The sequence below is a fragment of the Strongylocentrotus purpuratus genome, unplaced genomic scaffold (genome assembly GCF_000002235.5).
Source record: "Strongylocentrotus purpuratus isolate Spur 01 unplaced genomic scaffold, Spur_5.0 spur5_scaffold_12, whole genome shotgun sequence".
NCBI lineage: Eukaryota > Metazoa > Echinodermata > Echinoidea > Camarodonta > Strongylocentrotidae > Strongylocentrotus > Strongylocentrotus purpuratus.
Window position 1 is genome coordinate 16,604,150 of NW_022145597.1, and position 72,089 is coordinate 16,676,238.

General features: G+C 36.2%; 1 protein-coding gene across 1 annotated transcript; it reads left to right on the forward strand.

Moving 5' to 3' along the window:
• Window positions 1-8,429: 8,429 nt before the first annotated feature.
• On the forward strand, window positions 8,430-41,221 carry LOC105438856 (latrophilin-like protein LAT-2). The gene is made up of 18 exons (XM_030981394.1): window positions 8,430-8,540; window positions 10,198-10,380; window positions 11,377-11,524; window positions 19,678-19,935; window positions 20,525-20,632; window positions 21,565-21,672; window positions 22,371-22,573; window positions 24,292-24,341; window positions 30,391-30,490; window positions 31,232-31,344; window positions 32,866-32,965; window positions 33,500-33,650; window positions 34,478-34,544; window positions 35,639-35,705; window positions 36,303-36,388; window positions 37,367-37,493; window positions 38,255-38,296; window positions 39,874-41,221. Exons 1-18 carry the CDS (start codon window positions 8,430-8,432, stop codon window positions 40,012-40,014), a joined length of 2,163 nt encoding a protein of 720 aa, XP_030837254.1. The 3' UTR covers window positions 40,015-41,221.
• The last annotated feature ends 30,868 nt before the right edge of the window (window positions 41,222-72,089 follow it).

A 72,089-nucleotide genomic window follows, 5' to 3' on the forward strand; every position in this document is an offset into this window, starting at 1 on the left:
ATGTGATTTTTGGTTTTGAAGACAAAATAAACGATGCTTTAAATCCCATGGTGACTTTGATAAAGCATCAACTATTTGTTCAAAAGCTTAATAACAAATTTCCAAATTTTAGTTATTTGAAGAAGAAAATTATTCAATATTATAAGACGAGAGATATATCCATTCTATATCTGGTATATATAACAATTTTTTTACAAAATGGCAGTCACTTCAACATTTGTTTGTATGAACAACAAGGAGAGAAATTTGAAAATATTATGTTTTGTTTGAGTTAAGGAAATACTTAATTTCATTGAATTGTAAAAATGTTTGTTTGACCACGCCACTGTTTATATCAATGATATTCAATAAACAACACTAGCTGTATTGCGTATTGCCCTCCCCTCTCCTCGGGCACAAGTATATGTTGGCGGGCACATCTACAGTGGGGTGTTGTTTTGACAACGTAAAACACGTATACTCCAAAGAAAAACAATGAAAAGAAGTTCAATTGATATCAGTGAAACTAATTTGTATCTTAGAGAGCTTTATTTCACCATTTATATATATAATATTCAATATACAACACTAGCTGTATGGCTTATAACCCTCCGATCTCCTCAGGCTCATTTAAAGGAAGGCGGGCACACCTACAGGGAGGTAGTGGTTTGACCACGTAAAACACGTATAGTCAAAGAAAATCAATGAAAAGGAGTTGAACCTGATATTTGTGACTATAATTGGGGGCTTTTCTTCTCTTTTTCTTTTTTCTCCTTTCAATTGCATCACTATTCATTAATGCAATAATGACATTTTGATAGAAGTAGTAGCTTTCAGATGAATTGAACTTCGTCATTGTGTTTTTTTTAAAGTGATATAAACTATGAGGGCCATTTACTTTTTATTCCCCCCGTCTGTTGTGGGGGTTGTATTTTGGCATTAGATGTTGGCCTCGAATGGCGGAAATTGCTTTGGGATAATTGATACACATCTCTATTTCTACCATATTATCTACTTTCTCAACACTGCATTCATTACTTTATGATCTGCTACTTATCAATTCATAGTAGAATTAATTTCGGTTTTCAACAATTACACTAATAGCGGTGTTCATGCCATGGCTCATTGTATGGATACTGATGGTATGTGTATGTCGTGCACGAATGATCGTACTTCTGGTCGCCATGGCGTTTTGTCCTTCTCGTCTCATTTCTTTTTGTACCCACACAGTATTAGTAGATGTTAGTAGATGCCAGGAAAACATCACTTATGGGGTTCAAAATAGCAAAACGGGGCTCAGTAAAAAAAAAAAAATGTGAAGGTTGCTCCGAATAATGAGGAGGAAGTAATGTGCATAATTTAAGAAATCGAGAGAATGTCATCACGGGATAAAAGTCAGTAACAGCTATGTAGCTTGTAAATTTGTAAGAGGGAAAATGCTGACTTAAATAAATGATAATGATGAAATAGCAAAGAATTGAGGAGTATCATAGGTACCTATTCAATGGCAATTTGTATAAAAATAGCCCCCGTCAGTACTAAAAGAGCCCCCGTGTTGGAGGTAGGTGGTCACATTTACAGGGAGGAGATGTTTTGAACTCGTAAAAAACGAATGCCCCAAGTAAATAAATGAAAAAAAGTTGAATGGATATTTGTGAAACTAATTTATTTCAGGGTCTTTTTTTCTTCTTCTCGTGGGTCTTTCTATTATTTGAGGCTTTTCATTAATGAAACATGTACATTTTATCAATTTAAAGACCACTTAGTTATCCTATTGATAGTAGTATTAATTTCGGGTTTCAACAATTATACAAATAGCGGTGTTCATGCCATGGTTCATTGCATGGATAACGATGATATTTGTATGCCGTCCACGATTTATTGTACTTCTGGTCGCCATGGTGTTTATTCTTTCTGGTCTCGTTTCTTTTTGTTACCAATGCTGAGAAATAATGACTTCATTTTGGCATGTTTTCAGTAAAGTTAGAAATTCCCCTTTTAAAGGCAGTTCATGTCTTCTTTCTTACGGGGCGGAAGGAGGTGGGGTAGAGTAGTTATTTGTAAAACAAATGAATATTATTTGTGAAAGGTCGTGGAATCAGTGGAACGGATTGAAAAGCCAATACTTTGACGGTTCTACAATATTTCGATTTACACTGTTTGCCTAAATATGTAGTAGAATAAATCCCAGGACATAATGTCGGTAATAAGAGTACATAGATGAGCATTAAACCATACTCTCTATATATCTCGATGTTTTATTTTTTTAGAGTGTATTTTTGGTATTAACATTTGCAAAGTTCTTTACAGTAAGCCATCAGAAGTTCATCGATTAGACAGCCATGGACCATAAGCAAATAAAACAGACTTTCGTTTACACGAAGTTCCTTAATTCCGTAATCCAATGGTATATCAATATTTGGTTTCAAGACATAACTTTTACATATCAGTAATCAACATTATACAATTTAATCAATTACCACTAATACACAGAATTGTTATAACTGCTGCTTGAATGTGCTTGTAAAGTCACCCAGCTTATTAATCCAGAACACATTTAGAGGTAACAATACTGATGTACCATCAGGTTCCTAGAGCTTTGAAAATATAACGTCAGGAAAGGCTTTATAAATGATGTCATTCTTCATCTCTCGGATATTCGATATACAACACAAGTTACATGTATCTGCATTGTTACCCTCCCTCTTCTCGGGCTCATTTAGAGGTAGGCGGGCACATTTACAGGGACGTGATGCTTTGAACACGTAAAACACATATACTCCAATAAAATCAATGGAAAGAAGTTGAATGGATATTTGTGAAACTAATTTCTATCATTATCTTTTTTTTCTTCTTCTTTTTTTTCTTCTTCTCGTGGGTCTTTCTATGTTTGGAGGCTTTCGTCCTCTTTCTTTTCCTCATTTTTAGTTGCAGGTCTATTCATTAATGAAAGATTTAAGTTTTAATATAAGTATTAGCTTTCAACTGAATTGAACTTTGTCTCTGTTTAAAAAAAAAAGTGATATAAACTATGGGGGCCATTTACTTTTTATTCCCCCCTACTGTGTTGGGGTTGCATTTTGGCATTACATATTGGCCTCGAATGGCGGTAATTGTTTTTGAATAATTGAAAAACATCTCTATTCCTACATTATTATCTACTTCTTTCGTGTCAACACTACATTCATTAGTTTAATGACAACCTACTTATCATATTGATAGTAGAATTAAATTCGGGTTTCAACAATTATGCTAATAGCGGTGTTCATGCCATGACTCATTGCATGGATAAAGATGATATTTGTATGCCGTCCACGATTTATTGTACTTCTGGTCGCCATGGTGTTTATTCTTTCTGGTCTCGTTTCTTTTTGTTACCAATGCTGAGAAATAATGATTTTATTTTGACAGGTTTGCAGTTCAGAAAGAAATGCCCCTTTTAAGGGTAGTTCATGAAATCTTTCTTACGGGGCGGGGGGGGGGGGGGTTAGCTACTAGTAACACAATTGAATATTATTCGTGAAAGATCGTGGATTCAGTGGAAAGGATTAACAAGCCAATACTTTGACGCTTCTACAATATTTCGATTTACACTTTTTGTCTAAATATGTAGTAGAATAAATGTCAGGATATAATGTCAGTAATAAGAGTACATTGATAAACCAAACTCTCTATATTTCTCGATATGGTATTTTGTTTATAGTTTCTGTTTTAACATTTATGGTAGCAAAGTTTTTTACAGGAAGCCATCAAAAGTTCATCGAATAAACAGCCATGGGCCATAAGCAAACAAATCAAACTTTTATTTACAAGAAGTTCCTCAATTCCGTAATCCAATGGCATAGCATTATTTAGTTTCAAGGCATAACTTTTACATATCAGTAATCAGCATTATACAATATAATCAATTACCACTAATACAGAGATATTTTTATAACTGCTGCTTAGATGTGCTTCTAAAATCAACTTGGTTATTAATCCAGAACACATCTAGAGGTAACGCGACTGATGTACCATCAGTTTCCTAAGGCTTGAAAATAAAACGTCAGGGAATGCTTTATATATTATGTCATTCTTTATCTCTCGGTTATTCGATATACAACACTAGAGGTTATGATTTTACTCCCTTTAAGGAGTAAAAGTTGCACCCAATGGTGCTTAATTAAGACATTTTGGTTCCATTTTCATGGATTTTATACCCTTTATGATCGATTCCACACCATGTGAAGAGAGAAACTAATATTGATATCATCTCTGATAATGTAATCCCAATCATATCAATGTAAGGGTATATAATAATATCTATACATTGCATATGTTTCGCTTTGAGGCTTTCCTTGGTAGGTGTCCTTTTTCCAGAAAGTGCCCATTTTGTTGATGCTCGCCCACACTTTGGAAGACGCTCGATCTTCCCTGAATTTTCTGTTTGAGGCCGGGCGGGCGGGCGGCATCCTGAAGCAACAGACTGTATTCAATAGAGCGTCTCCAAAACCGCGCTTGCCTAGATCATCTGCGTTACTCAGATGCTATCGATCAATAGATAATTTTTGTATTCTAATCACAAATCCTTATTAGTGCCTCGCTACAAATTACTATGTTATGAATAATCTTATTTTTATAGTCAGAATGCGAATTGCATACATCGATTGTTGGTAGGTAGTAAAACATTATGGCTTGTCCTACCTAACAACACGAAATGTATGCACGATAGCTCAGGAGGCGCGTTAGCTCAGTCGGTAGAGCAGTGGTCTCGTAATCCGGTGACCCGGGTTCGAAACCAAGGCGATGCGCTAGTGCCCTTTGATAAGGCATTAATCCTCATTACCAGGTCCCTCGGAGAGGACCTAAAGCCGTCAGCCGCCTGGTTGCTTACTTACAAGCATTTATACTTTCTTAGCAGTCAGGTAAACAAACAAAAAATAACCACCACCATATATTCTGACTATCGAAATACAATTATTCGTAACGAGGCACTTAACAAAGATTGTGTTCATTAATTTAACTGGTTTACGAAAATGGTCTAATACAGCTACCAACCCTTAGTGACAGAAGGAAGAGTCTATGTGTCTCATTCAATAAATCAATGCTTGCCTCTTCGTCAAAGCCCCTTCACTTAACTGTTGCTCCCGCGTAGAACAAATGATTACAACACTACACACAGAGAAATAAAAGGTGTTCTTGGGGAGTAGATCGAAATTGAATAAATAGGGCGCCCCCTATTACTCCTTTTAGGGAGTAAAACACGGAAATACGCAAGGGTATTTATTTGAGGGATGTAATTGTACACCCTATTTTAGTCAGATGAGCTCTGATTGGTCAATGAATATGCGCATGCGCTACAGCAATGGCGCATCGTTTCGATATAGGTACTGCCAAATGAAGGAAAATTAACATAATTTACATATTTTAGTCATGTTAGGGGAATTATCATGTTTCATTTAGGCATATTATTTGTGTTATCCGATCAAGAATAAGTGGTTGTACCGTAAGTTATATTTGATAATTTGATGAAATTAGCAGAAGTGTTGTTTTACTAACTACTACATAATAATATTGTCTTCTTATACGTGTAAGTAAAGGGAAGATTTTCGATAAGGCAGGATTGTGTATTTAGGTAATTCCATTACATTTGAAACGTCCAGCCATAAGTTAGTTCTTACAGTCTGCACTTGTGTTGAGTTCACACTTACTGTTGTTTAGGTAAGCATTAAAGCCTTTCGACATATAACTCGACATTCTGGTCTGATTTCTTTAGGGCAGTGAAACGTTAGACAAAAGGGTGAGAATCAGTGACTGTTAGGTGTTTACAAAGAATGGATAATTGAGGGATGATCAATTGGTTGATGCTGTGCATTAGAAGGGTGTAGATTTACTCCCCACAGGGTGTGGAATCGATCATAAAGGGTATAAAATCCATGAAAATGGAACCAAAATGTGATAATTAAGCACCATTGGGTGCAACTTTCGCTCCTTAAAGGGAGTAAAATCATAACCTTTGGGTACAAATTTACACCTTCTTATTGAAAAAAAATACACCCTGCATTGGGGATTAAATTTACTCCCTGAGGGGTGTCACTTATGCGACAAGCAGTTACTCCCTACAGGGAGTCAATTTAAAACTCTTTTTCTCTGTGTGTAGGAACGCTGACAAATGTGTGAACCTGCGGGAACTAAAAGACTCAGATATAGTCCAAACCCTTTCCTTACTTGCCTATTGTGAACTAATATTACAAATGAACTTCAAACGGGATATTGGATAGTAGGTCAATACACCTGACGGTTTTTCCCTTGTAAATCATTACTATTTTAATTAGTATTAATTTATCTGTCTTTTTATATCTTGAAGAAATATAACCGCAGAAACAAATATATGTATATATATATAATATATATAATATATATAATATATAACCATAAGTCCGGAAAATGACCCGTTTTCAGTTTTCAGTTTTCAGCTCTTTATGTACATTCGGTTCCATAATCAATTGTCATATTTCTTTAGGAATTGTCTTTTATTCATGCTATAGCCCTTATGCCCTTTCTCCTTCTCTGCCTTTCTTATCTGTTTCTCATTCCTTTCTCCTCCTCAATGCCTTTTTTATTTTTCTTCTTTCACCAATCTCTCTTTCCCGCTATAATCTTCATGAATCTTAATATTTACTCGGTTATGTTAAAACTCGTAAATGACTTTATTTGTATAAGGTTTAATATCGTTTGTTGAACTTGAATTCGAAAATGACTTTGTTTTACACGTTGATAGGAATTGTGGTTATTAATTGTTTCCTTTACTCTCACTATTTATTTTTAACAATTATTTTCTTTCTCTAAGTTGAATTTCTTTATGGCCTTTGTATCGTAACTCCTGAAATTTCTTCATATTGTTTAATATATAACGCCTACACTTCTATGACAAGTAGAAAAAGTTTTATGTGGAAAGGGCATCCCCTTGTCTGACACTTCTCGTAGCAGGATAGTAACCTGAAGATAATTCTTGGTTAATTACACAGCTTTTTAGTCTATATGCGGAGCACCTAGCTATAATTTGTAAATTTAGAACCGAAACTAAAAGAGATCAATATGTTAAATGCTTTCATGACATCCAGACTTAGAATGACAGCAGGCATTCTTTTGAGTCCGGTTCGTATTATTATATAAATAATCTTTGGGACCGCCTGTACAGCAACATGTTTTATGGGATTTATGACTTGCGTTACCACGCGAATAAATTATGCAGAAATATATTTTTCAATGTACTTGAAATAAAATGAAACAAATTTGGAAAAAAATACGCGAATTTAATTACTGTATGTTTGCCACTTACCTATCACTTGATATCTCATTCATTGAAATGATATTATTTTCAATTTTTGGATGACAAATTGATTCACTTGCAGATGGGAGAAGTTGTACTTTGTACACTTATAGTATTCAGTCGACTGATTTCTCCTTTGGCACAAGAAACTACATTCAGCGGTAAGACTTCTCCTCCTCCTATCCATCTCTCTCTCCATTTTTCCTTTCTAGCACCCTCTCTCTTACACTGTCTCCCCTCCTCTCTTCCCCTCTTGTTCCCCTCGATTTCTTTATTATAGTTTGTATAATACGTCTACATTTAATGGTTAGACCCCTCCTCTCACCCTGTCCCTACCCGCCCGCACCTCTCTTCCTTTAATTATCTCACCTCTTTCTTTCTATTGTCCTCTCCTGCCCTTACGCTCTCCAATTTCCTCTCCTACTTTCTCTTATACGCCAATTATTGTTGCCCCTTCACTGTTCCCCGTGATATTCGATGGTAAGACCCTCTCTATTCATCTCTCTGTCTTTACCCACATGTTTCTCTTTTTCATCCTCCCTTTCCACCACTCTGTCCATTTTGCCTTAAAATGCAAAACATGACCTGATATGTAGATAGATCAATTAATACATCAAAAACGATTAACGCTCCTCGTCTGATGAAGGAAATATCGACTGATCTTTAATTATAATTAATAACATCCCAACACCGTTATAATACCAAAAGAGGGAGTAGAGCAGACTGAATCGGGGGAGGGGGGAGGGGGTGTAGGAAGTAAAATAAAAATGAATGTGTCTTTGTGGCTTTCGTCATCGCGAGTGGAACACTAAGATATTATCATATTTTCTTCTAAAACATATTTTAATTGATCGAATGTGTAGACAGGTAGAGCCTGAGTTATCACCTTGAAACCATATTATAAAACAGATATACATAACTTCCTAGCTTGTAACTTTATACATATAGTTAATATAAAACTTCAATTTATGAACTTGTGATTTCCGATTCTCAGTTGACCTTCGCTACATAAACAATTCCATTATCATGGACATTATTAGTGTCATTGTCATTATCATCGTTATCATTATCGTTAGATGTCAATGCTCTTGGCCTTGAAAGTGGGACCATTCCAGATTCTAGCCTGACAGCTTCTAACATGTGGGACGCCAATCATGGACCAGAAAGAGCGAGACTGAACCTAGTCAAAGTTGGTAATCTACGTGGAGCCTGGTCAGCAGGAGTGCACGATATTCACCAATGGATACAGGTATTAACAGAAATACGAGAAAGCTTCGCTGGTGCCTCAGTTACCGCTCTTTGGAATTAGGGAAATCTATAAATAAAAAAAAGATGAGTAATTAATTGCTTTTTTTTGGGGGGGGGGGGGAGGGAAACATCTATCGGCAGGCATATATACATATGTATACATATATATTTAATCATTATTCCCTCTTAACCATTATTCTCTCGAATATGAATAGACATTTTCAAACTTTGTTAACAAAAATTAAAAAAAAGATGGGGGGGGGGGGGGGACGTAATCATTGTTTTTTCATTTTCTTTCGCCTTGTATTTATTTCCACGAGAGTTGCACAACTGTTGTGTATGGGTATGTGTATTTCCGTACATTTATGTACATATACTGTATTATATACATGTATATATATATATATATATATATATATAGAGAGAGAGAGAGAGAGAGAGAGAGACAGAGACAGAGACTAACACACACACACACATTTTTTTCTTTTTTAATAATTTAGTTTTATTCCTCCAATAGTGTAATACAAACATACAATTGAATAAAATAAATAAACGTTTTTAACACTGATTGCTTATACATAAACATAATTAAACAAAAACTCATATGCAGTATAAATAACTGAGCAAAAATTGTAAGTAAACTTAAAGTACATAAACATAAGTTAAGTCAATTGTACATATGATTCACTTATAATAACAAAAACAAAAACAATATAATATATACAAAATAATTATAAAAAAAACTGGAGGTTATTCTACTGGTACTCCCAGATCCCCCTCCCTCAAACAAACACAAACACACACACACCACAAAACACACCACATTCATACACACAAGCATATACATGTGAATATTTGCACAATCTTATATTCCAAGAGCTCCCCCCCCGTCCCAAAGGAAACATAAAACTATACAAATAGGCCCCTAATAACATGAATGCCCCGAGTTACAAGCAACCAAATCACATGAACCTATCTTAGCCCCCTAAGTACAAAAGTTGTATAGGTCACATTCCCTGATTGTTAACCTAGTATACATATGCCTAAAAGGAATGCTGTTGATATTTATGCTAATAAGAGCACCGCCAAAAAAAGAAAAGCCTGTGGCATGCGTGTAGCTTTAAACAATACCTTCAGGAATACTTAAGCCTCTTCACACTACAACTCGCTGCAAAACAGCTCAATATATACCACAGCTTGTGGCAATTTCAATATAAATGATCTTACTTTGTACATGTATGTACATACTGATGTTTGAGGCCCCTAGTAACATGAATGCACCTAGACACAGGTAACCAAATCACATGAACCTTCTCACACACACACTCACATCACCCCCTACACACACATAATTAAATTTTATGGGCTATTTTGATACATAACGAAAACATTTTTAAAGTCAAAAGAAAAAAACTAGTTAACAAAGCCCTAAGGGAGAATGTTTGTTAAACTATTTCTTCGTCTGCAGAGCATCGTTATTCTGAAAAATATGTATATATTGACGTTTGTTTAAAATCACGATAAAAACAATATGATAATAGTAATAAAGATTGTGGAAATTATAATTCTCATACCAGTTACATAATTCATTATCATTACTAATATTACTAGTATCCTTATTATCCTTATTGTTATCATTTTGATCATTATCATTGTAGTCATCATCGTTCATATTTTTCATTAAGGTTGATCTTTTAACCCCGCATCGCATCTTTGGATTGGCAACACAAGGTCGTCAGGATTGTTGTTCACAGTGGGTAACTAGCTTCAAGATCGCCTGCAGTGTTAATGGAGTGTCATTTGATACTGTACAAGACCTCAGCACCCCTAGCACCGACAAGGTAAATGCTCATACCTCGGTCATACCGTCAAACTGACTACATATCGACTACAAACCGACAAATTCTTGGTCGTGGGCGTTTATGTAATTTGTTTAGTTTGGTCTGTTGTCGGTCTGGTGTCTATCTATTTACAATACTACATTGGGGCGTGAAATTACGAGATACAGAAGCACCATATGCGAAAATACTGGCGTTTCCAGATTCATTTAACGGAAGGAGGGGGGGGGGGGCATGAATAAGGGTATCGGGGATCACATCCATAAGAGTCACACAGTTACACAAACACTTACACACACGCACATACACGCAACACTCCCACAAACACGCACCACAAGCCACACACCCTGTAAAAAACCCGGTGTAGGGGTGAGGTTTTGACCAGTAAGTTTTGGCTTACTTCGTTCAATCGGTTATTCGCGTCAGGTCGAACTGTTGGGTTACACGACCTTACGTGAAAACTTACCCCCATTTCTGAAAACGTGCCCTTTATTCACGAAAGGTCGGGTAACCTGAATGTTAATGATAATAATTACTCAAAGATGGTCCTTGGTATAAGGCTAATCTTTTACAAGTACAATTTTGAAATCATGCCCATACAATCGTATAATGACGTCATAATGAGTGTCAATCGCTGTCGTTTTTTTTTTACAAACTCTTTACGAGATTATTAGACTCGCGTTGGATCGAGACATGAGTTTTCATAGATTTGCAGTAGATTTTTCAGAAAGTGTCCGGTAAATTGGACCCGACACGTTGGTGATAAGGGGAGTGTATTTCACAAGCGTTATTCCCGACGTTTTGGAAATTACGGCTTGAGTATTTACGACAGTTTGTGTAACCCAACGAAGCGATTAAGATCCGTTGGAACGAAGTAAGCCACACGTTTAGTGGTTTACCTATGTTTAAGTGGACGAACAGGGGGGGGGGGGGGGAGTAGACCCCCTGTGCCTCTGACTAAGCGTATGGTCCAAAAATAATACTTTTTTCTCGATAAAGGTCTTCAATGGCAATATTGACCAGGACACTGTGGTAAACAACACGTTACCCGTGCCTCAAGTCTGTCGCTATGTCCGCCTGCTACCCCTGACCTTCCATAATCGTATCAGCCTCCGTATGGAGCTCTATGGAACAGCTCGCGTGATAGGTAAGTTTCTGAGAAATCCTTTCAAATAAATCGTGTTTAATTATTTGTTTTGTTTTTGTTACACTTGTTGGGTGGAACAACCAATAATCAGCACGAATTTTGTTTTTCACAGGGGTCCAAATCTATAACATACCTTTTATTTGCTTTTCGCATTGAAAAAGAAAACTTGATATTCACAATAAAATTTAAATAATTTAAATGTTATACTTGTTGTTGTTGTTGTTTTTATTTCCGAAATCAGATAAAAATATTATACATAGTAAAATATACAAAGTAAAATATTTATACATGTACATAGACAAAAATCGGTGGATAGCCCAATTCAGCAATGTTTATAGAACACTACTGTTCTTCCTTGGGGTCCTTTCCAATGTTTTTTAAAAAGAAATCATACCACTTTCATGCGATAATCAGTCTCACATAATTATGAAGCATCAAAAGCCGCGTCAGTCAGTGACGCAGCCTACGTCAGGCAAATTAAGCATCATGTGCTAAAATTGGTCCTCCGTTCCCCTACGTTAAAAGGTTGCGTCTTTACCATTAAGCTACGTGTGTCACTTTGCAGTTTACCTGAGTGGCAATTTTTGTGGCGCAATCAGGCGCGTACACAGGGGGGGGGGGGGGGTAACCCCCCCTTTGGATTTTTTTGTTTTGTTTTAATTATTAAAAAAAAAAAAAAATAATTATCCCCATGGCTGACCTACAACAGGTGACCTTACCGCCCTTCCCCAACGGAGCAAAATGTCAAATTTTCAAATTTCGAGGCCAAAAAAAAAAAATGTCCTCTTACCCCCCCCCCCCGCCACCCCCCTCCCCCCCCCGCTTATTCAGTGGTCGGCTGAGTCGTTGCGAAATTTTCGGCCCGATTTATAAATGTTAACCCCCCCCCTCCCCCTTGAAAAAATCCTGCGTACGCGCCTGGGCGCAATAGACAATTCAGTTTCACCCAAGTGCTTATTATGAGTATCGTAGTGTATGGCATTGGAAACTTATTGCAATGACGATCTTCGTCAATCCTTTTTTTCGTTCACATTCTTCCCTATAAATAATTTTCTTCGGCCTTTTTCTTATCAGGATATTCCTTTCGTTTTGCACGTAGTGCATGTGTTTTCTATTTATGTAATTTCCTCTTACCCGATTCCTTTCAAATTTTGTAGGCCGAAATTCTGATATGCAATCTAGGTCACTACGTCTTCGTTTTTCGAAATCACTCATGCGAGTCCGCGCATGCTCCATTTTTTCCGTTTCTGGTCCATTTTTAAGCCTTTCTTTCTTCCTTCATAACCATCTCCACTATCCTAGACTTCTAACGAATTCCTCTAGATAGTCTGAGGGATGGTATTTTTTTTTTTATCTGCAACGTATAATCTGTCCCAAGCGTACGCATTGGGGGGGGGGGGGGGGGAGTTTGGGGGTCGAAACCCCCCTCAATTTTGTTAAAAAAATTATTTAAAAAAAAATTTGTGGTAATGGGTGACCCAACGGAACGAAATATCGATCGGCCAAATTTTCAAATTTTCGGGACACACACACAAAAAGTGCTCTTACCCCCCCCCCCGCTTATTTAGCGGCTGGCTGATTCGTTGCGAAATTTTTCATCAAATCCTGGAGAAAAAAATATATGAGCTCCCCCACCCCCACCCCCACCCCCCGTTTATTCAGCGGCTGGCTGAGTCGTTGCGAATTTTCAGCGCGATTTTCAAATTTTAAAACCCCCACTTCGAGAAAAAAATCCTGCGTACGCGTCTGACCTGTCCTGACCTACAAAACGCAATGTTCCTACTCGAAATTAAAATTAAATCCGAAACCAAATTAAAAAAAAAATCCTTGAAGAATGGACCCCTAAAAATCCAATTTGTTTCAATTTCTTACAGTATATCTTAATCACATTGCCATGCCAAATTTCATGCTCCAATTTTTTTGTTTTAAATGATATTTTATTTCCTTCCTCATAAAATTCACATTTCAAAAGATAATCACAGTAAGTAATACAAAACAAGATCTTCAATATAAAACACTACATAAACTACATCAATCAATAAATAATTAACATAGGAAAATCTCAAATTATACATGGTTATAAACTACTACATGAAAGAAAAAATGTACAATCAAAATAACCTTAGAGGAAGGTATAAATTTTACAGTTCCATTCAATCACACACTCGCACAACCTCAACTCGCACCACACATACCCATGACACCCCCTCCCTCTAGCCCACCCATCTCACACCTTCACACACACACACACACACACACACACACACTGCATGCACCCTGTTCCGGTTTGTCCACCTGTACAAGAGAGAATTCAAAAAAATAATATTAATACCCACATCCATTAAAATAAAAATGCATCGATTTGTTCCCATTTATGTAAGTGCATCCCCAGTTTTCCCTTTTTGAAGGCTATGTTGTATTCCTCGTCTCTGTAATCTTTCAGCATATGTACTACTTTCCGTATAGATGGCAGTGTTCCTTATTTTCTAGAAATAAAAATGATATACTTTACAAGAAATATGATACAATTTATTACAAATATTCTAGTAGTATTGCCGGATATTCCCATAAAAATGGGTTCCAATCATCACTGTGAACTTCGATTAAATGTAGCTTTTTAATCACCTCCTGCCACAATCGTTTAACTTTAAGACAATGTAAAAATAAATGTTGGTATATCTCTACTTCCTGTCTACAAAAGGAACAAATATGGTCCGACTCAAAACCAAATTGAAAGAGCTCTCTTTTCGTATATACAGCCCCTTGTAATTATTTTTATTGAAACTCTCTATGTTTATTACATAACATTGCACATTTTATCCTTGTGAATTTTTCTTTCAACGCCATCATTCGAAAATCAAATTGACAGTTACCGTCTGTTAACATGTAATGTATACTCTTTTTTAAAAAAAACTTCATTGATGAAGTTATCATATAGCAGCCTAGACTTTATATTACATAGTTTCTGTAAACGTCCAAATATCATCAATTCTATTTTAAAATTGTCAGTGTCCACTTCCATGAAATCACTTTGTATTCTTTCTTTCTGATTGCTGAAAAGATCTTTTGAATTCTAAGAAAGCGTTCAGTTGCAGAACCCAAATTGAAAAAAAATGTACGATCGGTTATAAATGACCTCAGAAGATTATATCTAATGCTTGAAGTATACTTTTCTGAATTAATTCGACATCAAAAAATGTTTTCTTGCTCAGACATATACACTTATTACTAAATATTGTCCAAATAAAATTAAAAGAAATCCTTTCGATTTCTTCACAAAATGTTCTGTGGGACTGACATAAGAGACGAAAAATAATTTAGTTTTGAAAATACATATATTTTCAACGAATTCATTTTGCCAAACTTCGTTAAATCTCGTTGCTCCACCAACCGATACGTCTTTTTAATTTTGCTCAAAATTTCCTTATAGTTTAAATCATCTTTTATTTTGGAATGATGTGCGAAATATACCCTTAGGATTTGTATATGTTGTACCCAATGTCCAAAAAGAGGTGAACCAGGCCTATCGCTTTCCTCTCCTAACCACATAACATTTGTCTTATCCATTTTTATATTCAATCCACTTTTTTTTACAAAGTCTTCACTCTGTTAATTGAATCCATATCTTTTAAGAGTAATGTAATATCATCTGCGTACAATACTTGTTTTATTTCTGTACTCCCAAATCCTACTGCTTCAATGTTTTCATCTTTCCTAATATAACGAGCTAGTAATTCGATAACTATACAAATAAATATGGAGATAGGGGGTCACCTTGTCTTACACCTCTATTAATTTCAAAATAACCTGTTGAGTGTCCCCCGTTCATCACGCAACTGCTAACATCAGTGTTAAGGGTTTAAACCCAAGAACACAAAACTTTACCAAACCCCAACTGTTCTAAAGCTTTAAATAAAAGTTTATGGGAAATGCAGTCGAATGCCTTTTCAAAATATACGGCAATTAAAAATCCTACATGCTGATACAAGGATTGAAAGAATGTATCATCAATTAACCGAACCGCTTCCCCAATATTCCGATCTTTAACATAGCCCACCTGATCATAATGAATAATATCCTCCAATACCTCCTTTATCCTTGTAGCTAGTACTTTCGACAATATTTATAATCTACATTTAAGAGGGTAATTGGCCTATACTTTTTCATGTACAAAGAGTCTTTGCCTTCTATCTCAATTAGTGTAATTACCCCCTGTCTCTGTGAGTTTGATAACATTTTCGTTTTTAAAAACGTTCATTCAAAGCCTCCACTAATGTTTTCCCTAATTTGGCCAGAACGTGAAATAAAACTCAGCCGAGAAGCCGTCATTGCCTGGTGATTCGTTCCATTTCATTTCCTTCACTGCTTGATAGCATTCTGCCAGTGTTATCTGGCCTTCACAATATTCTTTATTTTCTTTACTTAATTTGGGTAATTCATTTAAGACCATATTTTCGATATCCTCTGTAATTTCACCATTTTTACATGCATATAAATTCTCGTAAAACTCCCTGATAATCTTCAAAATCCATTTGCCATCCCTCACAGGTTCCTTATTTTCATTATATATCTCATTAATCACACTTTTCCTTTCATTTGACTTCCATAATTGTTAAAAAAACTTCGAATTTTGTTCTCCTTCTTCAGACCATTCTGCCCTTTAACGGACTGTTAACCCTTGACGTGAACAGTTGAAAAGCTTCTCTTATCCCATTTTTTTCATGTCAATTTCATCCTGAATACTATTATGATAATTATCATTAATCGTCAGTCGATATTCTAGGTCTTTAATGTCTTTTTCCAATTTTTAATGTGGGCTCTTCTGAGTTTTGCTCTTTTACGGAGAATTTCATTATATTTTCTCTTAATTTCGTTTTCATAAAATCCCAAAATTTAATTTTGCTCGTTATTAGACTCCGCCAAGTTTCCTCTATTTCAGAAATCTTTTTTTAATTTTTTTTACCCCATCTACAATTTTGTTTTCATTACATATAGACTACTATTGAACTTCCAATACGATTTCCCATAAACAAAACTATCGACCAAATTGTTAAATTCCACTCTAACTCCAGCATGGTCAGGTGTAATAGAATGCAACATTTTAGACTTTCTTACCACCTTGTCTACTTTCGAGGAAATAAAGATATATTCCAATCTACTCTAAACTAATGGCTGCTTCTGTCTTAAAGTGAATTTTTTAAATCAGGATTACGCTTACGCCACACATCTATTAAATCGAGCTTATCAAGAAAGTCTAGTAATGAGTCCCTGTATTTGCTTTTCGAAATATTACTTGCACCCATGTAATCCAAATTATGATCCAATAGCTTTGCACAAAAATAGCGCCCTCTAAAGTTCCGAAATTGGCTTTCTGTCTGTGGCCGTAGCTCCATCCTGTCTAGCCAAACCCATACCTTTTTGTATACGATACTTGAAGATATGCCCTTTCCATCCTAATAATAGAATATATACCTTAACGCTGACCCTCTTAGATAAAATTGCCGTTTAAATATGCATTTCCAATACAATTGATAAATAACTTAAACTTACTCTAAAATTATGATCTTTATCCCTACGTCAATGAAACGAGGCAGACAAATGTATCCATATAAGTGACAACTGTGAGCAAAGTTTAGTAAAAATCTGATGACGTTAGTGCAAAGTTATCGCCCAAAATGATGATTTTACTACACATTACATAACAGCCCGTTTAATGCGTGCAGTACTTTGCGCGCAGATGACAAACGGTTTCAAACTGATCGCAATGAAGTGCCCCTTCGAATGATACTAAATATGGTAAATGTTCACACGGAAAGTTGTGAGTAAATCGCATTTGAACAAGGGTATTTATACGAATTCCGCATAGTTTCCGCCCGATTATAACACGTATCGGGTATGACGTCATTTTTCAGAATGCTTTTTGATTTTGATATGATTTATTGGTTTCTGCATCTTTTCTTCTTTTTTATTTTTTTTATTTTCATAAATATGATACGGTTTTATATAATATATAAAGTGTATATAATTTTATTCAGATAATAAACGAAATTTTTGAAACAAATATATTGAATGCATAATTAACATACGTTAGATGCAGGAGGGCTACATAAATAAGCAAAGTAGCTTGACGTGCCCGCAGCCCTCAACTTAGATACAACAATAAAACAAATAAAAATAAAAAAGAGTGACTTGCAGAGAAGAGAAGGAAAGGGGAGGGAAGGAGCGTTGGTAATAATAGAATAAATCTCATAAATTTTGATTGAGTGCAGGTTCATTCATGGATGGATATACGATGCTAGGTCATGGACGATTACACATCATTGTTGAATGTACAGTCAATGTACACACGAACACGTATACAGTAGAATTACACACGACAGGATCAATACTTAGACAATAACATAGTTTTAACCGTCTTCTTAAAAAAATACAATGGCCTAAGGTTTCTTATTACAACGGACAGATAGTTCCAGATGTCTGGGCCGGTGTGTCTAATGGATTTGACAGCCAATGCGGTTTTTGGATTTCTTAAATAGTATTTTTCAGTTTGCTTTGTAGGGTAGGAGTGGATGGATTTATTCAAATTGAACAATTCGCCCCCTTTCTGTCTCCTTTTCCTTGAAATGTTGCAGTGACATTCCGAGTCGCAATACGCAGTGCAACTTGGTGCCATATATTTAAAATCTGTCAAGGGGGCATTTTAGACGCCATTTTATACTCTGCATGAATGTGTTATATGGATGGCCATTTATGCCATAGCTCGCGTCATCACCTGTTCATCATGTACCCAAATTCCATTGATTTAGCACGCAGTGCTTGCAAGACCTTTCTAGGTCCCTTCCTTTATCCATATTCTTTCAAACTTTTTAGACATAGTTTCTAACAGCCAACCGAGGTCACTGAATTCTTCGTTCTCCGGAATCACTCAAGCGGGACAGTCCGGGAGCCATTTTGTCCATTTTTGGGCCGTTTTGGAGGCCTTTGTTTTGCCCTACCTATCTCCACTATCCTAGAAGCTACAGACTTCTTATCAATTGCTCTGGATAGTCCGAGAGAAGCTCTTTAGTTTGACACGTAGAAACACGGGCGTTAATGCAAGTACATTATTCTAATACAATTGCAGTTCTAGTGTTCGTGACCTGGGCTTTAACAAAAAAAAATCCGTTACTATCATTTCATAATATCCATTCAATATAAACAGCTGAACTTATATTAAACACACCTACCTTCTACCTTACCTACGTCCCATGTTAGATATAATCATATGCATTATTGTATTCATAAACTAACGGATTTATTTCATATTGTATAATATTTTGATGAAGCTAAAACATTGTTATTAATTTGTGTATGCATTAAACTGTACACTTTCATTGTGTACATATTTTCTTCCATTGATATATGTTTGTTTGTTTTTATTTGCATTTGAAATCCAACGTTTTATTTGCAAAAAAAGAATTTAGTAATTCATTATAAAGAAAATGTTAAACTAATTTGATAGTTGAATTGTAATGATAAAGAATCACCGTGTGATCCATATCATGTTGATTGATATAAAAAAGTAAAATCGCTTTTCACGGCTTAAACAGTCCCTTCTCATGGCGCTCACGTAATAATTTATTGAGAAGCCCTTACCTGAAGGGATTAAAATAAAAGCAAATACTCTGATCTTTCCTATAATATTAATGAAAGATAAAATATTCTCTAATGGTACAAAAGTGAACGAATAGATATAAAAAATATAAATATTTACTTATGTCGATAGATTATTAGACAGGGAATTATACACTCTGGCAGTAGTCCCAAACAGTGTGAATAATAAAGCGATGAATCATAATATGTGCTGCCGAGATGATATATATAAACTGTAGAAATAAACTTTAACAGTTTTACTGAAGTTAAATAAATCATGACATTGCTATTTCTATACATTTCAGTAAGTAAATATATTTACGAGCTTTAATTGGTATGATATCTTAAAAAAACTTTGAATTAAACCCGATTAATACTTTTTGAGAGAAATCGTTAACAATACGTCAAATAACAGGTGTTAGCTATAGATAATAATAATAATAGTAATAATAGTGGGTTCTGGTACAGCGCTCATGTCAGCCAGATTTGACCCTCCGAAATTGTTTTCTTTGATCTTCCAGTCGATGTCATCCCACCAGAAGTTCACTCCTGTCCCCAAGACCAAACATTCACAGCTTCTGTTGGAACTACTTTCAATTCCTTCACATGGACACCACCAACAGCTACTGATGCAGCTGGGATTCAATCCATTGTCTCTGACCATCAGCCTGGGGTTGAAGTCTCTGTTAACAATCTAATAACAGTTATCTACACTGTGACTGATAATAATGGACTGATTAATACAGACTGTTCTTTTACTCTAAGCATCGTACGCGAAGGTAGGACATGAGTTTTTCTTTGAATTAAAAAAAAAGAACAATAAATTTGGTCAAGAAGATTTCAAAATTAATAACTTTAAATTTTTACTGATATTAGGGTGAAAAGCAAAATCTTCCAACCGATATCAATGTCTTGTTCTTGTTGGCGTTTTATCTTATGCCAAAAAGTCCCATTCGTTTTGCACGCAGTGCTTGTTATTCCTATCTAGGTCCTTTTCTCGAGCCCGATTCCTGTCGAATTTTGTAGCGTATTTCCCATCATGCAATCTAGGTCACCTTACTCTTCGTTTTTCGAAATCACTAATGCTTGACCCTCCAGCGCCATTTTGTTCGTTTCTGGTCCGTTTTAAGGCATTTCTTTTTCCTTCGTATCTCCACTATCCTTGATACTACGACTTCTTACAGATTGCTCAGATAGTTCGAGAGAAGTTCTTTTGTTTGACACGGGCGTCAATGCATTCATATTGTTCTGTTTACAATTGTAGTTTTCGTACTATAATTGTTATTAATTAATCATTACTACTATTATTACTACTGCTATCATATTCATCCTCATTTCCATCATCGCCGTCTTTGTACCATTATTTAGGCACAAATAAAACTTTTGAGGCTGATAAAGCCGTCGACTTTGAGACCAAGTCCGTAACAGGCGACAAGACAGCGAGAGTTGCCTTTGCTAAATCCTTTGCAGTTGGAGGTAAGAATGTTTGGTTTGTTGTTAATAATTTTTTATTCTTTCCCCTCAGAAAGAGTTTCCCATTATATTCAAAGTTATTAATCAGTTTGCACATAGACAAAACTACAAATCAATTATAAAACATTAGTACATTTTCATATTTACATGATTCAGACTACAGTATTGGTAAAGAAATATCTTAATATCTAAATCAAGTCTACTGTAATTATTGTTCACATTATTTAACGAAAACGGGAAAAAGAAGAGTAGAAAGTAGGGAGAAGGTGCTATGAAAAGATAAGACTGTAAACGTAACACGATCACAAAGACCTTTGGAAATTGCTTGCTTAGGCAACTAGTGCATATGTCAATAATTCAATTCGGTTACCTAAACATTCATTTTTATATGATAACAGTTTCACATAATTATGAAGCAACAAAAGCCGCTTCAATCACTGACGGAAGTCCTACGTCAGGCATATAAAGCATCATGCTCTAAAAGTATTCCTCCGTTCCCCTACGTCAAAAGGTTGCGTTTTCAGAAATTCATAGGCCCCACTTCACAATGGAGGTTGAAATCTAACCCATGGTTTAAACTGGTTTAGGCCAAGGGTTAACCCATGCGTGATCATTTTGCAATTCACAAGGGAGGTTAAGATTGAACCCACGGTTACACAGCGTCACATGACGTCATATTTTTAACACCCGGTGAGAAAGAAAAAAACTTAGACTTGGCCTCCGATTACTACGAAAACTAAATCAGCGGGAAGCGCTTGGCGTGCGAATTTGTTCATCAGGCCATATATAGATAATCGATGTTATTATGGTTATTATTATTGCTATTATTATTATTAATATTATTGTTATTATTATTTTTATTGATATTATTACTACTTCAACTAGATCATTATCCATTTTACAAACATCATCATCATCTTTATATCGTTTTTTAGGCGCAAACAAAACTTTTGAGGCTGATAAAGCCGTCGACTTTGAGATCAAGTCCGTGACAGGCGAGAAGACAGTGAGCGTTGCCTTTGCTAAACCCTTTGCAGTCGGAGGTAAGAATGTCTGGTTTGTTGTTTATACTTTTGTATTCTTTCCCCTCATAAATAAATTGCAGAAAGAGTTTCCCCGCCATTATATTCAAAATTATAGATCAGGTTACACATAGACATAATTACTAATCGATTTTAAAACATAAGTACATTTTCAAAATTACATGATTCAGATTACAGTAATTGTAAAGAAAAATCTTTCGATCTATATCAGGTCTACTGTAATTATTGTTCACATAAGTTTTTACTAGGTCAAGAGAGAAAAGTTAATTATTCCAAAAAAAAGAAAAGAAGAAATAAGATGATAAAAAAGTGGGGAGAAGGTCAGTGATAATTTATACGAATTGTAATGTTGATATTGGCAGTCGTTTATTTGTGCGAATTGTAAAACTGCTGACATGTTAGGATTTTTTATCAGTAATGTTGAATATGATTTTGAAATTTTATGATAAATTGATGTTACGGTGACAGCCATCACAACACTATCTACAACTCATCAGTGAGTTGCACTGCTAAATTTGTTATCTTTCTCTTTAACTCTCTCTGTTCCTCTCCCTCTCTCTCTCTCTATCTTTCTTTCTAGTTTCATTCCTGTTATCTTGTTACTGTATGCGCTTAGAAACATGGTGTTAAACGCTTCATAAATGTTGCAAATTATTATGTGTACATAAATATACCATACTGTGTCATTGATGTTACAGTGACCGCCCTCACCACTATGTACGATCCGGGTGACAGTGCTGAGGGGAATGACAACGTTATTGAAGGCGTTGGTGATCATACCGATACGAAGCTCGTCATCAATTCCATTGTCCTCGACATCGTCCTCGTCGACGAGCACGGAGTGCAGATCGTTCTCGGTAAAGATGAAGAAATACTGCTGACATTCGCGTCCAGCGAACCGGTGAGATATATCTGTTATTTTGTCTAGTCTGTATTTATTTTGACGTTAATTGTTTTAGTTTTTATATTATCGTTAGGGGAATTTAATTTTGTAATATTTAGATTTGTTTTTACAAAATAAAATTGACATTATATTACAAGTAATTTAATTAATTTTGGGTGAACGTCATACCAACTTTTTTCTCTTCATTCTTCTTCTTCGGTATATTTTTCAGCCTGGTATTCTAGCTCATTTTTAGCCTTCAATTCAGAAGAATTTAACAAATAACCCAACAGCATATCATACTTACTAGATCAAACGGTTCATAATCTGTTGATATATAAGTGCATGTACATATTAACGGGAGTTAACTTTGAAAGTTGAAAATACATCACCATCAAAGACAAGACTCGGGATCACACCTGGACCCTGTTTCATTAAAGGTAATACAAAGTTTGGGGAAATTTTGAAAATTGGGTGGATAGTGAATCTTTACAATTTTGATATATTTGGATGCCCCTGTGGATATATTATAAGCACTAAAAACATTAGCCCCTAAAACACTTCTGTTTTCGAGAAAAATTGAATATAAAAATTTACCGGTGCTCCCGGTAAATTTTGATAAATTTCAAATAGCGCCTATGGCCGTGCAATGGTAGCTGCGACCATGAAAATCTCAGAATATGTAGTTGTGATATATAATTTCCAAACGGGAATAGCTAATCGATCGATTTTAGTCAAGAAACATTGTTTCATAGCTAAATTAATATCTTGACCTTGAGAGGGAGGTACACATCATAAAGAGTGTGTAATTTACAATTTCATAACTTTAGACTCGATTTCAACCGCGACAACGATCAATGAATATTGTAGGAACGCATATGCTGCCAATATGTTAATTTGAACCAAACTCATGACCCCATACCAAAACTTTGTAATACCTTTAAATGTAATGCAGCGTTCTTGGAAATCTTGAAATTGGATTGATAGTAATTCTTTATATTTTGATCTATTTGGATGCCCCTGTGAATATTTTATAAGAACAAGAAAATTTAGCCCCTAAAACACTTTTGCTTTCGAGAAATTGAATTATCAAAAGTTTACCGACGCTCCCGGTAAATTTCAAAAAGCGCCTACAGCCATATCATGGTAGCTTCGACCATGACAATCTCAGAATATGCGGTTCTGATATAGAATTTCCAAATGGGAATAGCAAATCGGTCGATTGTGGTCAAGAAACATTGTTTTAGAGCTAAAGTAATATCTGTCTTGAGAGGGAGCAATACAACATAATGAGTTTATTATTTACAATTTCATCACTTTAGACTCGATTTCAACCGTGACAACAATCATTGAATATTGTAAAATCGCATATGCTTCCAATATGATCATTTGAACCACATTCTGGACTTTATACCAAAGCGTTGTATTTGATATCGATAGCAAGTTCTAGTAAAGGTTAAAAGCTACTGAATTCAATGCATTTGATAGGGTGAGAGCAATTCTTTTTCTGGAATAGGCTATCATTTTCGCAATGTAACTCGATTTATACATTTCGTATCGAGGGACTTAAGTATGAATATGTTTGCATTACGAAAATGGTCTACTTCGGCACTTGATTTTGATGATTAGATTTATGAAACAGGATCCTTGGTAAAGGGAAAAGCAGGACAGAAAATAGACCCTTATGGCCTAAACCAACAAATCTGTGCAAGTTTCATCTTTTATTTCATTTCTAGGGAGGATTCAAGGAGAGAATTTGCCGGTATTACGATGAAGACGTATCCAAGTAAGATTTCGCATTTTTTTCTTCAACCACACCCTAATCTGTCTGTGGAGCTGTCGTGGTATATTGGTCCATGTACTTGACACTCAATTTAAGGGTTGAGGGTTTGAAGCTCAGTCCGACATTAACGTCATTCTGCAAGATGTTAATCCACGTTTGTCACTTTGGTACCTGGTAATCGCTGGGGTAATAATAATTGCAGGGCCCTCAGGAAGATTACCATTGAGGCTGATCGATGAGGCTTCCTGGGTAAACATTAATATTGGTATCATTATTATTATCATCATTATCTTATTAGATATTAAATTAATGTTTGAGAGGACCGAGAAGTGAAAGCATCACCAAAATGGTAACTTAATGATTTTACTGTGACTGCTTCAACCATTATACTCTTGATTTCAACACGTTTTCATAGTAAATCGACTATTTTGAAAATTTCTCACTCTTCAAGTGTCGATTTAAAACTAAAGCTTTTATAATGCATTTCAAGTTTAGATTTCCTTATTTTTAGGTATTCTACCTGATATCGCTAGTTACCATTTTCAAATTGAAGTAATAAATCATAGAATTCAGTGATGTAAAAGATATTTTGAACATGTTGAATTAAAAATTTTCTTCAAAAAAAAAAAACTCTTACGTTTTAAGAAATTAGATTCATTCATTTCATTTATTTTCCATTAAAATTCAAAATAAAATACATATCAAATTAACAACAAAATCGGAAGGACCCCAAGAAAAGCAAAGCTTGTGAGAATGGGGCCCTGTACAAAAGTAATCATACAAGCAAATTATTATAACAAATATTGTAAAACTTATCAAAACAAACATACACCCACCCTCATTCATTCACATGCATACAGACACACCAACACACACCGCAGGCAGAACATTGTACAGAAGAAGGAAGAAAAAAAAGAAAGAAAAAAAAAAAATCTACTCAGTGCACTTCATTTGATTTAAACAAGAACTGTTTACATGAATATTTAAACTTTGATAGGGTTGAACTACTTTTTAAATTATAAGGTAAGGAATTCCAATCATGTATACCCTGGAATCTTAAAGTGTGTTGGGTCAAGGAAGTACGTACAAAGGGGTAATGATAGTTTGATTTATTTCTGGTTTCGTAAGAATGGTAAAAAGAATTTGTTTTAAACATGCTATTAAATATTGATGGGAGCTCTTGTTTATGTAATTTGAACATGAAGACTAAATTGTTTAATTTTATGAGGTCAAAGACTGGCAAACATTTTAAATCATAAAACAAAGGAGCACTTGAAGTCAAATAGTTAGAATTAGAAATTATACGAACAGCACGTTTCTGAAGAATATGAATTTTATATAAATGAGTCTTGTAAGTATTACCCCAAATAATATTACAGTAGTTGATATGCGGTAAAACAATACTGTTGTAAATAGTTAATAATATATGTTTCGGCAACGTCTTTTTAAAGAATGACATGATACCAACCCCCCTTGAAATTTTTGAACAAATATGGGTAATATGGTGGCACCAGTCAAGTGATTCATGAAGTTTGATACCTAAGAATTCAACAATATCAGTTTTCTTAAGAACATCATCTTTAATACGCACCGGGGCAACATGACTAGGAATCCTTTTTTGTTTAGAATGAAAAATTACATAGTGGGTTTTTTCGGCATTAAGAAACAACTTATTACAAATATACCACTCACTTATTTTCCTTAATTCATAATTTATATTACTAATTAGTAAATTAATATCTTTATGAGAAGAAATAACAGCAGTGTCATCAGCAAATAATGAAAATTTTAAAATACTTGAGGAATTTAAAATATCATTAATGTACAACAGAAATAACAGTGGCCCGAGCACAGATCCCTGTGGGACACCCGTATTAATACACAAACAATCAGATTCTGTACCATCGGCCATCACATACTGTTTTCTTCCTAATAAATAACTCCTAAACCATTCTAGAGGAACACCTCTTATACCATGATAATGCAATTTATTTTAGCAGGATGTGATGGTCGATGGTATCAAATGCTTTGGAGAGATCCATAAATACTCCACAACAAAATTTCCCTTCATCAAATGCACTCGCTATATAATTTGTAATGTTTAATATGCTTAAAGACGTGGAATGATTTTTCCGGAAACCAAATTGCTCTGAAGCTAAGGAATTATTTTTTAACAAAAATGTATAAAGTCTTTTAAACATAATCTTTTCGAGTAATTTTGAAAAAGTTGACAACAGTGCAATTGGCCTGTAATTTTCTATATTACCTACCGGTCCTTTTTTGTATAACGGAATAACTTTGGCCACTTTAAGTTTGTTAGGAAATATTCCTGAGACAAGAGATTTATTATAGATATTGCACAATGGGTCCACAAAAAAGTGTATACATTTTTTGAACACAGAAGTTAATACATCATCTGGACCGGTTGCTTTAGACATTTTGAGTTCATGACAGAGACTAATTATTTCATGAGAGGAAGTTGGATTCAGAAACAAAGAGGACATGCATGGTGCGGTCAAAAAGTCGTTAAATGATTTAGATGAATTTGGAATTGACGCTGAAAGTTTTTTAGCCATGTTGATAAAAAGAGAGTTGAAAGCCTGCGCTTTATCTTTTGAAGAATGGAAAGATAAATTCTCATCAAACATTTTCAGTGGTAATGAACTATGTTTATTTTTTCCAAGTAAATTATTAATTTCTCGCCACGTTTTAACCATGTCACCTTTGACTGAATAGAATAACCTGGAATAATATTCAGCTTTTGAAGCTCTAATTATAGAAGTTAACCTGTTTTTATAATCATTATATATTATTTTCTTCCTTGTATTTAATGTTTGAACTGCAACTTTATACATTCTATGTTTACGCTTAATTGATCTCAAAATACCATTAGTTATCCAGGGTTTCTTAAATTGTACTTTATGACTAAATTTGCGTGATGTTGAAGTACATACAGGAAAACATTCATCATATAACGTACGAAACTTGTCAATAAAATAGTCATAACATACATTTACATCAGTTCAGTTCAGTTCAGTTTCAGTTTATTTTCATATTTCTCACATGTTGTATAGTACATCATTACATATAGCATGTTACATTTTGAACTCATTTTAGGATGCGTTTATACAAAAAAAAAAAAAAGAATGATACATAAGACTAAGTTGAATAAGGGAAGAAATATGATGGAGCCTAAAGAGAAAGCAATGCTTGTAGGTCATAGGCTCCGAAAGTTACAACAATGACATAGTCTTGTGTATATTAAAAAAACATCATTGTTATCATATATTGTGTGCCAACCAGTTGTACCAAGTTTCTCCTTGAACATAAATATTCCTCTGTCATCGACTAATCTTTTCTTATAATTCTTATTGTGAGTTGGAACAAAATAGTTTTCTTTATCTTTACATAAACAATATATTGGGAAATGATCAGAAAGATCAGAATAAATGAGTCCTGAATATTTACTTTTATGAATTGTATTAGTAAATATATTATCTATTAATGATGCTTTATAAGATGTAATACGAGTGGGTTTTGAAATCAAAGGATACATATTAAAAGAAAACATTAAATCTAGAAAATCAGTTGTTTTGCAATGTGTGTTATAGTTCAGTAAATCAATATTGAAATCACCCATAATATAAACATCTCTTCGCTCACTTTCCAGTTTTACTAGAATGTCATTCATTTTATCATAAAAGCAATTTATATTAGTATTTGGAGGTCTATATACACAACCAATGGTAATTGGCTTCGGTTTTCCTTGAATTTCAATAAAAATAATCTCATATGCAGGTGCATTAAAAGAAATGTCGGATCGCAGTGTTACATTTAAATCTTTTTTAACATAAAGGGCAATTCCACCACCTCTACGTGTGGCCCTACATGATTGTAGAAGATTATAATTATCCAACTTAAATAATGACAACTCTGTACTATTACTAAACCACGTTTCAGATATACCAATAATACTAAATTCATAAGAAAGAGAAGATAATAGTATTTGAAATTCATCAAAAATTTTCTTTAAGCTCCTAGCATTTAAATGTAGCATTGAAAAATGTGAATGTTTACATGAGAAAGTACTACAAAAATCATCAGCAAATACATATTTACATGGATTTACAACAGCATTTATAGAATTAGAATCACAATCAAAAAGTTCATTCTCAGATGTTCTCATGAAATCTGTATCGAATGGATTAAATTTCAAACCCTGAAGTTTACTAAGGTCAACATGTGAATTCATATGAAAATAAGTATATACAGACCAGTAAAATTCGTTATCATCGATAATATAATTAAATGGGAATATAATAGAGTTGCAATCAATACAAAATGAAGATTGAGTAGAAGTAGAAGTAATAGAAGTTCTGCAATTAGCACAAATGCCAGACATTACACATACACTCTCAGAGCACACCAACAAACACACACACACACAAAATAAAATTAAAATTACAAACAAAATAAATAAATAAAAATTGTACACATTAAACTAATGTTTACGGTAGCAAAATGATAAAAGACTTGAAGTAGCCAAATATAACGCAAACAGTCAGCGAGATTTCAAATCAAGTTCCATTTACAGCATAATCCTGTACGGTGAAATGAGTCAATTTACAGGAGCTGTAAGTCTTCTTCATTCCTTATCAGTTTCCGTACAGATTTTCCTCCACTTGCGGGTAGTGAAGCGAAAATACGGCCATCGGATGACCAAGCTGAGATGACCTTCTTGTGAGCACGAGTCTTTGCTAGAAGAGACTGTTTTTTTACGGTGAGGTCTTCAACAATCAGGATTCCTGTTCCCTTCAGTTTTCTTCTGTTCAACAAAATTTCTCTCCTCTTTTTGTAGGATTGCATCTTGACGATAATAGATCTTGGTCTGGCAGTGGTGGTTGTTGTTCTCGCTGACCCGGTACGATGTAGGCGATCAATGTCACATGATGGCTCGAGGGAAACTCCCAGCTTTGTTGTTATGATTTCCTTTACAACCGCTTCGGTGTCTTCTCCCTGCTTCTCTTCAACTCCAAGGATTCGGATGGATGAGCGCCTGGAATATTGCTCCAACGAATCAAGGGCAAGATTCAGTGATGAAATTTCTGTGGACTGATCAGCCACAGCTTTATTCAGCATACCTATTTCATTGTCCTTCATGGACATTCCTTGTTGAAGATCAAACATCTGGCCTTGAAGAGATTCTACCTTTGTTAGTAGATCATCAATTTTCCTTTCCACTGCAGAACTAACAATAGAATCAAGCAGGTTAACAAACTCTGTGTTCTTCAGCAGGTCTGCAACAACTTGAGCAGTGACAGCAGCTATCTGTCTTGTATTCACAGTTGGAGAAGAAGAATGTGATTTTGACATTGTGCACTGAACCAAACAATGAGTCAAGAGTAATTTTCAACTGGGTTGACCAGCTTGGACAGCAAGAAACACCACGCCAAAATTAATATACGGGACGCTACAAACTCATAGCACAAATTCAATCACTCACTTGCTTCAAAAATTGTAGTGCTGGCTACTCCAATTTGATATATTTCCAGATGAAGTCACATACTCCAATGTATTCCACACTTCAGAATGTACATAATACGTTGAAACGATCGAAATCAGCAATTTTCACAAGTAATTCAGCAACACTTGTCGTACACATGTCCATTCATATCGTCGAATGGAGTTTAAGATTCAAATCGATTTTCACTTTTTTAAAAACAATTCAAGCCCGGAAAACTGTTGTGTATCCGTCAATTTGTCATGAATCAATAATATATTTTTCCATTGCATGTATCATTCTACGAGAGGTAAATCAGGCCAGGCTAACACAGATTGGTCATGAAAGTTGCTTTAACAAAACGGTAAACTATGGTAAACGTAACCTCCAGGATAGGATTTTACTAGCTTAGTAGATTTGGTCTAAGATGGAAAGAAAACACATACATTCTTGATACATTTTTTTTTCTTCTCTAAATTTTTTTTTGTTCTCTAAATTTTTTTTTTGTTCTCTAAATTTTTTTTTTCTTCTCTAATTTTTTTTCTTCTCTAGATGGTCTCGTTTTGGCTGCTACGTTCAAACTTCCAACGCGACTGTTGTCACCTGCGCGTGTAACCATACCACCAGTTTCGCAGTGCTTCTACAGTTTGAGGTAAAGTCATATTTCTTTCAAGAAATCTAGACCTATCACTCGAAAGTGAAATATAGTTGATCAATAGTGTTACACGAACTGAATTCTTGATTTCAAGTTTGAATTTGCTGGTTTCTACGTCATTTTCCTAGAACAGTATAGAGAGTTAAAAAAAAAACCCACATCCTAAACCCTACCTAGGGCCCATGCAGTCACAGTCCCAGCCCTTACCCTATACATGTTACAAAAATAAACCCTGGACAAAATGTTGCTGGAGGAATTGTCGCTGGACATTGTGTCGGTGACACTGTCGGAGCATCGAAATATGACCGGTCCAGGCATTGCCAAAACAAACCTCGGCATAGCTGTAGTAAACAAGAAGACTGTGAACCAACAAAGACACTGATGATTCATATAGATTTAGTTACCTTTTATTTTGCTTTGGAATTCAGTACAAAAATTCACCTAAACGACAATTATCTGTCCTAGCGTTCTGTTTCTTGTACAACGCCATCTCATGGTCAACCTGCCGACAGTACGTAACCCAATTATAACTACTGTCCACTTAGCAGGCAGACGACTCGATGGGATAACCAAGAACGCAGCTACATGTAGCGAAGCAGCGAGTTCATATAGCACCATCCTGCTACAGCTGACCTGAGATGGCGCTAGAGAGGATTCGCGGTAGTGCTACTATTAGTACAGTATGGCTTTAAATCTTTCTTCGTTTTTTATTTTTTACAAACACAAAATCGAATACAGGATTGTGCGATTGACGGTACCAACCTTCAGATCCAGACTTTAATGACTCGAATCTTCAATTCCATCTCCATCTTCGCCCTCTTCCTCTCCATCATCATCTTCACCTATCTCAAGTAAGTTCATCCATTTATTACAGGTTTTGAAGTCTAGTGGATAAGTCTCCGGACTGTGAACCACATTGTTCTGGGTTCGAATCAATGTCGCAGCACTAATGTCTTAGGGAAGACATTTTTTTTACAAAGGTATATCTCATTTGACAGGAAGTCATTCAAAATAACACATGTGACCCATGACGAAGACATGACCTGAGCAGGGCCTCGCAGATCAGGCGCGGATCCAGGATTTCTTAGGGGAGGGGGCCCACTTTTTTTTTTTTGCTCCCGAAAATTTGAAAATCGCGCCGGCCGAAAAGTCGCTCAGTGGGGGGGGGGGGGGGGGGGGGGGGGGGGGGGGGGGTACAGAGCACAATTTTTCTTTTTTTTTTTTTTTTTTTTTTGGCTCCCGGAAATTTGAAAAACGCGCCGGCCAAAAATTCGCTCAGTGGGGGGGGGGGGGGGGGGGGGGGGGGGGTGGGGGGGGGGGGGGGGGGGGGGGGGGGGGGGGGTAGTGAGCACATTTTTTTTGATCCTCAAAAAAAAATTCGATTTGCACCCCCCCCCCCCCCTTGAGCGCCAGGTGGGGGGGGGGGCCAACCCCCAAAAAAGGTAAAAATCACGTGATTTTACATGATTTTTTTCTCAAGGGGGGGGGGGGGGGCCCGGGTCCCCCGGGCCCCCCTCCCTGGATCCGCCACTGTCGCAGATACACATACATTGTCATACGATTGTCACAAAGTCTGAGATAAAGGCAAACCTGCCTTAGTAGCAACCTATCTAGAAATACCACCTGGCTACAGAGGCCACTTTTTGTGTCTAACGTGTGTGCCCATTATAGATAGGTTTGATGTTATATGTATATATGTTACCTTCGGCAGTATCATTGCCCCCGTATTTCGGGGTCCAATGTTCATATCATAATCTTAAATCGAGGATTTATTATCGATAAATTGATTGGATGTCATTGAATTGGTTTTGAACTGTGGGTGAATAATGTTTTTTGGTCAATAAATTGATTTCCTTCGATTCATTCAGACATTTATCTCTCATTTAAGAGGCGGGACACCCTTACAGTAAAATCCTCTTTCCAAAAAGGATCTATACAAGTTCTGATCTAATTTGATTTCTTTGATACATCGCGGCCCCGTCATATAAAGAATTTTGATTGACTGGAATCAATCGAAAGTTGAAATTAATTTCAACTGCTATCTCTTAAGTACGCAGTTGCGATTAATTTAAAGTTACGATTGACGCAAATCTTTATAATAGAGGGCCCTAATTTGATTATATTTGCTTTAATGGTGGTACATTCCTGACCGGGTCAATGTTCCAACTGTCTCGCCATAAAGATAATACGAAACTGACGATTTAATATTTATACATTTTTTGACCTGATTTAATTCGATTTGACATGTTGGTTGTGTAATTCCTACTAAATTAAGATTCTTGTTTGCCTCTACTCGAAGAAAATCCAAAATTTGGAGTTCATTGTTTATTCATTGATTTGATTCGAATTGATTCTAATGATTTGACCTGTAGATTGTACACCTCTGACCAGGTCAAAGTTCACATCTGCCTTGCCATCTCACTGGCCTTGGCCCAACTGGTGATGCTCTTCATGGGCCAGACCGAACATAAGGTGAGTAGTCTAAAACAAATAAGAGGTCGTCATTGACCAAGTAGGCCTATTGAGAATATGTCCGAGTCTACGGAAACAACTCGAGAATATTTTTTAGAACATTGCCTTCTGAACATTAACTCATGCTGAACAGCTAAACCACACGGGACATCTAGGAGAGAGTTCCCGGATGAATACCGGAATAATAATAATCATAATCATAATAATAAAAACAATGATCATAATACCAATAAATCAAATTAGATCACATCAATTATAATGATAGTAACGATAATTGCAAAATGCTTCCTGGACAATCACCCTTGCCAGCTGGCTTACCATTAACTTTCCCCAAAACTTGTACCCAATGTCCAATACAATATCCATTCTGGACAACTTTTCCAAAAACATGTACCCATGATGTCTGGGACAATAAACCATACCGGACAATGCATGGTGTTTAATGATAATCTTTTTTTCTTCTTAAAATAACACGTCTTATTAATTTTTGTTTTAATTATCTCTACCTATTATCCACCCATCTTAACACCAAAGGGTATCTGTCGGGCCATAGCTGGTATCATGCACTATTTGCTGACGGCTTACTGCATCTCAATGATCCTTGAAGGGACACTGCTTCACCGCAAGGCCTCCCGGACTCAAAAGGCCCCAGCCAAGGGTTGGGTGATCTTACTCTGCGTTTGGGGTAAGGATTGGTAGTAATTAATATGGGTAGTGGGTGGTGGTGATAGCTGTGGTGGTGTTGGGTGTGCCACAAAGCCTCTTAGTAAGGCATCTCGTACGAACAAGGCCTGTTCAAGTGGTACCTGATTGGACTTCAAGATAAGGATTGGAAGCATAACCAGTGCTAGTGTTGATAGTATATGATAGTACTAACATCGATGGTAGTAATTAATGCTTTTTATGGGTTCGGAGGTAAGGGCTGATCGTTATATCAGTAAAAAGGTAGAGTGTTGGTACTTTTGATAGAGGTTATATAATGGTGTTGGTGGTGGTGGTGATGGTGACGGCGATGAAAACGATAATACAAGGCCTCTCGTACTCACAAGGGTTAAGGGCTCATAGAAATAACATTGATAGGCGTGATGGTGATGGTGTTGGTGGTGGTAATGGAGATGATGATGATGGTGGTGGTGGTGGTCTTACCAACAAGGCCCGAGTCAAGGGTTGGGTCACCGTACTTTGCGTCTGGGGTAAGGACTGATAGTTTTACAATTGATAGTGGTGGCTAATTGTGTTGTTCAAAGAGGTTATGGTGATGATAGTGACCGTGTCATTAATAATTATAAGGGTCCTAGTAAAAGGTTGGCTAATGACGAAAATGGGCCCATACGCCCATGGGAACACGTACTATGACCACCTTGTTCAATCATTACAAATTCATTTGGGCATTGATTCATGAATGAGAATAACACGCCGTTTCTTACTTATGTTATTCATGAAACATGTGAAAACAGTGAAATTATTCAGCAATCAAATCAGAAGCCATTCTGTTTCTTTTTTTCCCAATAGGCATTCCATGTGTGATGGTAGCCGTATTGATGGGAAGTGTGATAGATGGCTATGGTGGTGAATGTGCGTAAGTATTTACTAGAACAACGACTGGTATTCAAAGCTAATCAACTATAATCTTGGGCCTTGTCTCGTAAAAAGAATTGCGATTGATCTGGATTGATCGCAAGTCCGCCAATCAATCGCAAACTTGCAAACTCCAAAATCTTTCGGACAGAGTAGCAATTGATATCAAATTAGTACGATCGCATTGAATCAATCGCACCTATTAAGGCTCGTTCAGATACGATGCAGGAAATGTTTTCATTTGTAATGTTTAACGCGTAAATGAATTGCAACTGCGGGCAACAAAGGCACTACTTTTCACTACTATTCACTTATTTCTTTGATAAGATACAGACATATGAAGCTTATATCATAATAATAAGCAGCGGCGGTTTACCCCGCCATATTTGAACGAGGTCCCCTTGCCCCCCCCTCTTTGCTCGAACTCTGCTTTTCCAAACCACATTTTACCCAGAAGATATCCGACTGTGAAGCTCTTGACCATCTGCTGTCGCCAATTGCACCTCTTTTGAACTTTTCAAGCAGAAGATGTAACACATTAGGCCATTAAAAAAAGATATCATATTTAGCGTCCCCGCCCGTTTCCATTTTAGGGGCCGTCTGCTCCCCCCAGTTTCCCCCCAATTTCTTATATATTTTTTTTAAAGCAATCTACATTATAGTTATCAAGATAATTGGCCGTCTGACACCGCCTTTTGATGAGAAATTGCTGGAAGGTATAACATAAATTATTATAAAAACAATATTTTGTTTAAAAGTCATTTTTAATCGGTTAAAACATCCCATACATTATACAATTTAAAATGAAACACAAGTATTTCAAATAAATCATTATAATAATACAAGATGACTAAACATATAGTATGAATATAAACCGTGATTATGAACAAACAAAATAAAGAAAACGAACATGCTACATGTGTATGTGTTGACATCTCAGTATGAACTGTATTTGATTGTAATGACCTAAAAATATGCATTAATTGGGATGTACAACATAATCAACCTTTCTCAATTGTTTCCAGTCAGTTTCTTTCACAATATAATCACACGTTCAGTACTCAATTTGAAATGCATCACTTTTCTTTTCAATAGCTGTTGGTTGAACGTACAATACGGAACTATGTGGATTTGGCTTGCAGAGGTGTGTCTTGTCGTAGCGGTAAGTAGCATAGCCAACAGAGAGTATAAAATATATACTGTTATGAGAGACTCTAGTTAATGCTTGGTGGACGTTGCGACTATTCCAGTGGCCGAGACCTGGTGGATTTAATATACCTCACTTAAAAATAGTTTAGTTTTACGGCACCTGCATTTCAAAGGAAAGGCAATGGCTTTATCATCAACCTTTTAGTAATAAGTGTTCCCTGAAAATAACATCACCTTCGACGAGCCGGGAGAAATACAATTATAGCTTTGCGAGTAATGCAGCGGCGGAACTGAGAAGAATGGGGTGCACTTTATTCCTCTTCCGGCCGAAAGAAATCTGGGACAAGACTTAAGGGACAAAATGTAGACTGAACACATTGTCCAAGGATGACTTGTATGCACCGAGCAAGGATTGAACCGGGACTTCTCATAATTATGTTAGTTTAGAGCCTTCATAACATACCACAGTGCTATATTTCACTCTCAGTTGGATGTAAATATTATTGAACATTTGGTCAACAGATCGGTGAATCTTTTAGCCGATACTAATTGTACTTATTTTAAAAGGTACTTTAATTTCATTATGTATATTTCGTTGTCATGGTTACAGGTTAACACCGTCCTCCTGTCTCTGATCATGCGGACTTTTATCTCTCTCAAGGCGAACACAAAGAAGAGCGAAACTGACAGACTCAAGTAAGTCAAGAACCTTAACTAAACAGGAGAAATACAAGATTATGCTTCTTTATGAAAGATTAAATAATATTTGTTTATGTTGAGGATTTCTTTACCTGACTGATGAGAAGGTATGCATTTGCTTGTAAGGAAGGAACCGATGACTGACGGCTTTAAGTCTTTAACGGTACTTCTTTGACGTTAATGTGTTTATTGAAACGGAGATGCTTGTATTTTTTCTACCTGTAAGACATATTTGCGTAATAAGTGAGAGTTGGGTTTCTGGTAAATGTGAGACTTTATACCATGTTATCCAATAAATCCGTGTGTAGAAGAAAGAAATAAAATATCGAAGATTTAAAAAGAGCGATGTTGTGATAAGTACAGGATGGCGTTCTCTTGGAGACTCTGGAGTTAAATATGGTGCATACTCAATTTCCTTTGACAGCTAGATGTGGCGGTGAAGAAAAGGCAACATCAACATAATTATTTGCAACTGTAATTAAAAACATGATGAAATAATGATGTGAATAAATGTTAAAAGATATGATTAGTATTACAAATTCGAAGAATAGCAACAAATACAGACAAACTAAATATTTTCGTCCTGCATCTGTCAGAGCAATTTGCAAGAATGAACAGAAAGCCGGAATAGGATTATAAACGGAAGCTAAAGGAACAAAGCGCGCAAAGAATAAGGGCTGTGATTGGCTGCCGGAAAGTAGACGTAATACCATCCGTTTACTGAAAAAGTCTTGTAGCAATGAATTATTATGCAAATTATATGATGAAATAAGTATTTTGACGTCACTATGTCTGGGAGGTGAAAAGCGAACTGAACTACTTTAATCCTCGGTTCTCTCTTCCCTGTATAGTGCAGAGGGTTTTTAGCGTGCACAGGTTGTAACTCTCCTCTACACGATGCCTCCATTTAACATCCTATCCGAGGGACGGTATCCGTAGCACTATAATGAAAGTATTTACATTATCAATTTTCAGGGCTACAGCTCGTGCTTTGTTGATCATGATGCCTATGCTGGGAATGACTTGGATGTTTGCTCTGCTACAAGCTTCGTTCAAAAATGTCTTCTTGCAGTGGTTATTCATCCTACTCAACGCACTGCAAGTAAGAACAAGCGAACAAAAAGACAATTAACAACTACAGGAACATCACATCAACAAACGACAACAACATTACAACACTACAACATTTCAACATAATTCAATAACAGTTATGGTGAAATGAATAACAATACATGTATTAATAATAATGATAATAATGAAAGTAAAAATAATGATATCAGTTATAGTAAAGATAGTTATACTAATTATGATGTCAACAATGAAAACAATGATTATAATTAAAAAAAATTATATGATAATAATAATAATAACAAGAATTAGAAGAAGAACAAGAATAACAGAAAATAACAACAACAACAACTACAGCAACAACAACAAGAACTGGAAGAATAATACTCGGGCAAAAATTAAACATTCATGTATTAAGATTTGGTATGGCAATACAATCTGGGCAAGTTCCAATCCAGAGGTAATTAGAAAGATCTAGAAATATAGAAGGAAGATTCAAACCTATTTAAAACATATCAATTCCGACGTTTCGATGGGATTACATTTCTAGTATCGACATAGCTATATATTTAATAGAGTTGAAGAAAACAAAAATTGCCTTGTTTTAATCAGGCTCTCATGTCATCCCATCGATAATGCACCTTCCACATCAAGACTATTGCCTTTTGTGTACAAACCTTTGATCCAAACAGTTAAAAGTTACAAAGCTTTAACAGTTATTTTTAGTACTGTAATCAGGTAATAAACGTCTTGCTTCTATCTTAACCATCGTATATTATCTCTGTTCATCATCAGGGACCCGTGTTCTTCGTGTTTCAGTGCGTCATGCATCCAGAGGTAAGATACGTTTAAACAAAACAAAAAACCTCATCGGGACTATGCAGCTTCATTACTTTCTCAACTATTTCTTGTCGTATTTCGAATATGAGGACATTACAAGGGCAATCCTTCTAAATAGTATATTTGTACTACGATAATCCTCCTGTTTTTGATAGATATAATGAGAGCTCATGAAGTTACATTTCACATCTTTACCAGAACTTGACTTTGTCTTTAACCAGCTTGTCTTATTTTATCCTCCTGTCGAGTGATTTTGGTTTCCTTTTGCTACGTCGTAAACAATGATGCGAAACGTCGTAAATCACAAGCTATGAAAGCTTAGTGAATCGACAGTTATAGACTTGAATCAAACCAGTGGCTAGCTACGAGGTGTGTGTGTGTGTGTGTTTGGTGGGGGGGGGGTTGCCATTCGAATAGCAAAAAGAAAACTACAAATGGAAAAAAAAGGTAAGGAAGGGAAGGTAAAGGGATATGAAAATAAAATGATGTCTCCACGCAGGCCCCTCCCCGATCTATGGCCTTGATAATTTACATGTTTCCATCTAATACAAATGGTGCTGACCCTACCCCCAATGGCTTTAACAATTTATAATTAGGCCCACATTACCCGAGTGATTAAAACAAATATTAAACAAGCTATAAATATAACACATAACTGCCTGGTCTATGGATGCGTGCACAGTGATTCCCGTATTGTCTTTAGTATTGACTTCAAATTTCACTCGTTTACGTGTGCGCGCGCGGGTGTTTGTGCTTGTGTGCGTATGTGTATGTGGGTTTGTAAGACGTGTGAAACGGGGATAATCATATGTATACATACATTCCAAGTGGGGATACCCTGGCAACTGGGGATATCCCCAGTTGATAATTTTCTTATTTTATGCTAATTTTGGTAAAAATGACCCGAGAGGAGTCTACCATCCTTTTCCTGAAGAGTTTAAAGACATTCACATTTTCATAGTGAGACGCCACATCTTCGAGCGCCACTTAAAATTCTGATAAATAAACAGCGCCTAGTAAAATCCAAAATAAAAACAGGAGGCTAAATTCTTGTTATTCTTTGAAAAAATGTAGTTTTATTTATTAATCTCGCGTTTAAAAAAAAAGGAATCTTTGAAAAACCACCTCAAATCCCAATATCCTCAATTTCATGGTTGAAGATAGGTTGACATAAATATCCCCATTTGGCACATTTTACCTGTATGTGTGTTGTGTGTATGTGTGTGTGTATGTTGGGGGGGGGGGGGCTGATCGGTTTACGAACAGTTGTCAACATTTTTTAATAATTGGCGGAAGCCATATAGTGGCACACTGTTTATGTTTCCTATAATTACAATTGATTATCTCATAGCAAAAACATTTGTTAAATGTTTACATCTATATTAATTTGTTGTGTGAAATCATGAAAGGAAATGCCGAGTTTATCAATCACAAACGGTTGCAAAATTAATTGACATGGTAGTTTATTAGGATATCACAAACGGCATGGCATTTAAATTTTCAATAATTTAACTTGGGGGCAACTTTGGTATCCTATTATATATCCATAATAAATCATGTTCGGATTATTACAGGTCCAGAAGGTCATCGGCCGCAAGCGCAAGACAGGCGACTCGTCCAAGTTAGCCATGAAAACCTCGACCTCTGGCATTGGTCGAACCGAGTTGACGGGTATTTCTCATGACACAGAATCCAAGCTGGGAGAAGTTCATTAAACATAATTCGTGGAACCGGTCCTCAAACAATTACGTCATCTGGACAATTTTGTTAAACCTTTGAGTTAGTCTATTAATTCATTAAACTATATTTGAAAAAGAGGGTTTAAAATAGCATGATCATTAAGACGAAGTTAAAGTTTTCATCGGAATCATTAAATATTTTCAAGTTATATTATGTGAAAATTGACTATAGGTAATGAGGATTAATGCCTTACCAAAGGGCACTAGCGCATTGAGTTGAGCCATCAAGCCTATCATTTCATTGTTTAAACTATTAAACAGAAGTATTCGTATTAGATCTTCGATCATCAACAGACGGAGAGGTAGATAATTATCAAATTTAAGGAACAAATGATGTCGCATAAAAGATCTGATATCATTGTAAATAAATATGTAAATTAGGTAAATTTCGTCCATTTTAAATGTACCGGAGATAGAATCTTCTCTTTTTGGAGTCATATACGGATTATGCCGTGTTGGTAGTAAAATCAACACAGAGACACAGAGTGGAATCTACTCTCAATGAGTAGGATTCAAACCACTAATGTGGAGTGGATTCCACTATGATTTGGAGCGGATTCCATTATGATTTGGAGTGGTTTCCTCTATAATTAGAGTGGATTCCTCTAGGATTAGGAGCGGATTCCACAAAATTAACCATGTCTTTTTACATCTTCTAGGCCTATATGCTTGTCTAGAATGTAATTTCACCGATTTGGTCAATTAATATTAAGTAGAAAATATGATGTAAACCAAAATATCATGAGTTTTCTATGACAGACTAATAAAATTGTGCTTTGTGAAACTAAGCAAAATAGAACGGCGGGAAGGGAAAGGAAATAGATCGCATGTGAGACAAATCATTAGGAAATTAAAAGAAATACGATTAATAAGCATGGTTATAAGAGTTATATAATACTTTGTTGTTGTTTCTGATATTCAGTTTATTTAGCTTACTAATATTGGTGTAATAAGCTATTAACGTACATTTTTTTGCTTTTTCGTTTGTATTACCGTATGTAATTTACATGGGTTTGCTTTAAAAGTCTTTCATCTAATGCTCGTATGCTAACTATTAAATGTCTTTCAAAAATCACTCTGATTTTTTTCTCAGGTTCAACAAAGATGTTAATTTTGTTACGCATGATGTATTTTCTGGAATGTGTACTTTGCATTTTGTAATTTGTTCAGATGACGCGATTCTCACTTTCTCTTCCATTAATTCTTTTTTCATGATTTCGTTTAAGTTTACATTTTTTTTGGTAGTTTACCTTAATGTATTTCAAGAGAAAATATTAGAATGTTGTGTAACTATGAAGGACATTTGAATGATATCACCATTTTTATGACTGAAAAGATCAAAAGAAGTAGTCGTCAGGGTATCAAATCGCACGTTGGTATTTATTAAGATTTCAAACTTTGCGTCCTATTTTCTATGTATAAATGATCTCCCAGAAGTCACCTTCAGGCATTTCAAATGGTCTTACACTAAATTAGGTATTGGATTTATCAATATTATACTATTTGTATGTTAGATTTTAAAATTTGTAATTTGTAACTAGAAATTATAAAATATAGGCCATGTGAAAAAGATGTGTTTTTTAATCAATGTTGTAAAGTTATTTCAGTGCCTGTTGCGATATGGTACGTAGTATCTGTCATCGTTTTCACCATTAAAAAAAAAAATCATTGTAACAATTAAAATGCTACGATTGCAGAAATATTTTGCACATTATCAACATGCAATGCTCATATCAACACCAAAATACATGTCGGGAGAAACCAATGCCGTCAGAAAATGAAGCATGGTAAAAACAAATTTTGTGAATAGTGGTCACGTATGAACCTTAACGTTTTATTACACGGAACATTTTTAAACATAAGGCTTGCAGTGCGCACGCCTACAAATAAACTTTGCAAATTGCTGATGTATTCATGTATTCAGACTAATTCTTATACATACGATTTGTCATATTAGAAAGCATCTCTTAGTGCCGTATATGTAGCATAAATATCATGGATTATATTTCTTTAGTATAAACAATTTCGTAATAACTGATTTAGATCGGAAACAAATTAGTTTCAAATAGATGTTTTATAAATTCACGTGTTCCTTGTTGATTAGTAAAAAAACAAGAGGTCTATATGTTCTATCAAGTATCCTAGAAATTACGGTTATTTTACACGATTTCTCTCGATGAATGTGAACATTTAGAAATGTAATCTTTTTTCAATGACTCTAGTTAATATTGTAATAATTTTATTATGTTCATTTAAATTCAGCAGCAGAGAGATGAAATTACCTGTATATATACTATTGAGGCACATATACATAAGACCATTCGTTATGATTTAGAATGCACCTAGTAGAATTACCGCCATCTGGTTGTGGATTTTGAGATTGAATTACGAAGATTTATTTGGTAGCATATATCTTTTAAGGGAGGTTTTATCACTTCAATTATATATTAGTATACAATACATGTATTATGTGAAGTGAAAGCAAAGGGAAGCTCAGACTGTCAAATAATTGTTATATTAAGATAATCATATTGCTCCGGTTGTCTCATTTTCGCTTGCTAGAACATTGCCGGCACAAACCACTGACCTCTACCTCCTGGACGGATCATTGCCCGTGATATCGCTTGAAGTGGGCTCGCACGCGCGGCGGCCATTTTACACTTCCAAGAGCGATAAGGCTCACTATACGTTACGTACTAAAAGGCTGTATTCTCTGACCGTTCATGAATATTCTCGATGAACCTGAACATTTAGAAATGTAATCTATTTTCAATGACTATAGTTAATATTGTAATAATTTTATTATGTACATTTAAATTCAGCAGCAGAGAGATGAATTTACCTGTATATATACTATTGAGGCACATATACATAAGACCATTCGTTATGATTTAGAATGCACCTAGTAGAATTACCGCCATCTGGTTGTGGATTTTGAGATTGAATTACGAAGATTTATTTGGTAGCATATATCTTTTAAGGGAGGTTTTATCACTTCAATAATTTATTAGTATACAAAACATGTATTATGTTAAGTGAAAGCAAAGGGAAGCTCAGACTGTCAAATAATTGTTATATTAAGATAATCATATTGCTCCGGTTGTCTCATTTTCGCTCGCTAGAACATTGCCGGCACAAACCACTGACCTCTACCTCCTGGACGGATCATTGCCCGTGATATCGCTTGAAGTGGGCTCGCACGCGCGGCGGCCATTTTACACTTCCAAGAGCGATAAGGCTCACTATACGTTACGTACTAAAAGGCTGTATTCTCTGACCGTTCATGAATATTCTCGATGAACCTGAACATTTAGAAATGTAATCTATTTTCAATGACTATAGTTAATATTGTAATAATTTTATTATGTACATTTAAATTCAGCAGCAGAGAGATGAATTTACCTGTATATATACTATTGAGGCACATATACATAAGACCATTCGTTATGATTTAGAATGCACCTAGTAGAATTACCGCCATCTGGTTGTGGATTTTGAGATTGAATTACGAAGATTTATTTGGTAGCATATATCTTTTAAGGAAGGTTTTATCGTTTCAATAATTTATTATTATACAAAACATGTATTATGTTAAGTCAAAGCAAAGGGAAGCTCAGACTGTCAAATAATTGTTATATTAAGATAATCATATTGCTCCGGTTGTCTCATTTTCGCTCGCTAGAACATTGCCGGCACAAACCACTGACCTCTACCTCCTGGACGGATCATTGCCCGTGATATCGCTTGAAGTGGGCTCGCACGCGCGGCGGCCATTTTACACTTCCAAGAGCGATAAGGCTCACTATACGTTACGTACTAAAAGGCTGTATTCTCTGACCGTTCATGAATATTCTCGATGAACCTGAACATTTAGAAATGTAATCTATTTTCAATGACTATAGTTAATATTGTAATAATTTTATTATGTACATTTAAATTCAGCAGCAGAGAGATGAATTTACCTGTATATATACTATTGAGGCACATATACATAAGACCATTCGTTATGATTTAGAATGCACCTAGTAGAATTACCGCCATCTGGTTGTGGATTTTGAGATTGAATTACGAAGATTTATTTGGTAGCATATATCTTTTAAGGGAGGTTTTATCACTTCAATTATATATTAGTATACAATACATGTATTATGTTAAGTGAAAGCAAAGGGAAGCTCAGACTGTCAAATAATTGTTATATTAAGATAATCATATTGCTCCGGTTGTCTCATTTTCGCTCGCTAGAACATTGCCGGCACAAACCACTGACCTCTACCTCCTGGACGGATCATTGCCCGTGATATCGCTTGAAGTGGGCTCGCACGCGCGGCGGCCATTTTACACTTCCAAGAGCGATAAGGCTCACTATACGTTTCGTACTAAAAGGCTGTATTCTCTGACCGTTCATGAATATTCTCGATGAACCTGAACATTAAGAAATGTAATCTATTTTCAATGACTATAGTTAATATTGTAATAATTTTATTATGTACATTTAAATTCAGCAGCAGAGAGATGAATTTACCTGTATATATACTATTGAGGCACATATACATAAGACCATTCGTTATGATTTAGAATGCACCTAGTAGAATTACCGCCATCTGGTTGTGGATTTTGAGATTGAATTACGAAGATTTATTTGGTAGCATATATCTTTTAAGGAAGGTTTTATCGTTTCAATAATTTATTATTATACAAAACATGTATTATGTTAAGTGAAAGCAAAGGGAAGCTCAGACTGTCAAATAATTGTTATATTAAGATAATCATATTGCTCCGGTTGTCTCATTTTCGCTCGCTAGAACATTGCCGGCACAAACCACTGACCTCTACCTCCTGGACGGATCATTGCCCGTGATATCGCTTGAAGTGGGCTCGCACGCGCGGCGGCCATTTTACACTTCCAAGAGCGATAAGGCTCACTATACGTTACGTACTAAAAGGCTGTATTCTCTGACCGTTCATGAATATTCATGTTTTTGCTTACCTCGGCAAAATGCTTGCCCTCACTAAATGGAAAAATTACGGTGGGGGTTGGATGAAATGGACATAATGAACAAATCAGAAATGATCTATGGTAATTCATGCTTCTTATCCTTCGTGTGCTTGACTTATAACCTTACAATCGCGTGGAAAATTGAGTCCAAAGTTAGGCTTGTTGTACATGTGTTATATAGGCTATGGCGAGCTTGCGACCTATTTTAATGAAATTACGGTGGGTGAACTTTCAAAAGTCAATGAGACATGAGGGTTCCAATGAAAGAGCTAGTGATAATGTACATCGGGGTGGATGTGCTTTTCGTTTAAACAAAAAATGAATTTGTAACGATTTTGGGGGGCAAAAGTCCATAGGCTAAGATGTTAGGCTGCTGACTCTGACGATAGGGGGCGTTGTCAAATGAGACCAAACGAAGCTATATGCCGGGAAACGATTTACAATTTTTAAAAAAGCAGTATAATGAATGCACTCGAAAAAAGCTTGAGCCTTAAATCACCCTTTACAAAGGCCGGGGAGTGGCAACATTTTCACAAGAGTACATTTATTATTTTAAAATGATGGATTCTGAATCCTTTGAATCTAGCATTTCCTTGGCCATTTCAAATGTTGATTTAGCATGAGCTTTTCGGGTGTGTCATAAAGTATATTATGTAACATCATGAGAAGAAAAAAAGGAAAAGACGCATGAACAAAAAGGCTAAACAAAGAAAGAGTAGGAGGGGGACATTTGCAGTACCGGTACTGAATGTTGACCCCTTAAATAATAACACTACCGATCTTTAAAATAAAACATGTTGTATCCTAAAAAAAAAACTATATGGGTCCGTTAATGTTACACACCCTAAACATGATAAGGATATGTTTTACCCCTGTTAAGTAAAAGTTGAACATCATAAGCGTACAAAGAATTTGATAATATTTACAAAGAAATCTGGGAAAATTACTCAATATCGGGTTAAAATGTTAACACACAGCCATGCGTGTTCGTATGTTTCTTTTGCACCTAACATGGGTCAGGTTTTACCCAACACTTTTTTACTGAGGGCAAACTTGCAGGGAAATCATACCTGGATACACTGTCAACAGGTGAAAACAAAGTGATACGGTCCTTAAGAATTATGAGGAAAATGTTATTCAAATTGCCTCGGTCTTTCATATTCCATGTATGTTATCGCACTTTCAATAAAATTATACTTTGCACAATTTCACTGTGTCCGGAAGTGGTAACTATTGTGTGCGAATCGGATAATTAGGTTAATTGTGCGTACACAAACATTATTCTAAGATAAATTTGTCGGGGCTAAAAGTCGAGCTATGGAAATTCTTACAAATGAAAGTATTCAAAACATCAAGTACAAGGAAATAAGAGCAAATAAAAGGAAAGAGAAAAGAAATTCAAGTATTACTATTGCAATATTACACACTTTAAACAGACATAATCTGCAAACAATAATTGTTTAAAAAATAAAGTATAATATGGATGTATTTTGCAATTGAAGGTAGAAGTTGTAGGGACTAGTCTCAAGAGAAAAGAGAGAGAGAGTAAAACATACTTAGTATGTCAGAAAGATAAGAGAAGTAGAGATCCAAAGGGTTGATGGGATAAGGGAGACAGAAAAAGAGAGAGAGAAATCAAGAGAGAGGGAAAGAGAGAGAGAGAGATAGAGAGGGGAGGGGAGACGGTACAGACAAAAAGATTTAAAAAAAAAACAGCGATATGATATTATTCAGATAAAGAAGCCTAAATGGATATGTTGGGAAGGGGAGGGGCAATATCGTCATTAAAGGGAATGGAGTAGGGATACATTAAAGGATTCAAATTAAAACATGATCGATATCGGTTTCAATCCCCCTTATTGTTACCTCTATTCCCCTTTTCTCCCCTCCCCCTTCTCAAACAGGCGGGGAGGGGGGACGGGGGGGGGGGGGGGGGTGTCACACCTGATATTGTGCCAAATATTGTCTGTTCAGAGCCAGGAGGGTGTTAACTGTGTGTTAAAGTATGTCAGGTAATGCCCCCCTGGCTCCAAACAATACACGATAATAGTAACACGTATCAAATAGCCAGGGATTTCATTGTAGAGCGCAATCAAATTCATGATTGCCTTTGAAGTCCGTTGTAGGGGATGTGTGGGAGTTTCGTTTTTGCTGATTATATCTGTCCGTTATCCGCTTTCCATGATTGCCATTAGATTCGTCGTCATTCTTATTATTTTTGTTAATGATATAGCGACGTCGTAAACTATGGAGGCCTTGTTCTTTCTATTTTTTCCCCTTTGACTTTTGAGGGTATATTTTAGCATTACATAATGACCTCGAATAGTGGAAATCGTTTTAAAATGATTGATAGATATGTCTATTCCTAAAATATCATGTACCTGCTCTTTCAATGCATTCATCAGTTTATCATCACTTACTCATCCTAATCATAGTAACATTAAATTTGTTTTCATCAATTCTACTAATAGCTGTGTCCATGCCATGGTTCATTAAATGGATAATGATGATTAAGTGTATGTCGTGCACGATTCATGCACCTCTGCATGGTCACCGTGGAGTTCATTTTTCCTCATCTCGTTTCCTGTTATTATCAATGCTGAGAAATAATGATTTCATTTTGGCAGGTTTGTAGTTCAGTGAAAATTGCCCCTGTTAAAGGTATTTTATGTCTTTTTTTATTTAAGCGGGGGGGGGGGGAGGGGAGGCGGAGGATTATAAATATCACAAATGAATATTATTTGCGAAAGATAGTGGATTCAGTGGAAAAGATTGCAAATCCAATACTTTGACGGTTATACAATATTTCGATTTTCACTGTTTGCCTAAATATGTAATGGAATAAATTCGAGGACATAAGGTAATAAGAGTACAATGCTGAGTATTAACTAAACTCTCACTATCACTAGGCCTTATTTATTTATTTATTCTTCCAACCACATTGCATAGTTTGGTTTCAAGACATAATGCACAGCCATCACAATATATTCTCTCTCTCTTTTTCGGTGTGACACATACATTTGAATTCATCTTACTGTAAGCAACAGTAAAGTAGAAAAAAGCTACTTTTACCATTTACTGAACATTAAGAAAGATGGTGTTATTTCATTCGGTGACTTATACCATTCAGTCGCCATGAAAAATATAAGCGATTTCGTCGATACTACAGTTGACTGGGGGATGGGGCACTCACCATTGATTAAGTAATGCACCATGCTTCCTTTCAAAAAGACCCCCCTTTTTGCCACTGTCACTGAAGACCCTTTTACTTACAAACTGTCACCTGATGACTATTTTTTAACTTTCTCACTGTCACCGGAGGATCCTGAGTACCCGGACCCATCTTCTGACATCCCCCCCCCCCATTCAGTGTTATTTCGGGTAAGCGTATGCATTGTTTCCTCTTTTTTAAAGCACCCCCAATCTCCGGTGTGAAAATCAAAGGGGGACCGGACTTTGTCGCACGAAAAAAAAACCTTTACCGGAGATTTTGGGAACATCAGGAGTGGCGGGGGGGGGGGGGGAAGGAGGTGGTACCGGGCTGTCACACAAACACCGTTTTTTTAAATATTGTTAATAAATTTGTTTCGGAAATTATCGTTAGAAATGTTGCAAAAGTATGCTGTTTTGGGGAATTCTGTCACCCAAAATACCCCCCTTTCCCTGCTTTAGCAATTTCTTTTACCAAAAGACCCTTCTTTTGAGGTGCCTGATGGAGCTTAACTGTGCGCGCTTACACTCACTAATGGAAAAGTTGTCGACGTGCGCGCGCGCCTGTGATAAGCCCTTTGTACTCTGATATGAGAAAACCGTACTTCGGTGAAATAAAGGGAAATACCACAAAAACGGAAATTTATTTTAAACTGGGGGTAATCGGCAATCGACTTTTTATACTTTTACCAACAAGATTCCCTAATTTGAAAGAAAACTGGATGTCTAATTGCGTCGGACTGGCTGCCACAAAACAGTCCGTTTAAATATTGTCAGGCCTACCTCTGCTTAAAAATGCACGCAGTGTCAACAAAAATTTCCATCCAGCCAGTCAAGACCCGTCTTTGTAAATTCGTATATTAGCAACCCAAAAGCCTATAAAGGCGGTGTTTTCATCATGCTGCGCTACATATGGTCCTCAACATATGCAAAACTAGTGATGATTGGTTGAGATATGCCGCCGGAAATAAAGAAAAACAAGAGATCATTATTTTTTCTCTCTCCAATCGCCGTCGATCATACTGTGAGTAAATTTGCATATCTACCATGACGTGTCTTTTCTATGATGGCTGCGATTGAAGCGATTAACTTTTCGTAGTTGGTGTAAACAATTTGATCGGTTTCATGTAATTATCGCATTCTGAAACAAATCAAGTGATATGTCAGATATGTGTAGATCCTTCGGAAATTCAGTTGTGTTGTTTTATTTGTACCATCTGAAGACGAATAATTGCTATTTTTCACGACATAGTCAGGGAATCTTCGTCTTTCACTCTCGTCTTAGACTGCACCGTTTTGCCTTACGAGGGTCCATTCAATTAAGTCTGCCCTTTTCGTTGTCATGATTGTGAAGCATGGATCTCTGATGAACATGCGACTATGATTGTCTTCGATTTTGCTCTGTGACAAATTGCTAGTGTGCACCTGGTATGTTTCCGTTTCTTATCTTCGGTGCTAAGTGCTAACAGATAAACATAGTGTTTTACCCGTTTCCTACAATGGGCTAGTCCGCATCCCGTTCTATCCGAGATGTGTTCACGAGATCGTGCAGAAAAATGAATAATTCATGAATAATTCCGCTTGGGGTGCGGCACGCACAGATGTAGCAAAAGAGAATTTTGCGTCTATTTTTCATTATTGATATATCCCATCCCCGAAGATTGACCATGCACATTAAAACAGGTGTTCGCAAGGCGGATGACATGGAAGCTTAATCTCTGAACTAAATAGGCGCGAAGACTCTCCTCGAACTCGACTTTCTCTAGTTAAAGTTACACAAATAAATCTAAACATGGAAAAGAAATCGGTAAGTTTTTGTCATTCATTCATAGTTTTCTGCAAAACATTTTATTCGATTTAATAGCAACTTACGGGGGTAGTATTGAAACAAGTTTGGTATAACAGTAAGCTTTGCATACACCTGCTATTTTAGTTTTAGTATAGATAGGCTATACGTTATGTTCCTGATGCAACATTTAGGAGGATACTACCTTTTGCTTAACTTCTACATGGCTATAATAGTAGGTCCATAGGCGTACCCAGGATTTTTTCGAGCGGGAGGGAGGATGTAACATTTGAAAATCGCGCCGAAGATTTTGGAACGACTCAGCCAGCCGCTGAATAAGCGGGGGGGGGGGGGGGGGGTTAAGGTCACCTTTTGGGGTCACGTGCGTGTGTGTGTGTGTGTGTGTGTATTGGGTTTTTACAGACGTGTCTCAATCAGATATGATTATTTACGTCTGGGGACTGACCTTTAAACGTCACCATCCGAAAGGCGTGACTCAGTTTCGAACTTGTGTCCTCGGCTGAATCAGTTTGTAACTTTCACTTTTAGCTGGATTACAGGCGCACGCCACAATTAAAAAAAATTAGAGGGGGGGGGGGGGGGAGGTTTCCTCCAATCCTGGATCCGCGCCTGCCCGAGACCTACGGATTGCTAGACCGGTGCTCTTCCGACTGAGCTATACTATATAACACACTAGTACGGTGCTTGTCCCTGAACCCCTTAATTCTCATTGCCCGAGTGATCAGAAGCTTTCATAAACCAAACGTAAAAATAATAATGAAAGGGGTTAAGTTCCCACGGTGCAGTCAGATTTTTACTTCCCAGTGGAATGGCAGTTCAAGCAGAATACGTTTTACGACACGTAAGAAAGCTCAATCTATCTATCTATCTATCAGGCTATAGTTCATCCAGACGTTGGACAAAGCCCTCCTCATGAAATTTCCATTCTCTTCTGTCTCTAGCTGTCCTGATCCAAGCGGCCGTTCCTATGTATGATGTTAGGTCATCTCTCCATCTTCTCTTCTGCCTTCCTCTCCTTCTCTTTCCCACCCTTGGTTGCCATTCTGTTAAACGATTTGTCCATCTATTGTCCTGCAGTCTTGCTACATGCCCAGCCCATCTCCACTTTGATTCTCTTACTTTCTCCATGATGTCTTTAACCTTTGTTTTCTGGCGTATGACTTTGTGGTTGATTTTGTCTCGCAGAGATAAATGCGACATCTTTCTCTCCATAGCTCTTTGAGTAGTCACAAGCTTCTGTTCTAGATCCTTTGTCAATGACCATGTTTCTGATCCATATGTCATAGTTGTTAGAATGCATTGGTTGAACATTCTTCTTCTTAGTGACATGGGTATGTTTTTATCGGTCAACATGTCTTTGTATCTTCCAAAGTTCATCCATCCTGCTTTTACTCTCATCATAACTTCTTCTTTTGTGGTGTCCTCCATTTTCAAAGTTTGTCCCAGATACTTGTAACTGCTCACTCTCTCTAACGTTCGACCTTCTATCTCGATGTTTTCATCTGTGTCATAATTAGTCATATATTTAGTTTTCTCTTTGTGCATAGTTAGGCCAATACGTTTGCTCTCCCTATTGAGACCTGTCAGCTGGTCTTCCAAGTCTTTGGTTGATGTTGAGATCAAGGCCACATCATCAGCAAATCTTAGATCAGTAAGCGTTTCCCCGTCAATGTTTATTCCTCCATTTAAATGCGACTTTTTAAATACTTCCTCTATAGTGGCTGTGAATATCTTTGGAGATAATGTGTCTCCCTGTCGGACTCCCCTCTGGATCTTGACCTCCTTTGATACATCATTATCAATGTGAATTCTGGCTACTGCGTTGGTGTAAATATCTTCCAGGATGCGCACATACCCTTCTTCAATGTTAATCTTTCGTAGGGCATCAAACATGTCTGTGTGTTCGATGGAATCAAACGCCTTCTGGTAGTCTACGAATCCGAGGCATAGTTGAAGTTGGTACTCATTTGCTTTCTCAATTAGTTGATTTATAGCTTGTAGGTGGTCTGTTGTTGAGAATCCAGCTCTAAACCCTGCTTGTTCTCTGGGTTGATTTGAGTCCAATCTATCTTTGATTCTATTTTGGATTACTTTGGTGAAGATCTTGTACAGATGAGATAGAAGGCTGATAGGGCGATAGTTTTTGACATCTGCTTTGTCACCTTTCTTGTATAAAAGAATTATTTTTGCCTCTTTCCAAGTGGTTGGAATCTGTTGCTTTTCCAATATCTGGTTGAATAGTTTCATTAACTGTGTGATTGTCTCCTCCCCTCCTTGTTTGATAATATCACTTGTTATTTCGTCATTTCCCGGTGCCTTGTTGTCCTTCATACTGTTTACAGCTTCCTCAACTTCTCTCTGTAGTATTGGCGGTATGTCTGATTTTCTGGATGAGATATCTATATGATCCTTCGGTTGTTTTTTCGTTGAACCATAAAGTTCCTGGTAGAAATCGGCGCATATTTCTAGCAGTTCCGATCTGTCAGAAGTTATATTTCCATCTTTTTTCTTCAGTTTGCTCATTCTGGACTTTTTACTTGCCATCTTTTGTATTGTTTTTGGTCCCCTTCCGCTTTCTAGAGTTTCCAAAATGAGTTTAGAAGTTTTTCGTCTGTTTCTTTGACGTCGTTTCTTTTTCACCAATTTGACTATTTCTGCATACTCCACTTTTTCTGTTGTTGTCTTGGGTTCTTTCAGTCGTATTTCCTTTCTTCTTTGATCTAGTTCCTCTATTTCTTTGTCTTCTTCCGATCTTACTATCTTTCTTTTCTCAGTTGGGGCTACAGATTTGGCTTCTTCTAGCATTGCTGATGTCATCATATCGCATCGCTCATCAATGTCCATATCCTCTAACTCTAATCCATCAAAGCGGTTGTGAAGCTTTAGTTGGAATTCTTCTTTCTTTCCCTTCAGCTTCATGATGTTAATCCGTGTTTTCCTCTTATTTTGAATGAATCTAAGCCTAGCTAGTTTCTTGTTGATGCTTATATTGACTCTTACCATTCTATGATCACTTGCAATATCTACATTGGTGATGACTTCACAGTTCTTGATTATCCCTCGCTGGTTACTAAGTATGAAATCTATCTGGTTTTTAGTAACTCCATTTGGACTCTCCCAGGTCCAGTAACGACTCTTGTGTTTCTTAAAGTATGTATTGGTCACTTTAAGTTTATGTTCCATTGCAAATTCTATCATCCTTTCACCTCTCCTGTTTCTTTCTCCGTAGCTGAATGATCCCATGATATTTTCTTCCCCTTTTTCACGTTGTCCGATTTTCGCGTTGAAGTCACCCATAAGTACTGTGTAGGTACCCGAATTGTCTGTAATGGCCTTATTGATATCTTCATAGAATTCCTCCACTGTTATATCATCATAATCACTTGTGGGTGCATAAACTTGTATGATGCACATTTCATCCTTTCCCGTCAATTGTATTTTCATGGCTGCTACCCTGTTTGAATAGCTTTTAACTTCTTTCACATAGTCCTTAAATTTGTTATGGATTAAAAATCCAATTCCTTTTGCATTTTTGTCATCCTCTGTTTTTCCCCTGTTGTAGAGCCATGTGCCTCCTTTCAGTTCTGTCAATCCTTCTCCTCGTCTCTTCGTTTCAGCAAGCCCGATGACGTCCCATTTGAATCCCTCTAGTTCATCCAACAAACTTTCTAAGCTTTCCTCGGTTCTCAAGGTTCTAACATTGTATGTACAAATATTTAGTTCAGATTTTTGGCCAGTTTTATTGCATCCCTCCATCTTACAGCTTCCATTTGGCTTTGACTGCAAAACTTCATCAAAAGAATCCTCTTCGATGCGTTTACTGGTCAATTTGCAACTCTGAGTGTTGCGCCCGTTACGGCCATGGGCTTTACGGCCTCCTTTAAGTTGTCTTTCCATAAGAAAGCTCAATAGTTATTTACAAAGTTCATTTAATTCGGCAAATAGAAAAACAGGAAAATGAAAATGTGTCGTTTGCCGCGTATGTGGGTGTGTGTGGTTGTATGTATTGCATATGGGCTCATGTGCGTGAGCATACATGTCTTTCTGAGTTTGACGGAACAAAATGTCAATTTTTCAAATTTCGAGACCCCCCCCCCCTAAAAAAAAGTGTCCTCTTACCCCCCCCCCGTTTATTCAGCGGCTGGCTGAGTCGTTGCGAAATTTTCGGCCCCCCCCCCATTGAAAAAATCCTGCGTACGCTACTGACTTCATTTAATTATTGTAATGTAAGTTATCAGACCCCTTTGTACCTGTTTAGATTTAAGTACCTTCTTTTCATATCACATTACTTGATATTTTTAAAATTATATAATAAAACATGTAAAAGGGTTTCAGTTTTATTTTCAGTTTCAGTTTTATTTTTCATTTCCAACAGAGCAGTAATTTTGCCAAGAAATCTGATATACAATTCAATATTCAACAATATAATACATCTAACTTGGTTTAAACTTATGAAATAGAAAGTATACATAAATATCCAGTTTAATGTTTGCTTCATGCCATGCGATAACTCATTATGGACGCATTCAACCAGGGGCGGCGATTTCTTTTCATGACCGGGGGGGGGGGACGAAATGCGAGATTTTCTACAATATTTACTAGTACATTTTGAAGGAGATCAAGCGAGGAAGCGTAACGACCGAGCTAGAAGATTTTTGCATTTTTATTAGTCTTAACTCAGCACTCTTGGGCCGTCCAGTATTTAGTCAATATTTGCTTTACATTTACAATTTTTTTTTTAATGAGAGGGATGTGTCCCCCCGCCCCCGGGATAGCTGACCATGCATACAACTGTATAGATGGCCTTTAAGATCAAATCATGGTCTGCACATTGCAAGCTGTATTCCATGTGATTTCGTGACTACAAAGTCTGCAATCCCAAAGCTTGGTTGTATAACTTACTTGGCTACATCTTCATTACACTATATAGACGCATGCTTAAAATAGATGTCTTGACAAAGCCTTAGTTTTTATAAATGATTGCTTGACTTCGGCTGTACATATTTCTTTTGTATTTATCTGCTCCATTAATTCTCTTCACATCGTGCTGTTAGATTGAGGTGCTATGGTGTGTTATACTTCATGCTTTTAATCAACTTATACCTCGCTTTGTCATGCGTACATTTGGACCCTTAAAAAAAAAAACTCGCGATAGCAGCGGAAAGGGTGTGCATGAAAGAAAAGGTGGGATATCCATACTACTACTACTACTATACTACTACTAATGCATAGGTAAAATTGCATTATTGCATAATACCATGGTCTCTGATAACCTTTCCTTAGCAGTTTATTTCTAAGGTTTTTCTGGCTTTACACAACTATCTAAAGCAACACAAAATACCAATAAATGTTGTAGTAAATAATTGTTTAGAAATGTTGAAGTAAACATGATTGTTTTAAAACAATGTTTCAGTAATCATTGTAACAGTGTTTCCGTTTCCTGGTGTCACTGGTGTGGTTGTGTATATGAAGCCCATATGTTTTATTTAGCGCCTGCTTATCCTGTTCACATTCGCCAAAAATTTGAATTAAAATACAGGGCCTAAAGTTATGGTCACAAATCAGAGCAGCGACCGACCGATAAGTAGCCTGCTCGGTCACCGCTGGAATTGAGGCATCGCCCAACGATTTTCTGGAGAAGTCGAGCAGGCTGTAGAGCCCCAGCGATGCCTGCGCGGTGCCCTGTCGATTTCCCGTCGGTCGCCGGTCAATTTTATCAAAACCGCTAGGCCAAAGGTTGCTGACCGATTTTGAACTCACCGCCCAGTGACTGACTGATCTCCCAGCCTTTGACGTAGCGGATTCGATTTTGACCTAAATCGCGACCTAAGGTTCTCGGGCGGCTGCCGCTCGGTGCCTGGGCAAAATTGGCTCAAAACTCGCCGCCCGGCCGCCGAGCAGTCTACTGTCAGGTGATGTGACCATAGCTTAATATATAAGGTGATTACAAAATTAAACATACCGCGTGAAGAGAATTGTGAATGGTATTTATCTATTGGGAGTTTATCTAAATTTTTTCTGGAAGTATTAACCAAATTATACGAATCCAGTTTCAAAAATCTAAATATTTTCAGCTTCAAAGGAAAAAACATGCCGCCTCCGACTCCCCATCGCGTCAGTACATCAACCACTAGGCTAACAACAAACGCAATTTGGACCGGGGCCTCAAAATGTAATGAAGACAAATTATAGAAATAGAAGGAAGACAAGTGAATTTTGTACATAATGATTTTTTTTCGTTATCTTAATGCTGACTTTGATGTTGTTTTTGACAAAATACCAGATTATAACTATGATAGAATTTTTGACAAAGTAAAACGCCAGATGATTTCTTGGATCAAAAGGAACATTACGGTTCTTGGAAGAGTTACAGTTGCTAAATCGTTACTGTAACTACAATTTAATCATCTTTTTATGGCAATCCCAGATCCATTAGCTAAGTTAATGAAAACATAACAGTTAAGTTCTCTGACTTTTATATGGAAGAATAAGCCAGATAAAATTAGTAGAAAACAGGTTTTTGGCACATAATTATGAAGAAGGGGGACTGAAAATGCCTGATATTGAGTTTTTTAACATGTCACTAAAGTTAACGTGGCTTCGAAGAACAGTTTTAGGAACATGTAATGATGTTAGTCATTTAATGCAATCGTTTTAAACAAAACCATTTGTAGTAGGGTTGGTGATGAATATTTTCGGCATTGTCTCATGAAGTTGCTAATCCTTTTTGGAGACATGTGTTTCACGCTCTGTCCATGATGAGTCGTATAGAGGGAGATAATTGGTTAACTTATCCGTTGTGGGGAAACTGCTCAATAAAAATTGAAAAAAAATCTGTATTTTTAAAATCTTAGTATAAAAAAGGCATCAGAAGTATAAATGATTTGATTGATGATAAGGGAAAACTTCTGACTCGTGAGCAATGTGAACAAAAAATTGTGCTTGAAACTAAATTATTTGTCTTATTATTCTGTAACACAAGCTATAAAGTGTCAACATCAAATGCATATTGAAAAATGTGAACAAAATGTAGTAGATCCTCTAATGCCGTCACATATCAAAATATTAGTACATGACATAAAAGGTTGTCAATATATTTACAAAACTTTTCTGAGAAAAATAAATTGTGTTAACTAAATATGTCTGAAATGGGAACGACATTAAGATTATACGCCTGAATGTCTAAGAATGCAGAAATATCATAGAATGATATTTCGTTTTACTCCAGATATCGGTTTAAGATATTTTCAGTATAAGATAGTAAATAGGATTCTGTATTCGAACAAGCAACTGTATAAGATAAACATAGTGAGTAATGCCAAATATTCGTTTTGTAAAAAAGAGCTGGAAGATATTGTACATTTCTTTTACAATTGTGAAATCAATCTGGAATGAAACGGTGAAATGGATAAATGAAGGTTCTCGACTACAGATAGAATTTAATTTAAAAAAATGTGATTTTTGGTTTTGAAGACAAAAGAAACGATGCTTTAAATCCCATGGTGACTTTGATAAAGCATCAACTATTTGTTCAAAAGCTTGATAACAAATTTCCAAATTTTAGTTATTTGAAGAAGAAAATTATTAAATATTATAAGACGAGAGATATATCCATTCTATATCTGGTATATATAACAATTTTTTTACAAAATGGCAGTCACTTCAACATTTGTTTGTATGAACAACAAGGAGAGAAATTTGAAAATATTATGTTTTGTTTGAGTTAAGGAAATACTTAATTTCATTGAATGGTAAAAATGTTTTTTTTGACCACGCCACTGTTTATATCAATGATATTCAATAAACAACACTAGCTGTATTGCGTATTGCCCTCCCCTCTCCTCGGGCACAAGTATATGTTGGCGGGCACATCTACAGTGGGGTGTTGTTTTGACAACGTAAAACACGTATACTCCAAAGAAAAACAATGAAAAGAAGTTCAATTGATATCAGTGAAACTAATTTGTATCTTAGAGAGCTTTATTTCACCATTTATATATATGATATTCAATATACAACACTAGCTGTATGGCTTATAACCCTCCGATCTCCTCGGGCTCATTTAAAGGAAGGCGGGCACACCTTCAGGGAGGTAGTGGTTTGACCACGTAAAACACGTATAGTCAAAGAAAATCAATGAAAAGGAGTTGAACCTGATATTTGTGACTATAATTGGGGGCTTTTCTTCTCTTTTTCTTTTTTCTCCTTTCAATTGCATCACTATTCATTAATGCAATAATGACATTTTGATAGAAGTAGTAGCTTTCAGATGAATTGAACTTCGTCATTGTTTTTTTTTTAAAGTGATATAAACTATGAGGGCCATTTACTTTTTATTCCCCCCGTCTGTTGTGGGGGTTGTATTTTGGCATTAGATGTTGGCCTCGAATGGCGGAAATTGCTTTGGGATAATTGATACACATCTCTATTCCTACCATATTATCTACTTTCTCAACACTGCATTCATTACTTTATGATCTGCTACTTATCAATTCATAGTAGAATTAATTTCGGTTTTCAACAATTACACTAATAGCGGTGTTCATGCCATGGCTCATTGTATGGATAATGATGGTATGTGTATGTCGTGCACGAATGATCGTACTTCTGGTCGCCATGGCGTTTTGTCCTTCTCGTCTCATTTGTTTTTGTACCCACACAGTATTAGTAGATGTTAGTAGATGCCAGGAAAACATCACTTACGGGGTTCAAAATAGCAACACGGGGCTCAGTAAAAAAAAAAAAATGTGAAGGTTGCTCCGAATAATGAGGAGGAAGTAATGTGCATAATTTAAGAAATCGAGAGAATGTCATAACGGGATGAAAGTCAGTAACAGCTATGTAGCTTGTACATTTGTAAGAGGGAAAATGCTGACTTGAATAAATGATAATGATGAAATAGCAAAGAATTGAGGAGTATCATAGGTACCAATTCAATGGCAATTTGTATAAAAATAGCCCCCGTCAGTACTAAAAGAGCCCCCGTGTTGGAGGTAGGTGGTCACATTAACAGGGAGGAGATGTTTTGAACTCGTAAAAAGCGAATGCCCCAAGAAAATAAATGAAACAAAGTTGAATGGATATTTGTGAAACTAATTTATTTCAGGGTCTTTTTTTTCTTCTTCTCGTGGGTCTTTCTATTATTTGAGGCTTTTCATTAATGAAACATGTACATTTTGGTATAAGTATTAGCTTTCAGCTGAATTGAACTTCGTCATTGTTTTCGTTTGTTTAAGTGATATAAACGATGGAGGCCATTTCCTTTTTTATTCCCCCTTCTGTTTTGGGGGTTGTATTTTGGTATAACATATTGTCCTCGAATGACGGTAATTGTTTTTGAATAATTGATAAACATTTCTATCCCTACAGCATTGGTATCTACTTGTTCCTTCTCAATACTGCATTTATCAATTTAAAGACCACTTACTTATCCTATTGATAGTAGTATTAATTTCGGGTTTCAACAATTATACTAATAGCGGTGTTCATGCCATGGTTCATTGCATGGATAACGATGATATTTGTATGCCGTCCACGATTCATTGTACTTTTGGTCGCCATGGTGTTTATTCTTTCTCGTCTCGTCTCTTTTTGTTACCAATGCTGAGAAATAATGATTTCATTTTGACAGGTTTGCAGTTCAGAAAGAAATGCCCCTTTTAAGGGTAGTTCATGAAATCTTTCTTACGGGGCGGGGGCGGGGGGGGGGGGGTAGCTATCAATAACATAAATTAATATTATTTGTGAAAGATCGTGGATTCAGTGGAAAGGATTAAAAAGCCAATACTTTGAGGGTTCTACAATATTTCGATTTACACTGTTTGCCTAAATAGGTGGTATATTAAATCCCAGGACATAAAGTCGGTAATTCATTGGTGAGAATTAACCAAACTCTTTATATATCTCGAGGTTTTATTTCTTTAGAGTGTATTTCTGGTATTTACATTCCCAGAACTCATCTAGAGGTAACACTACTGATGTACCATCAGCTTCCTGGAGCTTTGAAAATAAAACGTCAGGAAATGCTTTTTACATTATTTCATTCTGTATTTCTCGGATAATCGATATACAACACTAGCTTAATAGCTATATGCATTATTACCCTTCCCTCTTCTCGGGCTCATTTAGAGTTAGGTAGTCACATTTACAGGGAGGAGATGTTTTGAACTCGTAAAAAACGAATGCCCCAAGAAAATAAATGAAAAGAAGTTGAATGGATATTTGTGAAACCAATTTATATCATGGTCTTTTTTTTCTTCTTATTATTATTTTTTTCTTCTTCTCGTGGGTCTTTCTATGAAGGGCTTTTCTTCTCTTTTTTATCATTTCAAATGCATGTCTATTCACTAATGAAACATCTTCATTTTTATATAAGTATTAGCTTTCAGCTGATTTGAACTTCGTCATTGTGTTTTTTTTTTAAAGTGATATAAACGATGGAGGCCATTTCTTTTTTGTATCCCCCCTCTGTTTTGGGGGTTGCATTTTGACATTACATATTGGCCTCGAATGGCTGAAATTGTTTTTGAACAATTGATAAACATCTCTATTCCTATATTATTTTCTACTTGTTCCTTCTCAACACTAACTGCATGTATTAGTTTAATGACCACCTACTTACCCTAGTGATAGTAGAATTAAATTCGGTTTTCAAAAATTATACGAATAGCGGTGTTCATGCCATGGTTCATTGCATGGTTTATTGCATGGGTAACGATGATATTTGTATGCCGTTCACGATTCATTGTACTTCTGGTTGCCATGGCGTTTATTCTTTCTCGTCTCGTTTATTTTTGTTACCGATGCTGAGAAATAATGATTTCATTTTGGCAGCTTTGCAGTTCGGTAAGAAATTTCCCTTTCAAAGGTAGTTCATGACTTCTTTCTTACGGGGCGGGGGCGAGGGGGGGGGGGGTAGCTATCAATAACACAAATGAATATTATTTGTGAAAGATCGTGGATTCAGTGGAATGGTTTAAAAAGCCAATACTTTGACGGTTCTACAATATTTCGATTTACACTGTTTGTCTAAATATGTAGTAGAATAAATCCCAGGACATAATGTCGGTAATAAGAGTACATTGATAAACCAAACTCTCTATATTTCTCGATATGGTATATTGTTTATAGTTTCTGTTTTAGCATTTATGTTAGCAAAGTTCTTTACAGGAAGCCATCAAAATTTTATCGAATAAACAGCCATGGGCCATAAGCAAACAAATTAAACTTTTATTTACAAGAAGTTACTCAATTCCGTAATCCAATGGCATAGCATCATTTAGTTTCAAGACATAACTTTTACATATCAGTAATCAACATTATACAATATAATCAATTACCACTAATACAGAGATATTTTTATAACTGCTGCTCAGATGTGCTTCTAAAATCAACTAGGTTATTAATCCAGCAGACATCTAGAGGTACGCTTCTGATGTACCATCAGCTTCCTAAGGCTTGACAATAAAACGTCAGGGAATGCTTTATATATCATGTCATTCTTTATCTCTCGGATATTCGATATACACACTAGAGATATGCATTATTACCCTCCCCTCTTCTCGGGCTCATTTGGAGGGAGGCGGGCACATTTATAGGGATGTGATTTTCTGACCACCTAAAACACATATACTGCAAGAAAACCAATGGAAAGAAGTTGAGTGGATATTTGTCAAACTAATTTGTATCATGGTCTTTTTTTCCTTTTCTTCTTCTGATAAGTTCTCCTTTTCATCTATGACGATTACCCCTTTTTACCTCTGAAAAGTGCCCCCCTTTAGTTTGACGCGTGTTCTTTTTCCTTTTGATAACTGGTCCTTTTATTCCATGATAAATGCACCTATCAAAATCTGAAATGTGCCCATGATCGTTTAACAAAATATGCCCCTCTTCCTTTATAATAAATATTAAGTGACCTTTTTCCTTTCTCATAAGTGCGTCTTTTCATTTCCGGTGAGTGCCTCTTTCATGTGCGAGAAATTACCCTATTCACCTCTGATATTTGCCCTTTGTACTTTGACACGTGCCCATTTTGTTTTCTTATTAGTGCCCCTTTTTTCTGATAAGTGTCTCTTTCCCTTTTCAATAAGAACCACTTCCCTTTCTCGTAAATGCCTCATTCCATTTCTAAATAAGTCCTATTTTTTTGGATAATGCTTATTTTCTTTTTGTATATGGGCCCCTTCCCTTTTCAAAACTACCTCTGTTGATACCTAATAGGTGCCCCTTTACCATCGACAGATGCCTCATTTTTGTTCTCATAAGACTAGTTCCTTTGTCATTTGTTGTGAATGTACCCTTTCGGGTGCGAGAAGTGTCCCCTTTTCAAATCTAATAATCGCATTTTTTTTTTACTTTGACACGTGCAACTTTTCTTTTCTAACGAATGTCCTTTTCCATTTTGATAGGGGCGCCCTTTTCCGTTCTCCATAACATGCGCCCCTAATTCAAAGCGATTTAGAGCCGATTTTTTTTGTTTCTTCGTCCCACGGGATCGCTGACCATGCATACAACTGTATAGATGGCCTTTAAGATCCACATTGGTCTGCACATTGCAAGCTATATCCCATGAGCCTCTGTGACTACAGAGTCTGCAATCCTATAGCTTGGTTGTATAACTTACTTGACTACATCTTCATTATACTATATAGACGCATGCTTAAAATGGATGCCTTGGCAAAGCCTTAGTTTTATAAATGATTGCTTGACTTTGGCTGCCGCTGTACATGTTTCTTTTGTATGTATCTGCTCCATTAATTTCTCTGCACATCGTGTTGTTAGATTGAGATGATATTGTGTGTTATGCTTCATAATTTTAATCAACTCATACCTCGCTTTGATATGCGTACATTGGGACCCTTTTTTAAACTCACGATAGCAGCGGAAAGGGTGTGCATGAAAGAAAAGGCTGGATTTCCATACTAATAATAATACTACAACATAGGTAGAATTGCATTATTGCATTATACCTTGGTCTCTGATAACCTTTCCTTAGGAGTTTATTTCTAAGGTTTTTCTGGCTTTGAAAAGCTATCTAAAGCAACACAATATACCAATAAATGATGTAGTAAAACATCGTTAAGACATGTTGAAGTAAACAAGATTGTTTTAAAAACAATGTTTCGGTAATCATCGTAATAGTCTTTCCGTTTACTGGTGTGATTGGTGTGGTTGTGTATATGGAGCCCATATGTTCTATTCAACGCCTGCTTATCCCAATCACATTCCCCCAAACATTTAAACTAAAATACAGGGCCTAATATACAAGGTGATTACAAAATTAAACATACCGCTTGAAGAGAATTGTGAATGGTATTTATCTATTGGGAGTTTATTTAAATGTTGCCTGGAAGTATTAACAAGATAACACGAATCCTGTTTCAAAAATCTAAATAGTTTCAGCTAAAAAAGAGGAAACATGCCCCCCCCCCCCCTAGTCCCCCGCTAGCGCGTCAGTTAATCACCCCCTGGGCTAACAACAGATCTACGCCACTATTTATATCTATGATATTCAATAGAAACACTAGCTTTATGGCTTGTTACCCTTCCCTCTCCTCGGGCACATGTTTAGGTAGGCGGGCACATCTACAGGGAGGTGTTGTTTTGATCACACAAAACACCTATAATCCAAAGAAAAACAATGAAAAGAGGTTTAATTGATATTCTGTGAAACTAATTTGTATATTAGGAAGCTTTATTTCACCCTTTACATATGTGATACATACATACTGAAGTAAACAAGACTAGCTGTATTGCTTATTACCCTCCCCTCTCCGCGGGCACACTTTTAGGCAGTGGCGTACGCAGAATATATTTTTCAAGGAGGGTGTTTGAAAATTGAAAATAGCACCAACCGATATTTCGCTCAGTGGGGGAGGGCGGGGGGGGGGGGGGGGGTTAAGAAGCATTACTTCATATTTTTTTCTCAGCACAACCCCCCCTCCCTTAAGCAAAAAAAAAAAAAGAAAAAAAAAAAGAGGGGGGGGGTGGAGGTTTAACCACCTCAAAGAAAATCAATGAAAAGATGTTGAAACTGATATTTTGTGTTGTTTCTTTTTTTGTTGGTGGTATTTCTTCTTCTTCTTCTATTGGGTCTTTCTAGTATAGTGTGCTTTTCTTCTCTTCTTTTTTCCTTCTTCTCATTTCAATTGCATGTCTATTCATGAATGAAAACAAAAATCAAATTTTGACATAAGTAGTAGCTTCCAGATGAATTCAACTTCGTTATTGTTTTTTGTTTTAAGTGATATAAACAATGGGGGCTATTTCCTTTTATTTACCCCCCATCCCCTCTCTGTTTTGGGGGTTGCATTTTGACATTACATATTGGCCTCGAATGGCGGTAATCGTTTTGAATAATTGATAAACATTTCTATTCCTACATTGGTATCTACTTGTTCCTTCTCAATACTGCATTTATCAATTTAATGACCACCTACTTATCCTATTGATAGTATAGTAATTTCGGGTTTCAACAATCATAATAATAGCGGTGTTCATGCCATGGCTCATTGCATGGATAAAGATGATAATTGTATGCCGTCCACGATTGATTGTACTTTTGGTTGCCACGGCGTTCTTTCTTTCTGGTCTCGTTTCTTTTTGTTACCAATGCTGAGAAATAATAATTTCATTTTGGCAGGTTTGCATTTCAGTAACAAAGTCCCCTTTTAAAGGTAGTTCATGCCTTCTTTCTTACGGGGTGGGGGGGGGGGGGGGGGGGTGGGGTCCCGCCCCCCACTCCGAGAACGGACGGACCCCATGCGTGTTACCAAAATGTCCTTTTCGTAACAAAAGAAAAAGGTCGACCCGTATTGACTTTACACACCGGACTTTTGCTGTAAGGGGGGGGGGGGGTGTGCTGAAAAAAGCTTGTATAACAAAAGAAAAAGGTCGACCCGTATTGACTTTACACACCGGACTTTTGCTGAAAAGGGGGGTAGCGCATAAGCGTACCCTAATTAACACTGAGCGGGGGGGGGGGGGGGGAGCTAACAGTAACACACATGAATATTATTTGTGAAATATCGTGGATTCAGTGGAAATGATTGAAAAGCCAATACTTTGACGGTTCTATAATATTTCGATTTACACTGTTTGCCTAAATATGTAACAGAATAAATCCTAGGACATAATGTCAGTAATAAGAGTACATTGATGAGCATTAACCAAACTCTCTAAGTATCTCGAGGTTGTATTTCTTTAGCGCGAATTTTGGGGATTTACATTAGCAAAGGTCTTTGCAGCGAAGCCATTAGAATGAACAGCCATGGACCATAAGCAAACAAAACAAACTTTCGTTCACAAGAAGTTCCTTAATTTCGTATTCCAATAGCAAAGGAGATAGATAGAGGGCGCTTCAAGATAGAGATAGATAGAGGGCGCTTCAAGTGTTACGACGCTTGTATTTGACTTCTCTTAAAATTTGGTCTAAAATCGTGAAATATCTCGAACATCAGCTGTGATTGCTAAACAGAAATTGACAGAAGTTTTTCACCTATACTGTGAGATATTGTGAGATATACCCTTTGGATTAAAAGGACAACCGTCCTGGAAATTCCTGCAATTTATGTGAGTAAAAAAAAAAATTCTACATTGAACTATGTATGCAGAGAAAACGGCGCCACGCCCCGACGCGTTCCTACCAACGGGGCCTAAACCTGTTTTTCTCCGTGAGAATGATGTGCAAGATACCGATAAGAAAGCGCTTACTGGTGAGGAACTGTACATTGCCCTTGCCAAAGGCGGGAAAAGGGACAAGATTGCCGGAATTCAGCGGATACGTAGTCTATGGCGAATATACCTGACCTGCCCCAAAGAGCGCATTCGATTAATTTCAAATGGGTTGGGAGTGCGAGGCGCCATTGCCCCTGTATATGATTTGAACCCTTTCACCAGAGAAAAGGAGGACAATTTAACAAGGGTCACAATAAAGGACATTCCTCTCTCGGTAGACGATGATGTTATCCGATCAGAATTACAAGCTAGGAAGTCCGAGGTTGTTGGTTCTATCATACGTCAGAAGTTGAGAGTCAACGGTCAGCTAACCAGCTGCTTGAATGGCGATCGAGTACTCTATATTCGACCACCATCACAGCCACTACCACGCAAGCTGGTTTTTGTAAGCTCTTTTGTTGCTCGCATTTATCATCTAGGTCAGCCTTTAAGTGCGACATGTTCGAAATGCCTACAAGCAGGTCACCATGTTTCAACGTGCACCAATGACGTACGGTGCCGACAATGCAAGGAATCCGGTCACATCCAAAGCGCATGTCCCGAAGGCTCCAACATGTTGCGTAATGCCATGGCAACGAATGACGCGTCGTCTGCTAACGATCATAACGACCATCGCGATCATGACGTGGCAACGCCACAAGTTGACGCCGAGGGGAAATCCGCACCGCACGATCAAGACAAGTCTCGAGGACTTTATCGCCAACGTCCGCCACGGAGTCCAAAGAAAGGACAAGGCTCCTGAAGCAGATGCCAGCACGAGTAGCGTTGCAACCGGTACGAGATCGGCCAGCAAAGTACGCGACGCATCAAATGTGACATCGGCAAAAGTTAGCGTAGCTAGTACGTCACATGTCAACAGCAGTGAAGAATGCGACAGCAATGCATCAGGGAAAATCGATTCGGGTGGCGATGAGGAATCTTCAAGCGAGTGCGATGATGAGCCGATACCACATCCCAAGAATCAGCGAAAATTGAAGAAGAAACCAGCACCCGTAAAGCCAAGAAATTCAAGTAAGAAAAAATAGCAAAGCTACATAATACAAAGATGACGAAATACTGTTGAAAAAACAAACAAGAAACGATGAATGAAGTATCAAGAATACTTTTTGTGTCCCTCAATGTAAGAGGAATAAGAGACAAGACTAAAAGAGGCAAAATATTTCGCTGGATTAATGATCAAAAATGTCATATCGCATTTTTACAAGAATCATTTGTAACAAAAGATCTGGAATCAATAATAAAATCAGAGTGGAACGGAGCATGTTACTTCAATAATGGAACAAATCATTCAAAAGGAGTCGTGATTCTAATACACAACCGATTATTTAGTTCACTGATATCAGTAAAAGCTTTCACACGAGGAGACGGAAGAATTCTTGCATTACAGTTTTGCTTGTATGGTAAATCATACTTTTGTATTAATATATATGCACCAACAAAGAGTACGCTGAAAGAAAAGTCTTTTAAAACTTTAAAAATATGGTCAAATAAGTACAAGAACCATAATGATGTGCTTCTTGTAGGTGGTGATTTTAATTGTGTCCAAAACCGAAAATTAGATACTAGGGGTATTTCACACATAAATATACGTAAGCGTAATCTTTCATGTTTTCAACATTTGTTCAATTTGATTGATGTATGGAGAAAGCAAAATCCAGATAAAAGACAGTTTACATGGAGACAGGTTTCTTTAAAGATGTTTTCAAGATTAGACTATTGGCTTGTTCCAGCTGATTTTATGCACAGGGTTTACTCAACCGATATCAGACCTGCATTAAAGTGTGACCACAATGCTGTTTCACTTACGATTAAGGTTCATGAACAGAAGCGTGGGAAAGGTATTTGGAAACTAAACTGCTCTCTGCTTGAGGACGAGACATATAGAACAAATGTCACAGATGTTATTCGAAAACTAAAACTTGAATATAGACACTTAGATTTGCAACAAAAATGGGAACTTTGTAAAATAAAGATAAAGGAATTTAGTATGAAATATGCAATAGATGTGAATAAAAAGAAAAAATGTTACATTGTTAATTTAGAAAAAGAATTAAGAGATCTATGTGAAAATGAATGTAACCTATCTGTAGAGGATAACGATAGAATGAAGAAACTAAAAAATAATATTGACAAATGGTATACATATCAATGTAGAGGTGCTTTTGTACGTTCAAGGGAGAAATGGTTAGAAAAGGGTGAAAAATCAAATAGATATTTCTTGCAACTCGAAAAGAGAAGGGGCCAGAAAAAAGAAATAGACTCTTTAGAAGTTAATGGGAAAATTCAGAAAGATAATATTTTAAAGCACATACATAGTTATTATACGAATTTGTATTCAATCGATGATCATCAATATAGCTCTCACGACGTGTTTACAAACATAGATATTCATTCATTGTGCGAAGAAGAAGCAGACAGCTGCGAAGGTTTACTTACTGAAGCAGAATGTTGGAACTCATTAAAAGGCATGAATAATAATAAATCGCCAGGCAGTGATGGCCTAACAGTGGAATTCTATAAATGTTTCTGGTCAGAGATAAAAGACCTGGTGTTGGAAAGTCTGAATACGGGATTTTGTAATGGGGAGTTGTCATGGTCACAAAAACAATCTGTTCTTACTCTTATGTATAAAAAAGGTCCTAAGACGCGCCTTGGCAACTGGCGGCCAATATCATTACTCAATGTCGATTACAAAATCGCTGCTCGTGCCTTGTCACATAGACTGAAGCGTGTAATAAATACTATAGTATCGGTAGATCAGTCGGGTTTTATGAAAGGAAGGTCAGCTACTGAAAACGTACGTCTTATACAAGATATAATAGACTATTGTGAGTCAGAACATGTTCCGGGTATTATTATGTTTATCGATTTCAAACAAGCTTTTGACAATGTTAATCATTCTTTTCTTTTTAAAACGTTGAAAATATTTGGGTTCAAAAATACATATATAAAATGGATTCGCACACTATATCACAATGCATGTGGTAGTGTTATGAATTATGGATGGCTCTCAGAAAATTTCACAATTGAGAAAGGTGTAAGGCAAGGATGCCCACTATCAGCATTGTTATTTATTATTACTGCAGAAATCTTAGCGTTAAAGGTGAATCAAAATAAAGATATTAAAGGTATACAAGTTCTAGATAAAAATCATGAAGGACTTGAAACAGAAATTAAAATTGCACAATATGCAGACGACACGGTAATGACACTCAGTTCACTTGCGTCAGTGAGACATGCAATGGACGAAATAAAAAAATTTGGCAGATATGCTGGTATTTTGGTGAATTGGGATAAATCGAAAATAATGCAGCTTTCACAAAGATGTGATGCAAATGAAATTGAAGGATTGGCTTTTTCAAACGATCCATTTAAATTTCTTGGGATTTATGTAGGGATGAATATAAAAGAAGTAGAAACACTAAATTGGGAAGGAAAAATTGACAAGATTAAAAGAATTTTAGATTTGTGGAAAATGCGTCATCTGACGTACTACGGGAAAATCACAGTTATAAAGATGCTAGCTGCATCACAAATAGTATATGTGGCTACTGCTGTTCCAGCACCCAAGGATGCCATCAAAAGAATTAATAAGTTATTATACTCCTTTTTGTGGCGCTCAAAAACAGAAAAAATAAGAAGAAATATTTGTATTAATGATGTTACAAGTGGGGGGTTGGGAATGATTGATCTGGAAGCTAGAGTTAGTGCATTGCGTCTTTCATGGATAATGAAATATTTGAACTGTCAAAATACCTCATGGAAAACATTGTTTTCCTATTGGATTGACAAGGTTGGGGGAATACCCTTAAGTTTAGAATTTAACTGTCACAAGAAAGACATGGAAAAATTATGTAAAACAGAAAATTTGCCATATTTTTACTTTGATTTGCTTTGTACATGGTCTGAACTAAAATATGTAAATATTGAGGGGACGAATAACATAATGAGAACGATACTATGGAATAATAGTAATATTAAAATAAGGAACCGAATGCTTCATTTTAAGGTGTGGGAGAGAGGAGGAATAAAAAGAGTACACCATGTTCTTAATGACGGTCGATGGAAAAACTCTGACGAAACTGCCCAAAGATATGGGTTACCCAAAATGTTATTTGCTTTTAAGTTTGCTATGTTGAAAAAGGCTTTCCCCTTGGTATGGTTGCGTAAATCACAAGATGTAGAACGTGATGAAGTAATTGATCTACAGACCATTGAGATTTCGACAGGGGATATGATAGATTTGTCAAAACTTAATACGAAAATAATATATTCACTGATTGTGCAAAAAAATAAGAAAAAAACATATATTTTAAACGCATGGCAACAACGACTACACTTACATGCGGATTTTAATTGGTCATCTGTTCTACAGTTTAAATTTCATGTTGTACGGAATAATAAAATCAGAGAATTTAACTTTAAACTTTTGCATATGATTTTACCATCACGATACAATTTATGCAAATGGAAGATCTTAGATTATAATACATGTGAGATATGTAATACGCTAGAAACCACTAAGCATATGATGTTGGAGTGTGAAAACGTAAGATTGTTTTGGAGAATTGTTTCAGGTGTAATCTTCAATTTATGTGGTCTAAATATTCAGATGACTGAACAGATTTTAATACTTGGTTATGAAGTTGAAAACTCAATTTGTCATTTAGTAAATTTAATAATAAATTTTGCTGAGTATGTAATATATAGAAACCACATAAAGAATTTACAATCATTTAATAGAACACATGCGAGAACTCTATATCGTAGTCTTAAATATGAGTTGACATTTTATTTGAACTGTAAAAGTATTAAAAGAGAAAATAACAATATGGTACAGAAATTAATTGAGATGCTGTAGACAACGAAAACAGATGTACTCATGAACAAACTAATGGGACGTTGCAATATTTTATTTGTTTATGATTGTATATGAGTTGAATTTGTTTATTTGAAGGAAAAGAAACAAAAAGGAATGTCAATTTGAATAATAAAGTTCCTCTGATTGAGGTTAAAGAGAAAAAAAAAATTATTTGGTTTCAAGACATAATGTTAACATACGAGTAATCAACATTATACGATATAATTAATAACCACTAATATAGATATATTTGTATTACTGCTGCTTGAATGTGCTTGTAAAATCACCTAGCTTATTAATCTAGAACACATCTAGAGGTAACGCTACTGATGTATTATCAGCTTCCTGGAGCTTTGAAAATAAAACGTCAGGAAATGCTTTATATATTATTTCATTCTGTAGCTCTCGGATATTCGATATACAACACTAGCTACATGCATTATTACCCTCCCTTCTTATCGGGGTCATTTAGAGGTAGGCGGGCACATTTACAGGGAGGTCATGTTTTGAACCCGTAAAACACGAATACCCCTAGAAAATAAATGAAAAGAAGTTGAAAAGACATTTGTGAAACTAATTTATATCATGGTCTTTTCTTCTTCTTCCCGTGGGTCTCTTTATTTTTTGAGCGGCTTTTCTTCTCCTTTTCTCTTATTTTAATTGCATGTCCATTCATTAATGAAACAATTACATGTTGATATAAGTAGTACATTTCAGATGAATTGAACTTCGTCATTGTGTTTTTTTAAAAGTTATATAAACTATGAGAGCCATTTCCTTTTTATTACCCCCCGTCTGTTTTTTGGGTTGCATTTTGGCATTACATATTGGCCTCGAATGGCAGAAATTGTTTTTGTGAAATTGATAAACATCTTTATTCCTACTTGTTCCTTCTCTACACTGCATTCATTAGTTTAATGACCACCTACTTATACTATTCATAATGGAATTAAATTCGGTTTTCAACAATTATACTAAAAGCGGTGTTCATGCCATGGCTCATTGCATGGATAATGATGATATGTGTATGTCGTGCATGATTGATTGTACTTCTGGTCGGCATAGCGTTCTTTCTTTGTCGTCTCGTTTCTTTTTGTTACCAATGCTGAGAAATAATGATTTCATTTTGACAGGTTTGCAGTTCAGTAAGAAATGCCCCTTTAAAAGGTAGTTCTTTCTTACGGGGCGGGGGGGGGGGGGGGGTAGCTATCAGTAAAACAAATGAATATTATTTGTGAAAGATCGTGGATTCAGTGGAAAGGATTAAAAAGCCAATACTTTGACAATATTTCGATTTACACTGTTTGCCTAAATATGTGGTAAAATTAATCCCAGGACATAAAGTCGGTAATACATTGGTGAGAATTAACCAAACTCTTTATATATCTCGAGGTTTTATTTCTTTAGAGTGTATTTCTGGTATTTACATTCCCAGAACTCAT

Coding starts and splice junctions, on each gene's coding strand:
- LOC105438856 (XM_030981394.1), top strand. CDS start 8,430: ATGTGGGACGCCAATCATGGACCAGAAAGAGCGAGACTGAACCTAGTC. Junction 11,525..19,677: donor TGGAACAGCTCGCGTGATAG/GTAAGTTTCTGA, acceptor TTGATCTTCCAG/TCGATGTCATCCCACCAGAA. Junction 21,673..22,370: donor TAAACCCTTTGCAGTCGGAG/GTAAGAATGTCT, acceptor TTGATGTTACAG/TGACCGCCCTCACCACTATG.